We start from the raw sequence: 60948 nt of genomic DNA, 5'->3' as shown, positions 1-60948 counted from the left end.
CTTGGACATTTACATAAAAAGCCTCTTTAGTGTGATTGTAGCATGGAAGTACATTTAATTAGGTTTATTTTAGTACAGTTTGGTTGTGACAGTTTGCTAGCTCAGTTTGCACTTTTTAGTACATAGGCAAATTTAAACAAAATCTTACTGGTCAACTTAGCTTGTCTAAATGAAGTTATTGATATTCTTGTTAAAAATAAATTTATCTCTTTAACTTTTACACTGTGGATTTTTTTTGTGTGTACAGTCACTGGTAACACTGCTTCTCTTTTGTATACCTTGCTGTATCACAATAGAATATCAAAAAGTAAAATGTAGGAATATAATCTGTCCTTCCTGCAGCTTTTAAAATGCATCTCCTCCTTTCCAGGCCTGCAGTTTCCCATGGAAATCTCTGGCTCAGATTTTGAGGACTTGGAGATTCAAAAAAAGAAAAGCCACTGAAGTGTTTCTAAAAGTGGAATGCTTTGCAGAGGCATGAAGTAATGTCTTCTAGTTCTAACGGTATTGCCCCCCCCCCTTTTTTTTTTTGAACAGGCCAGCAGCCAAAACAAGGTTGAAGAGCAAGGGCATGCGTTGTCAGGACGCATATATAAAAGTGAAGTCTAAGTATACATACACCCTTGCACATACATATATATACTAACACAATAATATTTCTGGGAAAGCTTTTTTTTTTTTTTTTCTTTTTTCTTTTGAAGAGGTTGTGGTGATAGTGCTGGTAGCAGAGGCACTTCAGTTGCAGGGAAATCCTCGTCCTGTTTGTTGGTGTTTAACTGGCTACTGCCCTGCCTAGGCACAACCCTGGCCCGAGCAGAGGAGGGTGAAGACAGGACGAGGCGATTTCATCCCGCAGGTCGAGAGCTACACCGTGGGCAGCAGCGCACGTCACCACTGCACGTGAGCTCCCACAGGCTCTGCGCTAACCTTCCCTTCAACCTCTCCTCACGGCTCGTGGGTCCTGCTTGCACACCCACCTGCAGTGTCTTTCCAAGTGCTTTCCGTTTCTCTTCAAATGCAGCATTCCACAATTGACATGCAATGACAGCTGCAGGGGTAGCAGGAAATAATTTTAGGACATACTTAATGCAAAACAAAACAAACAAACAAAAACAAAACAATCCTCCCCCCCACACCCACACACTGTGGGGTGAGAAGGATTTAGGATTACTGGCTTTCACTAAACCTCAGCACCTGCCCCTGCTATAATGCAGACACAGGGTAGGGAATTGTATGAAATGCAGAAGAGAAATACGCTGAGAAAAATTAATGGAACCATCACTTTTTGAGGATATTTCACCTCCAACTCTGCCTCTATCAGGAGCTTCTAGAGAAATGCATTTACTTACCAGCCTTGCTTCTGTCTTGAAAATTGGTTTGAGCTAGCAAAATAAACACAGTAGAGAGTGTCAAACCTAACCAGAGTGAGCACTCAACTGCCTTACTGCTTTTTGTTTAACTCAATACAGCCATCATTTCTATACACTTTTTTTTTTTAAAGTATCCTTCAAAGCTTAGCTACCGTTAAAAGTGTTTCCAAGGGGATAATCTGAGCAACTTCATTCTTTCAGAACTGGACCTCACTACAAGATGAGGAATAAGACTCTACCCCCATGCAGCTGGGATGACTAGCTTGTAAGTTGGTAACACTGATGCATACAGGGAAGTGAAGTTCCCTGGTGGAGAGTGTGTTAGGCCTTTTACAGCTTCCTGCAGAACCATGACATAATCTGCTTGAAACTCCATTCTGATTGATGGTAAACCAAAAATGTCTACTCCAAAGACATGATCCAAAGGTAATAAACTAAGTAGGCACTTAAGTGTTAAGGCTTAAAAAGAATTTTCATTGAAGAGTAACTATTTCTGCAGAACCATCTCTTCCTAATCTTTTTTTTTTCTTCCTAATTTATTACTACTGGGTTATGCTCTACTAATGAACATCTGCTTTCAGATGGTAATTACACTTTTCCTTGTGTGACCAAAGCGAGTTGCACTTCATTCAGCATTATAGCTATTTTGCCCTACTAGGAAACATACTGTTCTCCACAACTACCCTACCTACCTCTAAGTGGTATCAGGATTCTCAGCAGTTAATGCACAGAAAAAAAAGTCCCCTGGCACTTAGTGATGCTATGGGAAGGGAAACACCACAGAGAATGTAAACCAAATAAAATTTATTAGAGCTACAGCTTCTCAGGAACACCTCCGGAATGTGGTTGACATGCAGCTATTTTTTGATTCCTTTCTGTGTTAATTGCAGACACAAGCTGAAGAATTTCTGGGTGCACAAATTTTCCTGCAAGACAAAAGGAAAAATTTAAATGCTTTTATATACACACACACGGGTGGCAGTGATGTTGCTTGAGGCTCAGAATAAACAACTAAGACAGTGAGCATTTCTATTTTACTCCAACTAAGGAGCAACTGTAAGAGCAGTTAACAGCTATTTTTCCCCCCAAACACCCAAATTTCTTGCTCTGCTAAGACACTTGGAGCTAAAAGAAGGCTGTGCCTTAAGCAGAGTAATTCCATGCTATGTGTTCTGCTACAGGAAACGAGCCCGATTCAGAGACTTGAGATCATAGGTTCACTTCGGGTATATACTCTATGCTCTGCTGAGAAAACTATCTTGATTTAATTTACTGAATTCTATCAAGAAAGAAAAGTGTCAATTAGAAAAATAAGTATGTCCGCTTTTTGATGTAGACTTTTTTTCCTTCTTCCCCAATCAAATCACTATGCTTTTCAGAGAACATAATATTTCCCTGAGGAGTCACCAAGATATGGATCAGCTTTATATAAAATATATAAAATTATTTTGCAGATGCAGTGTCTGGAGATTAGTGGTCCTTTCCTTAAGCTTGCCTCTTCATAGGTTTTTCACAGGACAGGATCACTTGGCAGCAGAGCCCTTTCCTGGTGTTCAGCTCTCTTGCTTAAAAATTTAAACACAGGTATTTTACCTATTTTTTTGTGTTAGCTAAAAATTTACTTTGGAAAGCATATGGAGCAGTAGATGCAGTTGCACTACATTTTATTCTGCCTAAAGCATTTCACTGAGCTGGCTGCCATATATCCTTTGGGCAAGTCATATAAGACTACAGTCAAGGCAGGGATAGCAAGCTCACTTCACTGCCTTGTGAAGCACCGGCTTAGACTGCAGCTTCCTTCTGGCAAAGCATCAGGGAAGGCTCCTCTGAACCCCTCTAGTGGTAAAAAAGAGATTCCAAAACACACACGAGAGCTCTTAAGCAGAGTTTCTTTCTAAATCCAAGTGGTTCTTAAAGGAAGTTGGTAGAAATGCGATCCAGGCAATGCAAATACCAACACGTGCTGATAGATGTGAGGTGCTTTTACACTGCAATAAGCAGCACCAAAACTATTTAGTCTGTATTTCAGTAACAAGTGAAACAATGTTTCTTACCAGCTCCGAATGTCTATCATACACTCACACAAAAAACACCCACAGCAATTTATACACCGATTTCATTAAAAACAACAACAACAACAAAAATCACTGTCATACCAGCAGTCGAATCAAAAAAATCCTGTAGACGGCCGGGTGCCTTCTCCAGCTCTTCATACTCAAATGCCTGCAGTATCATCTCGCACCGATCCAGCTCTTTTACAAACTTGGCTTCTGCAGTAGACTGATTTTCATATTCCTGGACAGATGGGCAATTATAAGAAATTTGGGATTTTGTTCTGAAACAAGAGTCTTGGGAGCTCTGTTTATATCTCAAATTTTCTTCATCAGTAAAAGCCATTCCATAAATACTCAGGACAGAGTTACTTCTTTCGATCTCTATAAAGTCCGCTGCTCAGCAAGTATGTGCTAAAGTTCTATGGAGCATAAGAGGATTTAAGGACCCCGTTAAGTTTTGCATGCTCAAACATGTTTTGCTGAATCAGGAATCACCTGGAGACAATCCTAGGCACAATGTGTAAGCTAAGCAATAGGTTCCATATAATAAAGTTTTACTTATAAAGATCTTTCCAGGGTTGGCCAAGACTATGAATCACCCCAGCATATTCCTACGCATTGCTTTTACCTATTTTGGCATTTTATAAGGAACTATTTTGCATTTTTCTCCACCACTTGCCGTTATCATAAGGACTCGTTCCTTACAATTTTCCTGTCACTCCTCTTTAATCTCTGTGGTCTGATCTGAGCTGCTCACGTCTCTCTCCTGGGAGACGAGGAGCGCTGGTGTTCGGGGCTTTCCTCCCCACAACGCTCCCACTCCTTGGATCGCTCTGCCCCCTTCTCCCTCTCTCCATTCATCATCTTTACTTGCGAGTTGTTCACGTTACTTGTCAGCCTGAACAGCTTTGCTGCCATTTACCTCCAGCGAGGGCCGAACACGACAGCCAGGAATAAATCTATTAGCTATAAACTCTCTTGCAAGGTGAAGGCAATGGTGAATGTCATCCTCATTTATAACTCTTGCACAGTGGTGCTGCCTTTTTTTTCTTTTTTAATGTACTCTGAATATCTCAATAGTACCTTTCTGATACCTTTCTCCCCTATAACACAGACACCCACACTTGGGGTCCCACACAGTCCAAAGCAATTGCTCTTCTCAAGGCTGTAGGGCAGAGTGGGGCAAAACAGGACACAGCAGGGCAAAAGAACTTGTTAAGAGTCTCAGCAGATCTTGTCCAGACACTGTTCAGATCAGGGCCATCACTTTGATGACTCACAGAAAGAGAGCAGACAGAAATGCTTCTGGCTAGCTGAGTGTGTAATATTAACCCAAGTGATCAGAGGATTTTTTTTTTTTGGCCTAGTTGCTCTACTTAAAGTAAGACTAGAGGGGCTATATGTGAGTATTAGATTTTTAGATTACTCCTGTTGCTGTGCGGGTTACACTAATAACAAAGAAAGGAAACAAAGGAAAGAATATGCAAAAAAAAAAAAAAAAAAAAAACCCTGCAAGACAAATCTTTCCTATTATAAACTATCATTGTTCTATTACAGAAGCTTCCAAATGGAGACAGAACCAGTGCTTATTATACCAGCGTGCGCTCCAAATTTCCCAAATTTGGTTATGCTGATTTATCCCTTTAACCTTTGCATGCAGCAAAATATATGGATATGGAATATATGGAACTTAAATACATTCTAAATGGAAAAATAAGAGCCCAAAAGAATGCACATAAAAAGCAAACCCTTCCTTCAGCTGTCAAACCAAGCCCTGAAAGGGTTTACCTGGTACTCTGCAAAGTCAGAGGCTTCAGAAGCTGGTTATTCAGTCTATGGTTCCTTTTTAAGGGGGATCCCAAAGTCATCTTCACTCATGCTCTTCACTTAAAAAAAAATGAAATCCTTATATCCCGAACAAAGTCTACCTGAATCCTGTAACAACAGAGCATGCTCAACTCTAGCAAAGGATTAAAAGATTGCAAGCTTACTTCCCAGAGTTCATAGATTTCTTTCCTTAGGTCCTCTGATAGAAGCTGGGTCAGCTCTTGCATAGCTGCCTGGAAAAAATAGGCAATCTGCATATATCCATGACTTGAGCAAGCACATCTTTAACACTATCTTTTAAAAAATTAACTGCTTGTTACCAGGTTTGTATTGCCAGATACCAGCTCTGCCTTCCTCTGCAGCAGTAAGATGCAATACCCCCAGGTTGAGATACAGTACATTCAAAGAATAAGAACAAAAAAATCTTGGGACAAGGTGTAATGCCCTATCAAACTAATGATGTAACCAACAAGTAAGCTCTTCATGTTCTTCCCAGTAATCACGCTTACTTCTGTGCTGTTTCCTAGTAACAGGGTGCTGCTTCTCAAACAATCAACATCACAGATAAACCTTTGGTTTTAGGCCACGACTTTTTTCGCCCCGCTTGAGACACAAGGCAAAAACAAACAACATTTATTCTTTTAAACGTCAAGTTAATTTTCTGCTGCCTCAGTGAGGCTACCCCATTAAATTTACCTAACAAGCAAGCAAGCTTCAAAACCAGCTCAACATAAGCAAAGGGCAGAGGGGAAGAGAGAAGTCAGCAGCAAAGTACTGATGATGCAGGCCAGGCCATCTGATGAAACCATTACTCTCGGGGTAATTTTACCCCAAAGTTCAGGGTCTGCATAAGTATTCAGTACTCCCTCAATGTTCCTTCTTATTAGGTCAATGGCAAAGTTCTAATGAGTTAAATGGGAGCAGAAGAAGCTACAAATACTTCAGAAAGGTTTGTGAACATATTTAAGCATCAAAACTTTTCTTTACGTGCTTAAATGCAAATGGCTGTTCCTTTCAGGCAAACTGAAGTTTGACCATCAGTAACAAAACAACCTTTGGAGGGATGATGAGCAAACCTTTTTGCTTTACTGTAAGAATGTTAAACAAGTACACAAAAAAAAAAAAACCCAAACAAACAAAACAACAACAACAACACAGAGAGACTGAAGACACATTCAGTAAAGGCAGCATTTTAAGAATTCTTAACAGCTCTTTGATCTTTAAGTTGCACTTTCTTAGCAAACAGCTTGATCAGCGGTGCAGAGTCTAGTTGGAGGCCTGTAGCTAGCGGGGTCCCCCAGGGGTCAGTCCTTGGTCCAGTCCTGTTCAATTTATTCATCAATGACCTGGATGAAGGCACAGAGTGCTCCCTCAGCAAGTTTGCTGATGATACCAAACTGGGAGGAGTAGCCGATACCCCAGAGGGCTGCACTGCCATCCAGAGGGACCTGGACAGACTGGACAAGTGGGCAGTGAAAAACCTCATGCAATTCAACAAGGCCAAGTGCAAGGTCCTGCACCTGGGGAGGAATAACCCCAGACACCAGTACAGGCTGGGGACCGACCTTCTGGAGAGCAGCCCTGCGGAGAAAGACCTGGGTGTCATGGTGGACGACAGGTTGACCATGAGGCAGCAGTGTGCCCTCGTGGCCAAGAAGGCCAATGGGATCCTGGGCTGCATTAAGAAGAGCGTCTCCAGCAGGTCGAGGGAGGTGATCCTGCCCCTCTACTCAGCCCTGGTGAGGCCGCATCTGGAGTACTGTGTCCAGTTCTGGGCTCCACAGTACAAGAGGGATGTGGAGCTGCTGGAGAGAGTCCAGCGCAGGGCTACAAGGATGATCAGGGGCCTGGAACATCTGCCCTATGAGGAGAGGCTGAGGGAGCTGGGCCTGTTCAGCCTGGAGAAGAGAAGGCTGAGAGGGGATCTAATCAGTGTATATAAATACCTCAAGGGAGGGAGTGAGGAGGATGGTGCTGGCCTCTTTTCAGTGGTGGCCACCGACAGAACTAGAGGAAATGGCCACAAACTGAAGCACCAAAAGTTCCATAGGAACTTAAGGAAAAACTTCTTAACAGTGAGGGTGACAGAGCACTGGAACAGGCTGCCCAGAGAGGTTGTGGAGTCTCCATCTCTGGAGATCTTCAAAACCCGCTTGGATGCAGTCCTGTGCCACGTGCTCTAGGTGACCCTGCGTGGACTAGATGACCTCTAGAGGTCCCTTCCAACTTAAGCATTCTATGATTCTATGAAACAGCTTACTCCTAGATTTATTCATAAACCCTCATCCTCCAAGCTTAAACAGGTAAGTATAAAAGTCGAAAAAAATCATTGGAAAAGCTGAAGAACTAATTATGGCCGCAAAGGAATTAACAGGCAGGATGGTGCCCTCTAGCTGTTACTGAAAAAGTGGCTTAACTTCCCACCCCCCCCCCAAATAATACACCAATCCAGCACTGACAAACCAGCAGTTTGGAAGCTGCAAAGTAAATCAAGCTAAACTGCAAAGACTAATAACAAAATTCATATCTACATCAGGATTCCTGTGCAAATAAAATAAAGTTTCTGATGCATTAAAGTGCCTCTTAAATGACACATTAAATTCAGTCGTCTACTCAGGATACCTACTCTCTGCTCCTCACTTGGTAAGACTGATAAATATTACTAACAAATGCAACCTGATAAATATTACTAACAAATGTAACCTCCAGAACAAACAAATTGAGTCAGTGCAGGAGTTAATATCAGGTATAGAGTTAATTCTGTTCTCCTTCCAAACCCTTGTACCTCTTCCAATTTGCCCATGAAAAGTCTTTTTTTAAAAAAAAAAAAAAAAAGTTATTGTGGTCTATTTGCACAGCGCTGACAACAGAATTACACTCTTTTGAGGGTCTCTTCCCTGCCAGTGGAGTATCCAAAACATGCTAAAAGCTCTGCAGACGTGTCAGCAGGCAGTCCTACCTCTTCTCTCCTGTGCTTCTCCCCTTTGGGGACATTATCTGCAGGCGCGATGTCTCCAACGATGCATTCGGCCATATCGTGAACCAGAGCCAGCCGCATACACCTGACAGGAAGCCAGGGCAGAATGATGAGCTTTTCCGCGTTTTAAGTTACGCCTCGCAATTCCCAGAGGTGTCTTAACGAACAGAGGCGCCTCTCTCACCTGCCCTTGTCGAGGCTGGCGTCGCCGGCGGCCAGCGCCATGACGGCCATGCGGTACATGTGGTCGGAGACGCTCTCGGGCCGCTCCACCTTCCTGAGCACCCAGCCCGTGCGCGGCACCCGCTGCGGGAGGCACCGCCGCTCACACATCCCGCTCCGAGGCGCCACCACCGCCCGACCGGGACCCCCGGCCTCGCCGCCGCCTGCCCCGGGCGCTGCTGCTCCCGCGGGCGGCCGCGCTCGCTGCCCAGCACCCGCCCGCCGGGCCGGCCCCGCTGTCCGCGCTCACCTTGAGCTGCCCCACGAGCCGCAGGAACTGCAGCAACCCCCGCGCGCCGCCCGCCGCCATGAGCCCCGCAGCGCCCGCCCGCTCCCGCTCCGCCTCCACCGCCGCCGCCATGAGCCCCGCAGCGCCCGCCCGCCCGCTCCGCCCCCGCCGCACGCCCCGCCCGCCGCCATGACGCGGCCGCCCCCCCGCACGTCTGCCCTGGCGGCGGGAGAGAAGAGCTGTCGCGGAGGAGAGGTGCGACCTCTCTTCTCCTCCTTGCTTCCTTCCTTTATTTATTTTAAGGGAATACTTTTTAAAAGTATGCCAATAAGAAAATATGGCGTCGTTAGGTATATGCGGTTGTCTAACTCACTGTTAAAAGATAAAAGATGATTGCAACGTAAAGTATGGGCCGTATGAACTTTGCTGGCCAAATTTTTGTTCAAAGTGTTTTTATAAACTCCCCAAGAAGCTTTTCTTTTAAAAGTCTTTTTTTTTCCTTTAAAAGTCCTTTTTAAATCCTCTTTAAAAAGATTTTTTGGATTAGATGATCTCTAGAAGTCCCTTCCAACCTTAAGCATTCTATGATTTTTAAAAATGCCACTAATGAGAGTGGGAGAAGTAGAAGCTGAGCTCTGCAAAAATGAATTGGTCATGGATCTTTGACTATCTCATAATTAGCTTTAAACGGATACATCATTTCACATGCTTAAAGAAACAAAAACATAGGAAATGGAACAAGCCCTTATAATTATTAAGGGAAGAGAGGGTCGTTATCTCAGTTGTCGCACTCAGAGAACTAATGCTAAACTCGTTAGTTCAGGGGCTCCCAGCAACTGGCTACAGCCACTTCTCATCACTTTTACAGCTTGAAAGAAGTAACGTAATACTTTATTACTTCACAATCCATTGTTTTTCACAATACCTTGTATTTCTTTGAGATTTTTATATTGTGAACTGAAATGCCATTTAATGGCTTAAACAGAGCAATAAATTTTTGATTTTCAGAAAAGAACTTATGCAGTTTTCCAGGTATCAGCAGGTGGCAGAGTGTTTATTATTTTTGCTCATGTGTATACTTATAGTGTATTTTTGAATTAATAATAGATCCAGACACAACATTTTGGTGAGCATTTAAAAGCTGTTTTCACGCAATATGCGAGGATCATTGAGCAGGAAAATCATCAGTATTACAGTTGTTTCACAAAAAAAATGTGATTGGAAATGACCTCCGGAAGTTACCTAGTCTGGGCTCCCACTCAAAGTGGGTCGAGTAATGAAGTAGGTCAGATTCGCTGTAGCGTTGTCTTCACAACTCTTGAAACCACCCAAAGGCGAAAACTTCACATCTGCATGTCTGTGTAAACAGGTTTTTGTTTTGATTTTTTTTTTAATAATGTTCTCTCTGGACCTCCAAGGCACAGTTTCTGGTCATTGCTTTTGTCTGCCACTATGAAGAAATGTTTGACACTGTCATGTTTGTTACCTACCTTCCAGTAGCTGTAGGCTACAATTAGGCCGCTCCTTAGGCTCTTCCAAAGACAAATGCTGCTATGGAACAGTACCTGTAGCAGCACTGGAGGTGGAAATATGGCTACTATTTCCAAGTACTTAACATGGGCTCCATATGTAGTGTTAATTACATAGTTAAATCTTTAAAGGGTCAGAGGACAATAACATAGTAAAAATGCTAACTTTTAAAATTGAAGGGTTTTTTTGTTCTTTATTGAGGAGTCCCAAAACAGAAATAAATCTGCGATCCCAGCTCCTTGCAATTATAATCAGTTTTCTAATTTAATTCAGAAACCTTAGCAAAGATTTCCAAAGTCTCTCTACTGGATTCCTAAAATACTATTAGGACCTAAGTCTCAATCATTCGCCAAGCTAAGGTGGCTTTTTGCTACACCTTTTGTGGTAGCAGTTGATGATTCCAAGGTGTAAATACTAAACGACACATGTTGCTGCTGAGTAATTGTATTTAATAGCAGGAGATGGCGCTCTCTGCCTGCAAATCTCTACTTCATGTTTACATTATACTGTAAATTCTTTAACAAAATAGCGCTGAAGGAAAGGGGTTGTTTTGCATACATGGCACAATAATATGAAAATGATCTCTGCAAAGCCCAGGTGACTGGGGACAGAAACCTTAACTAGCTTTAAAGTTGAACTTAATCTTAACAACACTAGGGATTTCTAAAACTCTTCTGTGTTCTACTGGAACACAATATGGATACACCAAAGGTTGTGTTGGTGAAATATCTTTGGGAAAAGATAACCAATTGACTGGATTCATTTGTTATCATATATTAGAAAAAAATGTAAGAAAAGTGTGGTTCAGTGTATGTAGCAGAGTGATTACATATCACAGATCCAATAAGCAGGAACAATAGCCCCTGTGTCCTGTGGAAGAGGGAAAAAAAAAAAAAAAAAAGATTAAAGAGTGCTTGCCAGAGGCTGTAAATGCTTCTTTTCCTTCTCCAAACCATGCCACATCTTCCTTTACCTAAGGCAGTCTCAGGAACAAGGAAGGAGTAGCGAGTGTACGTCTGCTCCTCTGCCCAGCCTGCCTTGCCCAGGCAGCGCCAGCGTGGCTGTGACAGGCACCGTTCCCTGATGTCCTGCCAAGGGCTGTATATCTTTTCCACGACCTCCTCTACAGTTCAAGCAGGCATATGGAGAAGGTTAAAAGTGAAGAACATACCTGTGTAAAAAGCAGCTGTCGCATACTGTGTTTTTTCTTTTTTTTTTTTTTGGCTGTGAATAGTGACTTAAATCCAGCCCAAAGGTGAGTGAAGCTTCATTTGTGCTGTAGTCATTGACGCTGAATTGCTGTTAACGCATCTGGCCAGAACACTCAGTGCTTCAGGAGAGCCTGCCCTTTGGTTTGTGCAGAAATCCACACGTGTACGTGTGGCGGGCAGGAGAAACACCCGTCCTTAGGCTTTTCAGAGATTTACTCCCAAACGTGTGAATGAGAACTGGTATTATGTGCATGTGGCCTCTAGATTGCTGGGATTCCCCCATTTGACTTCCATGAATGGGAGCTGCCGTGAGGGTGAGCAGACACAACCAGCACTGACAGTCTGTCCACTCGTGCTCGTAGCGCTCAGAAGCTCTTCCAGTATCACAGCGCCAGAACCTACTGAGTCTGACAGGCTGCGTCTGAGTGTCGCGAGGCCACCCAAGGCCGCTGCGAAACCTGGCAGTCACTTCTGGAGTAACCAGCCCACAAAAAGGAACAAGAAAGGTGAGCAGTCTTTGGTGGAGCATGTGTGAATATCAAGGGAAGGTACACCAGAAGGCTGAGGAGAAATTGTGCTCGGGATAGTCATCCTCCAAGAGCTTACTGTGGTATGTTCCTGAAGTGTAGATAAACTTGTGGGATCACTACCAGAAAGGAAAATGCTCTTCTTGCTGTTGTGCAATATCTTGGGCTTTCTGTGATTAACGGGATTTCCTGTCAGAACCCATAACACTTGCCTTTCTAGAGCTACTATAAGAGAAAAAAAGCAGTCTTCCCTCAGGCAAGTAGAAGTAACAGATCTGCAGAGCCAGGAGCAGAACTTCCAAATAGTACATTTAACAAAGAAAAAGTCAGTCTAAGATCAAATCAATCTTACATGAGCAAGACATTTCCAATGTAAAAAGGCATCTGAATTAGAGGATTAGGCCACACTGCCAGATTAACATCATTTGATCTTCTGCTATTGAAAAGCCACTGGACTTCTCAGAGAATGGGAGCATTCAGACTCTAAATGAAACCACAAGCCTGGCTTAGGGAAAAAAAAAACTGCTAAACTGAAAACTACTTGCCTTGCTTCAGTAATTGTGGGTTTCTCTCTGCTGTTTTAGAAACCCCTTGCATCTTGATTTAACGAAGAAAGGCCGCAAAACTGCATAAATCTGTCTCAGGCCATATACCTGGAAAAGACTTATGGTCACATGAAGCTTCTGCCTGATCTATTTCTTTTTTTAAGGTGAAAGATACCCAAATAGCTTTTTGTTGTTGGTCATTATCTGTATAACACATTTACAATCTTTCTGGCTTTTGTTTGTTTGTTTGTTTTGACTTTTTTTTTGACAAATAATGGTGTTCCTTCTCAGCTGCAGGATCCACCCAGGTCCAGAGAAGTACCCACAGATGATATCTGATAAGAAAGCAAGAGAGGAAAGCAGTTCCAGTCATGTTGGTTATTTTCCCAGTGGTAGTTGTTTAACCTCAGTGACTAATTAACATTGTTAATATACTTAAATAATTTTAACTTTGTTAAAATGTAACTCTTGCTTGGGAACTTGCAAGAAAAATCATAGAAGGTCAGGCTTGATCTGGTCTTTTCTAAGATAAAGCAAGAAGTACAGAACCTTTCTATGATAATAAAGCCTTTTGTTACTGAAAACACCAAAAGCTGTAGGGAACCCCAAATACAATGAAAAAAAAGCCCTTTGTTTATCCCTTATATCCTTTCATATATATATATATGTGTATATATATATATATAATCATAGAATGCTTAAGGTTGGAAGGGACCTCTAGAGGTCATCTAGTCCAACCCCCCTGCACACACAGGGTCACCTAGAGCACGTGGCACAGGACTGCGTCCAAGCGGGTTTTGAAGATCTCCAGAGAAGGAGACTCCACAACCTCTCTGGGCAGCCTGTTCCAGTGCTCTGTGACCTTCACTGTTAAGAAATTTTTCCTTAAGTTCCTGTGGAACTTTTGATGCTTCAGTTTCTGGTCATTTCCTCTAGTTCTATCTGTGGCCACCACTGAAAAGAGGCCAGCACCATCCTCCTCACTGCCTCCCTTGAGGTACTTGTAGACACTGATCAGGTCCCCTCTCAGCCTTCTCTTCTCCAGGCTGAACAGGCCCAGCTCTTTCAGTCTTTCCTCATAGAGCAGATGTTCCAGGCCTCTGGTCATCCTTGTAGCCCTATATATATATATACGCACTTTATATATATATCTCTATCTTTTCTCTTAAAAAGCTTACATTGTTTACACTTATTATACTTAAAGAAGTTTTGAAGGGATTTTCACAGTCCCTGCCATTGTCAGCACTTAGTAAATCGCAAGCAGACAGAAATTAAAGAATTTATTTTCTATCTCTAATGACCTGATGATCAATTTGCTTGAAGGGTTTTTCTGTGTTCTTTGGAGGATAGGAACTCCAATTCACAAGCTTTTTTTTTTTTTTTTCTTTTTTTGAAAAAAGAAAACTCATGCCGTTATTCTCTGTCAATATGTGGCATGCAACAGTAGTTTAAAGTGGGAGATTGAGTATTCTTGTTCACACAAAAAAATCATGCTGTTAGGCACTGTATATCCATACAATGAGAACACAGATCCTCCCCGAAGCCTACAGCATTTTCAACAGTGCCAGCCAATTCAGACGCTGCCTGGCTTCCAAAATCAGATCTGATCGGGCATGTAACAATGTAAAGAAAAATAAACCTGCAACGGCACTCTCAATTATAATGTAATTTTTTTCTGATATCCAAGAAAGAACAAAATGGGAGCTTTATCACAGCTCTGCTTCCTTTTGAGTTCCCCCACCCACTCTCATTACTGTGAGCAACATTTTTTTAAAATAAAGGCACCCTGGTTTGTTTGTTATTCTGGGCTCTGTGAAGAAGATCAGATCGGAGCAGTGTCCAGCTGTACGGCTCTTGTCGGACCCCTGCGGACTTATAAAGGCCCTTGTCCTTGTCCCCTCTGCTCGTTGCTGTTTTACACACGGGTGACAGAGCTCCAAGACTGCTCTTCTCCCCGTGACCCCACGTGGCAGCCCTGGCTGCTCAGCCTGCGCTGGCTGTCATCTCCGTGTGCTCCGAGGCCACTGCACTGCACTGCACATGCCACAAGCCGGAGGGAGACTGCTCTAGTACAGACCAGCACCGGCTGGGAGCTGTGGTGTCCCCTCTCATGTGACTGATGCATATTGGGCACTGCCTGAAAAAAAACTCACACTGTTTTTGTCCAAATGTCTGAGCTCCTCAAACATCCGAGGAAGAAACAGGTCCATTGGCATCTCTTACTAAGGCAAGGACACATTGGGTCTCTGCTTTCTAACCTGAGACTGACTTTAATTACCCACTGTTCTGCCTTCCTCCCCAGGAGCCTCTGGCTGCCTGCATTGTGCCACCCAACGTATTAGTCACTCATCCCAGCTTAGGCAACGCTGCGCCTCACATCTCGGCCTCGCTGTCACTCATGTGCACTGACTGGAGCCGGCACGCAGATTTAAGACACGGCGCACATTTAAGCGTGCTAGGGCCTGTCGGTTCCTACAGCAAATAGCTTTGCTGACATTCAAGCTGCACACGGCTTGATGTTAGGTCAAACAAAAATGTCACACTATAATCACTTTTTAAATAGCTGTTTCCGGCTCAGTTAGTACTGTATAGTTCTGTGAGAGAAAGCACTTAAAGCTGACACACAGAAAGAGGAACCTTCTGTATAGGATGTTTGCCTAATCCCATCCCTGCCCCCGCCTGTCAGACTTGGAGGTTTTGTTTGTTTTTTAAAAAAAAAAAAAAAGAGTGTGTACAATTCAATGCCACTGTACTTTTCGGATGGGCAGACTTTAAAGGAAACTCCTAAGCGAGCTCTGGGAGAGCCCTTTGATGTAACTGTGAGCGGCCTGGGCGGCCCCAGAGGTGAGGTGCCCGCAGCAGCGCGGGGGCCAGGGCTGAGCGTAAAACCCCAGCGAGCCCTAGTGGCCCAAAGAGTGCCCGCTTTCACATTGCCTAACGCTCGAGCTGGTCTCTGAACCGCCCCGTGGAGGACGTGGGGCTCAGGGGAGGCCTCGAGAGCCTGCCTTCCTCTCCCAGCCACCGCAGTGTGTGGCGGCACGCGCAGCGGCTCAGCGAGGGCCTGGCGTCCTGCCTGGCCCTAGGCGGGCATGAGTGCTGCCACAGGCAACAGTGGTAGGGAGCTGGGGTGCTCACGGGGCTCTGCGGGCCGTTCCAAGTGGTATTTTGCACCCGAGCCAGGACCTGGCTGGAGGGCCCACCTGGAAGCATGCCCCAGGTGGCTCCTTGTCACCTGCTCCCGAAATTGGGCATGTGTGAGGAACTTTGTTTCTTGCTTTACCAGTTCTTCCTTGGGGGGCTATGAGGAGCTTGTGTAATGGCAATAAATGGCAATAATCCGAAGGCGACAGTGTTCTCTAGTGTGAAACAGTCCTGGAAGGCAAAAGCATTAATGAGCTACAAGGAGCAACTGAAGTGAGTGATGCTGTAGCCAGAAAAGAACCGTGTGGAAGCCCATGAGGGACCAACACAGACTTGTGATCAGAAGTTTGCAAGAAAGGAAGAAAATAGCTGTTCAGCAACTTTCAGTATAACCTTTTTCTTCTTACTTTGATCTTTGGCTCCCTTTTTTTTCTAACCAGCTGTGAGGCTGGGAAGGTGCTACAGAAGTGACTGAAAGCTGCTCTTGGAACCCCCCTGAGTGGCACTTCCCCAAGGCTCTCAGCCCCTGCTTGTATGTTTTGTAAGTCACTTCCTTTCCCAATTAGATCAAAATAGCGGCACCAATCTGAGTAGGTCAACGTGGACATTTCTATGTTCATTTTCATCACTGTCCTAAAGGAATATATACTCTACACCTTTTATGTTGAAAACAAGTTTATTCTTGTAGAAACATATTTCCAAGCTGCATTTAGACCTTCGGCATCAAATCTTCACACATCCCTTATTTCACATCATAGTTACAGAGAGTGGGGGCTATTGCCAAATCTCACAGTAATGAACATGCAAAACTCTTCCGCATTCAGACTCTGGAAGAGAGGCTTTTGCCAAATGCTGCTGCTAGCTATTGGGCCCTATACCGAGGAAGCTTTGAAAATACCATAGCCTCCAAGAGGTAAGGCAAGATGATGCTTGTCTACAACTATTTAAGACATCTTAACCCAGAAATAACTTTTTTATACTTTCAGAATATCTCCTGGGAATGGCTAAACTGCTTTCTGGCTCCAACCGTAACATGCAAGCAAAAAGCAGCAGTGGTATGCAGCCCCAGGGGAACTAGGAGAGGGAGAAAGAAGAAATGGGGAGATTGATTATGGGACAGAGTATATAGAATGCACAATACATTTATGAAAAATAAAAATGCATTCAGAAGCTACCAGACTCTCCCTTTTTTAGGCCATCTCTCAGTAGAAAAAAACAAAGAAGGGCTAGAGGAGCCAGCTGTGGGTAGGCGTTCCTGATACAGCATGAAAAATAACATGCACTGAAAAACAAATATTGTGATTTGTGATCTTGGGTGGTACAGATTCGTAAGCCAAGAGAAACTCAGATGGGGGAGAATAAAATGCCCAAGTTCAGTCTTTCTGAATGTGAATCAACACTTTGTTTTGTGCAATTCTTCTTTCTTCTAAAAACAACACGATGCAGGAGGAAGAGAACAGCTTCTTATGTGACTTTTTTTCTCTCTCTCTTTTTTTTTTTTAATACCATTTGAGATGAGATCACTATATGCAAGAACATCAGCTGTTCAGCTGATCATACCAAAATTGACTGTGGTGCATTCGCATGCTTTGTCCACTCTGCTGTTTGCAAATGCTCTGCAAAAACTTTCCTGGCTTGCTTCACATACTGCAGTAACTCATATTTGATGGCTCAAGTCACAACTTATCTCACTCTGATTATCTTGTAGTCTTTTGATACTATCTGGTTGCTGACCGTAAAGTCAGATCTTGCATGCAGGTTTTCACTGCTGGATCAAAACTTGTGCTGTGCCACCAGAGGCATGAAAATGCACATATGTATACATGTGTGTGAGGAAAAGTGCTCTTTTTCAGTGTTTGCCATCTGTAATTCTGCAGTGGGTTAGTGACACGCTAAAATATATGTGACACAGATGGTATGCTATGATTTGCCAGTAATGAAATACAACTTTTAAAACTCCAAGTTATCCCCCTGTTCCCCTGTTTTCTCTCCTGGTCATCAAAAAATAAAACCCAACTCAAGCAAGGAAAAAAATATCAGTGGGATTATGGTAGGTAAAATGCTTTAAGGCATTCAGAGGAAAGATGCCTTATAGTAAATTAGCATTTTTATAGTAGGATATTATTTTACGTATGATAATCATGTGATTTTTCTTATTAAAAATGTTTTGCTTTCTTTTTCTGGTATGCAATATTTAGTAGTATGTGATCAGAAGACATGCACTTGTCACATCATACATCATTTTTGTTAATGAAGATAAAACAAGGAAGGAGAACTTTTTTTTTCCGAGTCTGTGTAGGTCTCCTAGCAGCACACAGCCACTACAGAAAGGGGTTCAGGCTGGGTTGTAATGAGCAGGCTTTCTGTGTACCATTTTACAGACATGCCTCCGTGTGAAGGCATAACATTTCTGTATCAAAAGTATTCCTCTATCAAAGTCCTGGTGGAAGAATAATTAGGCTCCTTATTTCTTTGTTTAATACATTCAAAAACTGTAGACATAATAATTTGTAATACTATTAAAAATCTATTTAAGAATTGATTTAAATTTACATTAGCTTAATAGAGAGATATGAGTTCAAAGGATGGCCAGGATTATAGCGTATATTTTGAGAGTGCAAACCTTTCAAAGTCAGATTTGTAGATTTGTAAATTTAACACTACAGTGAAATAGTAGTCATTGTGTAGATTAAAAGAGTTATTATTAAGTTATCACAAGTTATTTAGAGGAAAAAAAAAAAGAGATCCTTTACCTGTGTGCATTGTGAAAGAAGGTAATAGGAGATAATAATTTGCAGAGGGGAGTTCTTCAGTGAGGTAGAATCACCACTTCGTGCCATCATTAAAAAGAGAAGAACTTCTTGTATGCTGCTCTTTAAGGGAAAACAAAAGTCGAGCTAGAAGGAGAAATAAAACAGTGTTAACCTTTGTTAACCTTACCAGTTTTTGCTTTGTTGACTTCACATTCTTTAGTTATAGGTAAAATTTTAGGCAAGGATTTTATGAAGTGCTTCTAAACACCCACAGCTTTACTCTTTCTTTGTAAGTAAGTGGATCATAAATTCTCAGAGGTTTTTAAAGCTAAAACACGCACCCATGTAAAATTGTAATTCCTAGGAATTTTTCTGAATTAGAATTTGTTTTATATAGTAGATCTGAGGAGCCACTGCTTTTCATGCCCCATTTTTTTCATACAGGAGATCAAATACAGTTGTATTGAATGAGAACTTCTTCTGAGCAGAAAAAAAATACTGGTTTTAACTTTACCTGCCTGCTGTTTGTTTGTTTATTTTGTTTTGTTTTATAAAACTAGCATGCAGAACAAGAGTCTTCTTTTCAAAAATAGCTTCTATTTGGACACTTCATTATACTGTCTTCTATTGCTTCGTCTTGAATATTTTGTTCTATTTTTAATGCAAATTTATAATTTATAATAATTTTGCAGGTTAGACTAGAAGACATGGTTTTTCATAAATGATCTATCTCCTGAGTGCTTTTTAGACAAATCCATTTGCAGATGTTATATGAGTCTTTCCCACTCTGGGGATGGGTATTTTGTTTCATTTGTTGCTTTGGTAAGAGCAAAGGTACTGAATGTTTCCATAAGCGCAGGAGCAGGATTCCTATCACGGAGCTCCTTGAAAGTGAACGTGGCAGGGCGAGTACACAAAGACTCAAGAAAGTATTTCCAGACTGCTGGTAGTTACGGTATTCCAGCACAAGGCACCCTGATAAACCGCTGCACAAATGTGTCCCCGCTGTGCAGCGTACTGACAGGTCGGTGTGGTGACAGTAGGAAGATGACAGCAAGGCTTGAATAATGATTCAGCTTGAAAAATATTCATTGTTTTGTGACTGTTTGGAGAACGATTCCAGATAATGCTACAAAAGCCTCAGCTTGTAAAACTGTCAGGGTGACATTTGTCATTGTTTCGGATAACGTAGTTGGCTGACCTGTGTAAATTAGTTACTATACAATCTGTGATTCAATAAAACCCACCCCATCCAAATGTTTTTAAACTGGTTTCATTTGGTAGCTTTATTTTTTTTTCCTAATAGGTTAGGTTTTTCACAAAACTTGTCAATAATATTCGTCCTGCCTCAGAGTTCCAGATTTTTTGTTCATTTGTTTGTTCACTATTTGAACATTTCAATCAAACTAAATATGAAAACTTAAAGAGCTGCAGATGGCTGCGGGGCTGGAGACAACTCACAGTTCAAATTAACAGATAGAAAGGAGAGTCTCCAGTAGGTTACCATAAATTCAGATCAGCTAGTTTAGCAACGACTTTTTATTTCAACCTCAATTCACAGTGTGAAGTTTTGAACCTCCCTGTGTGGACTGGGTTCTGATAGTGGTAAGCATTTTCTTTCTTTTTCCTTTTTTTAATTTACACTAATGGACATCTGTAAATCAAAAAATAAATCCATGATTTCACAAGTGTTTCTGATTTTTTTGTTTGACACTATGGTGTCAAATGCAGCTTGCAGCTGTAGTTTGACGTTGTCCCTTTTACGCATGTCCTGCTTTAAAAAGAAATGAAACTAATAAGAGAGTGCAGAAAGCTGCAAGGTAAATCCTTACTTCTTCACAAACCTTATAATGCACCATCAAAGATTTATTTGTTTTTTCATCGTAGGAGCTTGCATTCATTCCTGTTACCTCTTAATTTAATTTCTTATAGCGTAAGGGGCTTAGGTAGATTCCATTCTAAAAGAAAAATTGCTCAAATCAATGAAAGCTGCAAAAAACAAGTTGTTGACCGAGTAAAAATTGTTTGTCTCACCTCCCTGCATTCATACACCAAGAACCTTTTACTGTTGTAGCTAGAAGGGGAAAGTACTCACTAGCAATAGTATTTCAGTTAAACAAAGTTCTGTGTTGTCATTGGGTTATAACTAAGGGCTCGTCTTGGATTTTTACTTTTCATTTTTAAATATGAATTATTTTTTAAACTGATTAATTGGAAATTTCTTGCATTGTGGCCAATGGCCAAGATACTAGCTTATAATTGAATTATATGCTTAGATATAGAGTTGCAGTTCCATTTCATGCAACTTTTTGTTTTGAATTTGTGACTTGCCACATATGGAAAGGGAATACCTTCTATAGTAAGCAACTTCCATATGCTCCCTTATTTCTTTGCTATAAAATACTTAAATGAAGCCATAAATCCCTGCTGTTTTAAGCTCACTGTGTCTTTAGAAGTTTCCTGACAGTTTTCTGAGACCAAACTGAGAAAACTGTTTTCCTCACCTCTGCATACAGCTATGTGAAACAGATCGTACTGTACTAAATACAGTTTACTGGCATCAATATGAATTTTATTCTGCTCTTTTTTATTTTTTCTGTTTTCTGCATGGAAACATTTTAGCAAATCTATTTGTTCCTTGGCTACAATATTCCTGAAAACAGTTGATCTGTGTTGACTATTGCAAAAAGTGGAAAAGAAACTCTCGGTTAACCATTGGAAGCATTGCTTTCAAAATACTCATTGCAGGTGTTAAATTGGTCACTAAGCAGAACACAGAAAATGCCACAATCGTCATTTGTGGTGGACACAGCTGTGAAACACCCTGGACGATACTCACTGCTTCCCTTGAACAGTCTCCTGGCCAAAAATATTTTTGAGAGGAGGTTATGAATAATTTTAAATAATAAACATTTTTGGAAACTGAACTATTTAACAGGAAAAGACATATTCATCAGTTTTAAAAAACACTCACTGCAAATCATTTTCAATCAATCAACCATGTTAAAAATAGCCAAAATTTCCAGGATGCTTCCAGTCCCCCTGCAGCTGTACAGGTTTAATCCAGTAATACTCTGTTATTACACTCAGATATATATTTCCCACAGATGGGTTAAAACATTTAAATGCCAAGTAATTTGTGTTTATTTAGAGCATTGTCACTTCTTTTTCCCTCTGCTGTTAAGTTGCTTCTGTTTACATTATTCACCCCTTGTTCAGTCCTTAGAAACTGTTTATGTTCCAAGGAGTGCAAAACATAGCGTATTGCTACCTTGTGCTACTGCATGGGTGTAAGAACTGGAGAAGTATTTGCCTTAAATCACAAATTACTTCAGATTTTTTTGTAGTAAAACAGGAATACTCACTCATGAAATATTTCAAAATTTCTTTAAATCTTTCTGAAGATGCCCGTGTTTTTTTTTTTTCAATTCTCTTGCTTTTTTAATTTTTTTTAATCCCAAACTATTTGCCACTTCTGATACACATCCTAGCATGGCTTTGACATGCACCTGCTTCCAATAACAGATGAACTACTTGAGTTAAAAAAAAAAAAGAAATTTCACTCTGAAGCTATCATTTACGTTTTAGAAATGTATCTGTTGCTTAAGCAACAGCAACTTCTAAAATGACCATCAGTTTATTACTGAGTTCTGTGACACACCCGTGTTATCTTTCTAAAGGAAAATATATATGTGCACGTTGCACTGTTCAGTTTTTAATCCTCCTTTGTTTCTGGCTGATTCTGACTGAGTTTTAATTACAGAGACCGTCTCCCAGCCCCTGCCGGTAATTAATTGCTGTAACTTGTGTGCCGTTGTGAAGCCTGCAGCGGGTCAGCAGATAAACAACTCATTAACGCTTTTATAGGAGTGAAATGGATTCCCAGTTATTACTGTCTCCCCCCTTCCCCCGGTTCCACGGGCGTTTTGCTTAGGAATTACGGATGTCTCCCTGTTTACCCAGCTAGAGAGCCACGGGTTTCTGCGGCACCCGCCCTCCTACTGCTGCGCTTGTGCAAGCAGCTGCTTGAATGATAGAATTAGGTGTTTTTCTTTTTTCTTTCTTTTTTTTTTTTTTTTTTTTTGTATAAAGCAAGGGAATCATAACGAGAGTCTAGGCCAGAACAGTGGTAGTAGTTTATAGAAAAAGGATCAGATGTGGGTGATGCTGCCAGGGGATCTGTATGGATGTTAGCGCCTGTGGAAGTGTCTCAGGACACCAGATTAGCTCACATGACTAAAGGAAAAAAATGTGACCGTAAGTGTCCAGTGCATATGGGTACAAACTAGAAAATCCAGTGGAATCTGTAACACGATGTATTACAAGCAGAAAATAGGTGCAAACTTATCCTGTGACCTCCTTATCTGCGGAAAGCTGGGACTCGATCCAGCAACTTTGATCCTCCAAGAAAAGAGGGAATGCGGCATCATGTACAGCTAATTTGGTAGGGTTCACCTAGAGTACAGCTCAAGTCCTGGCGTGGGCCTGGCGACGTGACCCCAGCTGCTGTGCTCAGGGAGCCTCGCGCCTTCCCAAAGCTGGATTCCTCTCTTTGGCACCCAGAAGGCTTTTCACAAGGTGGGATTTTCTACTTATCAGATTATATTTTTTTAGAAGGAAAAAAAACAAACAACCAAACAAAAATCTGCCTTGCACTTCTTTTGGTGCAAAGAGGGACCTACCTCTTTAACGCCGACGTTCTCCCTTTCTGCCGGCGTGCTTGGAAATCTTTACAGCGCTCCGTCGGAGCCAGCGCAGTGTTGGAGCTGTGTTTCTCTGAGGCACCGCAAGTATGGAACATATTACCTTACCAGGCAAAATCCTGACTTGTGTTATTGCTTTGGCACTTTCAGAGTGGTCTTCATGCACTGTGTCCCAAAGTGCCTTTCAGAGTGATAAATTACATTACCCACAACCAGAATGACCTCATGAGATCCACCCAGGGCCAAGAACAGCTCCATGTTACTGTCAGTTAATTAGTGGTGGTGCTCATTAGCTGAGGAAGTGAGAGCCAGGAAGCGATCCTTTACTCTTTGTGGCCAGTGTCATGGGATGGCATGAAAGCCAGCTCAGCAGTGGCTGGCCGCAAGCCCAGAGGAAGTTAAACCTCTCCAGGAGGCCGTTCCTGTGGCCCACGAGGCGGGCACGGGCGCCCTGTAACACACAGCGCACGCAGGCCCAGGTGCGCCGCTGTGCTCCTCACTTCTTAAAGCCACCCTTTCACTCCAGGGAGAGCTCACACTGAAACAGCGAGAGGCTTTTGGTGCACAGGAGAGGCACAGAGCAGGCGGGGGTGGATATAAGCCTAAATACCACCATCCATTTCAAGATCCTGTAGATACGCAGATACGTGCCCTTGTGTTTCTCGCTCAGTGCTGGTTGTCTCAGTCTTTCTACTCCTTCCCAGCTTTCGGCACCTGGCAACCTACAGAACTTTCTAGGATCCCTCCTTCTTCCATTCAGAGTTCAGACATGTTTCGTACCCCTTCTACTCTGCCAGCAACCCTTGTTCCTCTCCGACAGACAACATCTTTCCCATTTTCTTTCCGGGGCATTTATTTTTTAAGTATGAAAAATATCCTCATGCATTTTTTCCTTTCTTCCTCTACTCCACTCCACGCTGCATATTCTGGAAGTCACCTTCAGACCACTCTCGAGTGTCACCTCTATTGCGCAGGGCTGGGATCATGTTACAGCCTTCCTCTTTGCGCTAAAGATGTGTGTTCTGATTTGAACTTCTCCAGAGTTCAGGGATGTTTGGAATCTGAGCTTTTGGCTTAGACCCCCTTTGTGCCTCCTATCAGAGTTTAGGAATTGTCTGTGGCCTAAAAAGCCAGCCCTGTGGGATGGAAGTGGCAAAGAATAAAAGAAAAATCATAACACAACAAATTAAAACTGACTCTGAGATTAATTGTGTGGCCTTTGGGAACATAGCAGCGTGTCTTTATTTGCACCCAAGCCGCAGCTCAGGTGGAGCTCACCTGCTTTCTGGAAATCCCAACCAACAAATTCCCTCCAGGAACCAAGCCTGACATGGCTGCCAGTGCTGTCATTTTCTTTCACTTGCCCTATGAGGGAGCAGGCCAGGAGAAGGCAGTGGGAATGATCACCACACAGGTAATGTCATCTGGCACTTGGCTGCTTTTCCTTCATACTGGATCCGAGGAGGGCAGAACAAGTGTTTTCAGTGGGGGGTTAGAGAGCCCGACTTTGCTTTACAGTCAGGATTCGACACGCGCGGGAGGAGGATGAGACTCATTTCAAAGCGTTTATCAAAACCTCGGCTGCGTTCCGCTGCAGGTATCGCGGCGCCGGAGCGCTCGGGGTTACGTCTGGCGCTCTTAGATGTTAGCGCGGAGCCATCGAAGGTTGTGTTTCGCCCCGGGAGCCTCCCTGCGCGCAGCTCGCACCCCAGAGGTATTCCCGCACCGCCAGGCAGGTGGCTGTCAGGAACGAGCGGCCGTGCGAGCTCCACAGAGCCCTTCCGTCGTCAAAACCAGAATAACTGTAATTTTCTCTCTTTCTGTTTACAGGAAACGAAAACTTCCTTCCTGTCCTTTTCCTTGTGGCAGAAAATAGACCCTCTGAGAGACTGCCCGTGATGGCAGGGAGTCCCCGCGGCTGCCTCGTCCCCTTTCCTGGGGAGCCGCTACAGGCTATTTTTAACCTATTTTGTTGTGCAGGGGCAGCCGCATCCCCTGTTACTTTCTTCCTTCTCTGAGTTTCTGTATCTCTTTGCAGCTCCTTCCTGCTACTGAGAGATGCGTGAACTATATATGGCCTGGGAAATCTGTAGCCGCCAGTATTTTTAAACTGTCCGAGCCTCCGGTTTGCACACTGCTGTGACGCAGATTAGCTAATTTTGCAAGTTTCTCATGGGAATCCAGGGTGCCCAGCAGCAGTCCGTGATGCTTGGGTGTTTATTTTTTGCCCTCAACAATGCAACCCTTGGGGCCTTGGGCTGATGTCTTGAGACCTGGGAAGCAGCAGAACTTGCATGAGCACAGCGGAGGGTTTAAACCAGGCTCTCATCACAGCGCTGCTCGCGGCGGGGTGAGCTGCAGCTCTGCAAAGAGATGGGACTTTTCCAGCTGGCCAAATGTGGCCAGCTTTCGTGGTGGGCTGTGTGTGAAGGACCGCCCTAAGCACTTGGCACGTGTCATCTGCCCTCTGGCAAAGTCTGTGTCTCACAGCCTCTGTGGAAGCAGCGTTGCCTTGTAATTTTAGCAAGGGATTGGAAGATAACGCTGGCACTTCAGTCTCTTGGGACTCATTTAGTAACCTGCATGCCCTTCTCTAAAGGAGGCTCATGCAGGACGCACAGCTCCCAAAAGACAGGCAGCACATGTAAAGCCTATGCATCAGGCCGTACTGTTTCCTTCTCTTAGCTCACGAGGAGTACACCAGAGCAGCCGGTCTGTGTCTCGTACAGTTCTCTATCTAGACAAATATACTGGGGCAAGGGTTGGGGGGAAACAAGGAAAATGTCACATTGCCACATCAGAAGCAAGGCTACTTAAAGAAAAAAGGAGAAAACAGAGGAAGGTAAAAAAAGTTTTAAGAATAAACCAAGGACATAAAAAGCAGATGGAAGGTGAGGGAGAACAGGTTTATAGTAATGAAATCCTGGATAATATATATTTGATGTAAAAAACACTAATAAAAATAAAGGAAGAAATATGTGGGAGCAAATCCTTTGACTTGCTCCACTTGCACAACAGACCTTTGTTGTCGCCTCTTCTTCCACAACTAAAATCCTCCTTGACTAAAAAAAAAATATTTCCGAGAACAAAAAGATTCCTCAATAATTTTCTTCATGTTGCCACCTTTTAATTTATGGTTTATATTCCATACACAGAAAGGAGAATGCTGTTTTGAAACTCTTTGCTGGAAACATCCTGACCAAAAACATTCTTCAAACATTTTCGCTGTGAGAAAGCACAGGAACCACTTGTATTGTCTTCAGCATAAAAATCCATTTTTCTCTCTTTTTTTTTTTTTGCTGAAGTTCTTTCAGAAGATAAGGAGGACGTCTTAGGCACTCACAACCTTGTAGACCAAGAAAATTTATGATATTTTCTTCTGTGAAGAAATAACGCCATGTTTTCTTATTTTTTGTTTGTTAACTTTTATGATGTATGCAGTCTGAAACTATGTAATGACTATCTAAAATTCTCGTGCATGAATTTAGGACTGTAGAACGGTGAACTTGCCTGCAGAAGATATTTGCAGATATACACGTATTCAACTATGAAAATGTACTTGTATCTACTGTTGTCTTTTATGCTGTGTTTTCTCAGTAAGAATCAAAACTACAGTAGTGTGGAAACAATTATATGTTTAATCTAAACCTTTGGGATGCAGTGAATTCTCATAGATTTCAACGGCCTTAGGACAAGGCCCTTCTAAAAGCAAATTTTGAGATGTTCAACTCTAGTTTCATGAAAGTAACCGTAATTTGCGAAAACTATTCTTTCAAGCTTCAGGGATTTGCACAGTTTAAGGGATGCTAATCAGTATTTATATGGTAATAATTTGACCTCTGTAGTGCTCTATTCAATGCATTTTAATTGCTAATAGAGCACAATCTTTCAGCCTGCCAAAAAGTGAAGGATCACAGATATTATCAGAGAAAGCCTAGTTTGGGTGCAGTGACACTCAGCTTACAGTGAAGGCTAATTTCTCAGGGCCGCTCGGACCAGTGTGCAGGAAAGAGTCTGTGCTCAGGAAACTGTTTTTCATAGGTGATTAGCTCCTTGGATTTATAAACATTTGGGTAAAAACAACACCGAGGATACAAGTTTAGCAGGATTAAAGGAAAGCATGAGACATTCATTATCAGTGAGGACACCTGATGTCAACAGGTAAGAAAAAAGGAGACAGGTTAATCCCCATGATTCTGCAGTGACAACCCCCTGCCCCTGACATGTCTTAGACACTGCAGCATTGGTAAAGAGGCACCTAGATAAAAATAAATAAAATTCAGGACAAGCCTCTGTGTAGAATATTAGATTAGATAAACCAAGGGCTTTAATCTGATGTGGAAAGCGTTATTTTCGAAGTACATGTTTCCTCATGAAAACGGAAGGTTTTCTTAGAAGAGTCCTGACTGGGGGGTTTTGCATTTCAAAATTTGGCTCTACTTGTCTCTTTTCTATCAGAGAAGTTTAAGCACAGACATTATTTTGGGATCAAAATGGCTTTATCATTCCAGAGATACTTTTCCAAGTGTTCCCATGACATGCAGTGATCAGTGGATTTTTAATTCTGTGGATGCCAATTAGAAAACAAGGCAAAGGAGGAAGTTTGTTTCTGGGCAGAGAGTGCACGTCGTGGGTGGCCTTGGACCACAAAGCCTCAGACTTCAGCCACCTGAGAAGTTCAATAACGAACCCTGCCCGGGGAAGCTTGTGGGCATTACATCACTTACACATTAAAAACAGGAAAAATAGATTTACTGGGCACGTGGGTGGCTATGACATCACCAGCACCGGTCTAGAAGTTTTAGCTATTTCCAGCAGTCTAATGCTCCTTAATACAACTCTTTGTAGATGGCTATCCCACAAACCTATCTCCCTCCTTTGAGTTTCTGTCCTTGTGCTACAGATTGACTGTGACATATTGAGCGAGGCCTGTAGAGCCGCAGCTCCGGGGACTGTGCTTTGCACTGCAGACCTGCAATGTGATGCACGCTGTTTTTCAGAACAAGCATAGTCCTCAGGAGATGAACTGCTGTTGCAATTTTCCTGCGACTGAGAACAGACTAAAGGGGCTTCTGGAGATGTGGTGAGCTTGAAGCATTTTGTTACGGTGATGCTCGCTGCTTAGAATTGACTGTAAGACTATTCTGTTTCCCAAATTAACTTACTGAGTTTCTAACAGTCTGAAAAATAATTATCTTAAAAAAATGAAGGTTCCCTAATGCACCTAATACAAAAGCTTGAGAAGGGGCACTGAGTAGGAACACAACTGCAGCTAGTGGGGGCAGAAGACATTGCTCCTGTGCTCCTCCTTAGAAACAATGATGGGAGAACCTTAGGAGTGACTGAAACCAAAGAGGGGAGAATCCATCAGTTTGCAAAGACAGGGCAGCCAGGCTGCTCAGCCACAGGAACAACTGTTGGAGGAAAAAAAAAAAAAAAAGCATTCAGGAGACAGCGAGATTCCTAGGTGTTATTTCTAGGAGTCTAGATCGCCACATAAGCAGAACACAGCTATAAATTGCTTTTGGGTGTAATTCATCTCTTTAGGCTCCATGCAACTGCTCCTTCACCCGCTTCGCCCCAATAACTCATCCCTGACCCTTCACTTAAGAGAACATGTTGGACCAGGAGCAGCTCATATTCTGTGGAAAAGCACCCACTGCATACTGACCATAGACAGCTGAAAACATCTCTGAGCTTTCCTTAATTAAAACTCTGATTTGGGCTCAAGCAAGAGAAAACAAACATTGTCCAATTCCACCACTCAGATCCCTCTGTGGTTTCAATGTAAACCAGATGTCACAGCTGGTTCATAAAACTGCTCTGGATGTGGCAATCATGACTACTTGCCACAGAAGGGCAGCAGTCCGCAGCTCAACCCGGTAGCTGTGTTCATGCATCTTGCTTTCATACTAAGCCTTAGAATATTTCCTGGTCTTTGATATCCTAACTTCTCTCATATAATTTTTTTCCCTCCTCTCTCATCCCTCTCAGCTTTGGAAAAGTCTCGGGACACAGTATATGTGCATAAAAAGAAAAAGAAAAAAAAGGGGGGGGGGTGAAAGCAAGAAAAAAAAAAGAGAGAGTATCTCTCTTTGGTCGTCTCTAAGATGACAGGTAGGAGATCCAGAGCGCTTCCCCAGGTGCAGGCCCCGGTGCCAGGGCTTGCGCAGTGCCCCACGGGGACGGCGGGAGGCTGGCTGCCAGCATGGGCACTGGGGACACGGGGTGCAACAAATAAGCCTCGCTTGGGCTCCCGTGTCAGCCCTTTGTATGAGGATTCCCCGCTGGCTGCCGAGCCCCCTGCTTCGCTTGCTGGGGGCTGGAGGAAGACTAGTAGGAAGGCAGGTGTCAAAGGAGGCCTCAGATGTGAACCTAAGGGCTGAGGCGCCTTTCAAACATCAGGGCTGGAGATAAATGACTTCCTCCTCCCAGGGCTACTGCTGGGTCACGCAGGAAGGGGGACAGGATTATCACTTCAGGAAAGAGAAGATGTATTTGGCAGTTACGAATGCTACTGAAATAGATGAAAGAAAAACATTTTCCTTCAGTCCCTGACCTTCCTGCACAAGCTTCCATCCTTCCTAGGCAATCATCATCGGAGAAGGACCCATGAAGTAGGGATTCTTCAGCAAAGCTTTCGACACAGTCTCTCATAACATCCTCACAGGGAAGCTCAGGAAGTGTGGACTGGACGAGTGGACAGTGAAGTGAATTGAGGACTGGCTGGATGGCAGAGCTCAGAGGATGGTGATAAATGGAGCCAAGTCTGGTTGGAGGCCTGTGTCCAGTGGTGTCCTGCAGGAGTCAGTACTGGACCCAGTGCTCTTCAACTTGTTCATCAATGACTTGGACACGGGCACAGAGTGCACCCTGAGCAAGTTTGCAGATGACACCAAACTGAGAGGAGTGGCCGACACTCCTGAGGGCTGTGCTGCCATTCAGGGAGACCTAGACAGGATGGAGGGTTGGGCAGAGAGGAACCTCATGAGGTTCAACAAGGGCAAGTGCAGGGTCCTGCATCTGGAGAGGAATAACCCCAGGCACCAGTACAGATTAGGGGTTGACCTGCTGGAAAGCAGCTCCGCGGAGAGGGATTGGGGAGTCCTGGTTGACAACAAGTTAACAATGAGGCGGCAATGTGCCCTCCTGGCCAAGAAGGCCAATGGGATCCTGGCCTGCATGAGGAGAAGCGTTGCCAGCAGGTCAAGGGAAGGGATCTTCCCCCTCTACTCAGCTCTGGTGAGGCCGCACCTGGAGTACTGGGTGCAGTTCTGGGCTCCCCAGCACAAGAGGGAATGGAGCTTCTAGAGGGGGTCCAGCAGAGAGCCATGAAGATGATTAAGGGACTGGAGCATCTATCTTATGAGGAAAGACTAAGCGAGCTGGGCCTGCTTAGTCTGGAGAAAAGAAGGCTGAGAGGAGATTTCATTAACATGTTCAAATACCTGAGGGGTATTCGAACCCCTCAGGCGTTCACCCCTATGGAGTGATTGTAGGGAGGATGGGGCCAGACTCTTCTCCACGGTGGCTGGTGACAGGATGGGGGGTAATGAGTGTAAGTTGAAACACAGGAAGTTCCATCTCCATGTGAGGAAGAACTTCTTTTCTGTGAGGGTGATGGAGCACTGGAACAGGCTGCCCAGAGAGGTTGCGGAGTCTCCTATTCCGGAAATCTTCAAAACCCGCCTGGATGCCACCCTGTGCCCCATGCCGTAGGTGTCCCTGCTGGAGCAGGGGGGTTGGACTAGATGATCTCTAGAGGTCCCTTCCAACCTTAAGCATTCTGTAATTCTGTGACTACAGGCTGAGTAGGAGTGTGTTCAGACTGAAATAAGGTAGAGAGGGCGAATGCTGAGCCAAACTGGCCAGTTTAGACACCTCTGAAAGCCATTCTGGCTTCACTCCAGAGCCGTGTGGGTGTAATGATGGGTACAGACCTGAAGCAGAAAGAGGTTGTGAGGAGGTTGCTGGCACTGACACACAAGCAGAGTTCTGTCACTGCACACTGCATCGCCACGGGTGCAGCATGGACTTAAGAGTTGGGGGCTTAAGGGTTTCAGAGTGGCTGCTAAATAAGGCTGCTTCAGCTTTTCCACTAGATTTAGGCTGGCAAACATTTTCATAGAGACAGGTAGCTTTGACTTAGGCCAGTTAGGGTCAGCGTATAAGAGGAACATGGCAAAGGAGCTTGGAGGTTGTTCTCAAAATGTCACAGAGGCATATGAGATTTTTGCTCATCTGCTGTCTGTTCCAAATGTAGCATGCTATTACTGATTTATTATAGGGCTTACAAGGGCTTGGCCCCTTCCCTGCCTTTCCTTATCCTTACTGGTAGGTAGGGAGCTGTGGTTCCACGCCATATAATGTGGCTGCACGGTTGTGGCTGTGTAGCAGACTCCCTAGTATCCCTCTAAAGTGAGGGTGGTGACATGGTCTATCTCAGTAATTTTCATCCTGAGCTCCAATCCTGGCTTAACCTGGATGTTTTTTAAGACTACAGTTAAGTTATTTGGAAAGGATTCATTGAACTGATCTGTCCCCATTTTGGGGTGTCCATCTCTCAAATGCATTGAGCATCCAAATTCCCACTTGTCTTCAAAGCCAAGAAGACTCGGAGAAAGCTCTAGTGAACTTTTTTCTGAAGTATTCTGAAATGCTATGTAGCTGATCTGTTTTCGTTGCTGTTGAACTAAGTTTTGGAAAAATCCCAATCAGGATTCTGCATACTTTTTAACATTAAACTTCATCTGACTTCACTTGAGGTCAGCAGAACCCCTGGTGCCTGAAATTATGAAAGAAGTTGTTTGTAGAAAGCACAAGAATACCATGCCCAGCAATAAGTAATTGCAATTACTGGGTCATCTGTGACAACAGAAATGATGCAGGCCAATTTCCACACAGCAGGGCTCATTAAGTAGCAGCTTTTGGAAGCTCCGGTTGGAGTTTCTGTGTAGGAGATCTGTTGCAAACCTAGAACGAGTGCCATGGAAAGCCACCAGAACCCTGTTGCAAAGCCTGATGATATTTCTTTCCTAGATTATGATGGCTAAATTTAAATACAAGACTAAAATATTACTAAGATCTTTCTTAGCCTGGTTTAGACTTCCATGTGCAATAATGACTTTAACAGACAGATTGAGTGAGATATTGGTGGTGAATAACTGGCTGTAAACTACCTGTGCGCTTAAGTGCAGGTATGGCAGTGTGTATGGGAGGTATGTGGCACATGTGTGAATATATGCTTGTTGCAAGGAGTGTTTCATCAAAGTAGTAGCAATAACGGCAAGAAACAGAAATAGCCTCTGTGTGATGAACAGAGGGATCCACCTACATAGCTGCACATCTGTCATTCCAATAACAGCCTATTGTGCACAGAATACGCAGAGGAGAACTGAGAAAAACACCGTAATTTCTTATTACATATCCTTACCATTCTTTGATACATGTAGGATGGTTAAGCAGTAATTCTTGGAGCAGTAAAATTTTGCTTGTTTTAGAAAACTTTAATTGTCTTAGAAAAATAATGCCTTCTATTTCCAATTTAACACTAAAAAAAAGTACATAATATTACATTTTGACATTCTTCTAGGCTAAACTGCTTGGATTTACCAATTAGAAACAGGCATATTACATATTACTTTATTCAAGGTCAAGATATGGTTTAGGACGTTTCTTGAAAAATATTATAGACTCATAAAGCTTCCTATTACAGAGATCTAAAATTTTTGTTCCTTGGTAATAACATAGCATGTTATGAGACTTTATACATTTCAAATACAATGTTTATCTGTTGTATCATATCTTTGTTTATATACAAGCCTTTTCTTTGGTACATCCTTTATTTTCTAGCTGTATTTGAAGGAAATATGACAGAAAGTAAAATTGAAAACTTCATAGCAAACTTCTGCTTATCAAGGGTAAAAGAATCTTAGCTTTTACTTTGCTATACAAATTGTGATTACCTTCACAAAACAGTTTACTTTCCAGCATTGAGCCCTATTATATTTAAACTTGCTCTGTCTCTCTGTCTTCCGCTTTCTGTCATGGGATTGTTGTAGGATTTCACATTTTCTAAAAACTCTGCATCTTTGCAGATGTGAAACTCTGCCTAGATAAAACCAAAATGTTCTTTCCTTTGCAGCAAACATGACAAGCAATTATAGTATCATAGCACTGGGGAAATGTGACATGGAAAGAGATAGCTAGAAATGTAATTTTGCCCTCAATAATACTAATAAAAGACACTTGGAGAACTCCTGTGCAGCTCGCACATGGCTCAGGCAATCCGAGACAAATTTTGCATCCTCCCATTCTTTAGAATTCTTAGCTTGGTTTGAGCAGCACTGAGTTTATATTTTGCCCTGACAGGAGAGGAGTTTATACCCGAATATATGCCACCATAATGAGGAAAATTTTGAAGTATATCCCACTTAAACACTTGAATAATTCCATTAGAAGCGAAAGGTTCATATGAAACCGCTTTATGGCGTTTGGCTTATAACCTTTGGTGTTTGGCCAAGCGCATAAATTAAGAATAACTTATTTTGACTCTCCTAACTGCACCAGGTCTTTTCTCTCAAAGAAAAGATCAATTTATATCACATATCCTGTGATTGCCAAACAGGCCTGTACTTAGACGTGCTAAATTAAAGCTTGGCTTCTTTTTCACAGACAAGATGATACAGGAGTGCTCCCTATGAATCCACTGTACAAGCAATATTGTCTTTGGGTCATTGCTTTTGCTATTGTAATAGAAAAAAAAAGACTGTTTCCCCATGTCTGCAGAGAGCAGCTGCTTTCTAAGACAATTGCTTGTGTAAAATCCCACCCAGTTAGAGCTTTTTCCCTCTCAGAAGCTGTTGGAGTAGAGACTGTTTGTTTGCTTGATTGTTTTCCCCCATACCAAGCAGGGGTTTGAAAGGTCTAAGAGCAAAGGTGCTTCACAACTGCCCAGGAGATTTGTCATCTCTCCTACATGGAGATAGTTGTGGGGCTAACTCTGAGGACCTTTCTGCGAGCCCTGGAATGATCTCCAGGATCCATAATGCCAATTGTGAGACTGCATGGTTTAGGGGAGACCCTATGGCAAGCCTGGGGGTTAGCTCCCTATGGATGCATCCCTAGGGATGACCCAGCAGTCAAGGCTGGAAACCCTGGGTTGATGTAACCAGTGGACAAGCCTTTTTTAGTTTTTTATTTTTTCCTGGTGAAGATGAGGCCTTAGAGACACAGCACTGAAATCACCCAGGAGGCTCCAGCCCATTGCCCTGAGAACTGAATGGCCTTTTGAGCAAGACAAGTGTCTTTGGCAGGAAACTCGCTGGCAAGCACATGAGCAAGCAGCCGGCTCCCACACCGGTGACGGGACCTTCGCTAACAAAGTGGCAGCCCCTCTGCCCCTGCTCCCTCCACCTCCTGCCTGACAGCGTAGCTGGGCTTCAGGTTTCCTCTAATAAACAGTCAGCTTTAAACTGTTTTAAGAGTGAACATAGCTTCCACATCTTGAAAGATGTTTGATTACCTGACGCTGAGAAGAGAGACTTGTGACCATGGTAAATGCAAAGGCAGTATTAGCTTTTCACCCTTCCCTGCCCATGCGCCTCCACCTGAGCTAGAGGGACCATCTCCGAGAGCAAAAGCCTGCTCCTCTTAGCGTTCTCCAAAGAGAGAGGGGAAGGTAAAACAACTCCTGCTGCCACTGAACTTGTTACAGGGATTTTGAGAAACTCAAATGGCAGAAACTCAAATGGCAATCTACAAACTGCATTCCCTTGCCAGCCTGTAAATTAACAGGATTATTTTACCTCTCCTTTCAGCATTGACTGCGCTTCCTGCCCACTGAAATGGAAGATGGAAAAACAAGGGGAGGCACAGGCACCATTTTCCAAGACCTGTTCTCATGTTCTCAGGACTTCATGCCCAATAGTTCTGTAGTCAGGGAGGCATTAAAATGCTGAGCTTTCAAGCTGGTAAATTAACAAAAATAATCTGCTGGACCCCTCAGCACTGAAAGAGTTTGTCCAGCTGGACCATTCCTACACTTGCTGTCAGGCAGAGAAAGATGTCCACCAGTTGTTGCCTCCTCCTTTGGCTTCTGCAGTGACTCTGCATAATTCACTGAGTGTGCATCGATGTTGCTGGCACACACGGCGGTGCAAACATCAAGAAGGAGAGCAGCCACTACCAGGGAAAACAGAGCATAGCGAGAGCAAAGCTTAGCACCCTCCCACATCCATGTTTACACACACACAAACACATTCATGGTGTGAAATATGAGAAAGAACAGAGAAATGGGAAGGCAGTGAAGCATAGCGGGTGTCCAGGGAGAAGGGGCTTGACTGTTGTGGCTTCTTTTCAACCACAAGGATTTAAAGCGACGTTAATCTTTGGTACTCTTGACATCTCTGATTACAATGTTCTGATTTCACGTGAGTCAGCATTTCCAGCACAAACGTCTAATTTCTGTGAGAGCACCGATTCCACGGGAAGGAAAAGGCCCTACATGTCACCTGGAAACTGAATTTTATTCTCTGTTTAATTAAAAAGGAAAACTCCTTCCACCCTTGAAGGAGAGGAATGCCAAAAAAAAAAAAAAAAAAGGCCCAGGGAATACTGAGATTACTTTTAGATTACTTTTCATTCACTTGATTCACATTTAAGAGGAAGCACAGAAGCAACAAACCTAAGTATATTATAAAAGAGACATTATTTGAAAACAGTATTTCAAGTGGGTTATCAGCCAAGTGCCTGGGAATCAAATCCTTGGCTATTGATATCAATGGCAAAGCTTAATCTTTTGGCTTAGTCAGGAACAAGCTAGATCTCTACATATGGCTACAACCTGATGCTATGGTTATATCACATTATTTAAGTAAGTTACCCAGGTCTAAACTGAACTAATGCTTAGCCAAATACACCAGCAAACCCAGAGGCTCACATCTCACCATGCCAGAAGTAAACTTGCACTTTAAGGGCAGGATTTTGAAGTAATTGTTGCATTTTGAGCAAGGTGTAAAGGTTCTGCTTTAGAAGAGAAACTAAATACCAATGTCTCCATATTTCAAAAACACCCAGTAAATGATAGTCACAGATCCAAAGAGTGGACAAAAAGAAGACTCCTCATTTTTTTAAATTGCTATTTAAATAACGAGAGCAGTGTGTAAGAGTGGGTCTGGTTTAAGACTGGCCGCCAAGTGGGTATGCTGAACTCTCAGAAGAAATGAGGGAGGGCTCACTACTAGAATCACCTAAAAAACTTATATCTAACCTCTTTCCAGTAAACATAAGGGTAAGGCACTTGGTTAGTGTCCATCAAGATATGATCCTGGTCAGAGTGGAAGACATGAAAGTGTTTGCTCGAGTTAAGGAACTAAGTCTGTGCCTCAGTGGATGTGCTGCTCTTCTGCCCTGTTTTTCTGTGACATTGCTCTATGTATTTAGACAACAGCAACTTTCTGCTGCATGTGAGAACTGATGAGCAAAGTGACACATCTAATAATCTCTGAAATACAACTAATAGCTGTTTGCGAAATTATAATGAAATTATTTTGAATATTATGTGGTAATAATAAGATACTTAAAATTGCTTCATTTGTAACCTCCTTCTTCAATCCAAAATCTTGAAAATGTATCTCTGAAAGAGGGTTGCCACATATGGTTGTCAGTAGAAGTCCAGATACTGGACAGTGTGCCATAAGCATGCTAAATGGCTGCTCTGTATATGGTAAAATTGTTTACCATTAAACAGACTCATGGAAAAAAATGCCCAAATACTGATTTATTATCCAGAAAACTGTATTTATTAAGATGTATATACTGTGTAATGTAATGGCATTTTAGCATGGCTCCATGAACAGGATTTAAAGCCACATGGAAAAAAAGTTCAAACAGTTAAAAAACTGTGAATTTAGAGAATAAATTTGGAGTACAAAATCATTATTTCTCCCTTCAAGCTGTGGTTTCTCATGGCCCATTGCAGCAGACTAGCAACCTGAAAGCCGAAGAAAATAATATGCACACTTGAAACGTGTATCTGAGCACTTGGGGTAAACTGTCCCCTCTGCCAAGTTGTCCTTCACATATGCTGTGTGAGAATTGATTGCCTTTGTGATTTGTATCCTAGCTGAAACAAATGCACATGTTGTTCTTATTTGTATGAATGGCTAATCCATTTTAATATGCTGTTTTGACACATGTACATGACTTTTGCAAGTTAATAGAGGTGACTCACATCTGTCATGCCTTCCCTTTGGTACTTTTTCCTCTATACTGGTTTATATTAAGGATAGCAGGGAAGTATGTGTTTGTGCCAATGCTAATGACATTGATTTTTTTTTGAGGCCTGATATTTATCTACTTGGTACAGTACCAGTTACCCTAACTTGCATCGCTTCTGGAAAGACCTTTTACAAAACTACCAGCGTATGAAATTCCTTCAAGCGTTTTGCCTCACTTCCTCAGTTTGCCCCCCAAATACTTTTTACTGGAATTTCCTGCATAACCTGGGAGTTAGGATGAAGGCAACCTTTCAGTACAAGGAGTACCAGTAGTCAGAGAACTTTGTGTAACTCTGTTGTGGTAACTTCTTTTTTTTTTTCTTGTCAGAAGTCAAGACTGAATCAGGCATAAAGCAGCAGATGGAAACATTTATTTCCTGTTTTATTTACACACCTCTAGTCCATTTCTTTGGGTGTTATTATTTTTTTTCTTTCTGAAAATAAACAGATAGCCTAGCAAATCTCCCATGAGTTGGTCTATTAGTCATCTGGAAGAAGCAAAAGAAAGCACGCTCTTGGCCCCACATTATGCACTCGATTTTGGTGCCATTGTCAGATGATTCTGAGCAGGATCCTGAAATGAGAGTTATGAATGACCAGCTGTTTTGGGAGTCTGAGGAGACTCGCCTGGTACCTTGGACAAATGTGGATTTCCTTTCTGAAGTTAAAATTTCTGTTAAATTTAAACCCTTACTCTCAAAATCTAATCAAGATGTTCTGGCAGGATATTCTTATCCTGCAAGAGATTGGGGGAAAACATCAAAATTGTAGCAATCAAACTATAAACTTTGGGAAAAGAAAACAAAATCATACCCCTCCACCAGAAAAACCCCCATCGCCAACAAAACAAAACAATCTTTTACTCCTGATAGAAACAGAGTATTTTCCTTTTTCTATTTTCCTCCAGTTCCTCCAATTCCTATTGATTGCTTCCATCTGCACTGTCTGCTGGCTATCCCATGTGATCATAACTGATTACCAAGGAAGAGGAGAACAATTTTACATAAATATTCTGCTGACCTCATGCAATAAGTACTGTGCACAATTGCTTTGTAGGTAAAAGCCAGGTCCTACACTGTTTGTAGGAAAAGTGTTGTCTAAACAGGGGCTGCATAGAAGCACAGAAGCACAGAATGGTTGAGGTTGGAAGGGACCCCTAGAGATCATCTAGTCCAACACTCCTGCTCCAGCAGGGACACCTAGAGCACGTGGTACAGGGTCATATCCAGGCGGGTTTGGAAGATTTATCTGCCAAGGTGCTGGCCGCATGAATATCCTGTGACATAGATTCAGCAAGAGTGGTATCAGCTTTGGTAGCTTTGCCAAATTTCAGAGTGGATAACTAAAGATGATTAATGTAATTTTCTCTCTCGGTTTCAGCAGGAGATACTAAGTGTGATGCTGCTGTTTTATATTTTAGGCAGTCATTCTTATCCATACAAAATGAATATAAAATATCACCCTCCTGACATCACATTTAATCCTTCTCTTTGGAAGTAGAAATGACTAAGCATCATGTAGGGCAATCACACAATCACATGTATCTTCTAACACTTTCTTAGTGCTGCTTAATATCTGCTTTTTCTAGCCAGGTGAGAGAAAAGGCCCTGTGCCCATATCTGCCTGTTGAAGATTTGCTAGTGACTTCAGAATTATCCGCTTGCGAGGGAAGCATCCCTTCCTCTTGCAGAAGGTTTGCAGGGTTGGTCCTACCTCAAAGAGCAGAGATCAAAAAATGGCTGTCACTGCCAATTAAGACTGCTGTTGTCACAGTAGGTGACATGAAATGTCTTCAGGGGCTCATAGAATCATTCAAAGGATCTATCCCAAAAGTATGCTCTATGCGTGCCTTTGTTTAGGCAAAGGCTCCGTGCTAAAAGTATGCTAAAAGTGTATGCTACATAGCACCGTTAGTTCTTCTAAGAGAGATTCTGGATAAAAGAAGCTGGGCATGAGCATAAGACTCTGCACTGATCTCGCATCTGGGGAGACAACACTGGTCTCTGAGAATGGGCATTGACATTTCATTCCAATTCCTAGGAGATGGAAATGACTTCTTTTTTTTCTCCCAGGACTATCACTGCCATTAACTGGAGACATGAGGTCTCCCCTCTTTGCTACAAATTTCACTATCATCAGACTCATTGCTTGTTTCCTACCTTTTGGCAGTGTCTATTAACAACCCTATAGCTAGAACCCAGATCATTACTAGACAGTTTTCCTGTACAAAACAAAACAAAACAACAACAACAAAAAACAACAAAAAACTTTAAAAACACAGTATCATGTGTTTTCTAATTAGCTGCAAGCTTAATAAACATATTTCATACATATGCACACTAATCACTATGCTGCAAAAATAGCTGACAATATCTCATCATGGCTATTGGAGATCTTCCTGCTTCCAGGCATTTTTGGCTAAACCTTCAGGTCTCTTTGGGCAGGGTAGGCTGCAAACCTCTTGTTTTAATTAGCCTGTCAGCATCCACAGTACTTGGCATTACTCAGCATCTTAGTTTAATGCGGTGTGTGTAGGAGCTGACAGGCTGCTACAGTCTGCTGGCTGTCATGGGTTGTCATGTGCTATTTTCCTGAGCAAGGAAGTCTCAGCTTATAACCTAAATAGTTATGCTCCAAGTTGGGGTTTTTTGTGCAAATAAAACCTAGATTGTATCGCAAATCCGCACCATTGGAAAATCAAGTTGCCAGCATGATGGCCTTAGTGAAGTGCTAAGAGTGGGAATTGTTGTGCTTGGACCAGGCAGGGCTCTCTGTACATCCCTCGTCCTGGCAGACAGGCCCTCATTTCAGGACAGGTAAGCAATGTCTCTGCCACCTCCTCCAAGTAAAGGTTCCCTCAGGGAAGTGCAGGGCTCCTGCCAAGCCTCCCGTGGAAACCTCACACCAAAGACTGCTGAAGGGTACTAAAAATCAGCCCATATCTGAGACGAATGTTACAAAATGCCTGTTGTTGTAAGCTGGGGAGTGACCTGGGGTTAAGCAGCAACCAGGGCTGCTGAAAGGCCCAATGCGCTGAAATCAGGCAGGACCCACTGTTCAGTATAACCCTGCTAGGCTTTGCAATGACAGAAAATTTGTTTGAATATGATGCCTGAAATGAGATGCAGAGGTACAAGTTCGTCTAACTGAAGTAGAAGAAGAAAAAGGAGGGAACAGAGTTTAGTTTTAGTATTAATGGTGATGAATGTCATGATTTAGCACTAAACTTTACCAAATTCCCTCTGTCATGAAAATGGGTATTAAAAAAAAAATCTGTATGTTAAACAGATATTTCTTAATATTAATTCAGTCCAGACTTTTGTTGATATTTGTGGAGGTTGTCCTTAAAAAGTTTTCTACAAAGGCTGTAAACGTTATTTGATTTGTTTTATTTTTAATAACAACAACAAAAAAAAGCAGTGAATTTCATCTTTGCTTCACTTGTGTTGCAATCCTTAGTACTTCCCAATTCTACTTAAACCAGGATTTAGATGAAAGCACTTTACAGAGTATGGGCTTTTGTTAGAGTTATAGAGCCTCTGAAATTTCTGAAATGTCATTTTAAAAGTGACATTTATACATGCAAGTGCATGCAAAAAACAATACAGGCAAAAAGAACTGAATTGTAGATTAATTAACATCACTTTTCAAAAATATCACAGAGTAATTCTGTCAGTTCATGTTCCTTTAATTTCCTAGCCCCTTAGTTTCCCATCCATTTTCATTCATAAATATAGATATAAGTTTGCTGCTGCAGCTCTCTCCAATTTTTTATCCAATTAAGTAGATTTTTTCTTATATAACCTATTATACAAGAGAACATTTCCTTAGTCATATTGTTTAACTGCTGAGGACAAGTGTTGCATATGCAAATCCTTAGCTTCCCTCTCAAGTCAAAGATTTAGATAAATAATATTCAGAATACTGTGGGCCAAGTTTTCTCTGACATAACTTCTTCATTAGAGCATTCTGTATTTATTGGTAAAACAAAGCCACACTTTTGCATCTACATCACATCCCAGTCCCTTCTGTGGTGCCCTCACTTTGTTTGCTTCATGCAATATTTCCCTGTAGTGCAGCAGATTGATGAGGTGTGTCCACATGCCTTACTTTCCTTTAACAGATTCTTTTTTTGGATGCATATTTTCTTTATGCAAAAATCCAGTTGCAAATATTTAAGACACAGTTTTGGGTGTGATACAAAAGTTTTATCTACTGGTGGTTGGAAGCGACATAGCCTATTTGGAAGTCTGACTTTTCTAGGCTTTATTTTTTTCTATAGTGGGATGAAGCCAACTGCAAAATTGTGAATCCTGCACATGCTTCTACTTTAAAGCAGAAGTTCTGACTTCTTTTGCTGATATCATTTCTTTTCTTCTTTTTTTAAACCACTGTGGACAAATTCAAGTTTATCCTGAGCCTTGTATACTTTTTCTCCATGTTGAATTTCTAGGTTTTTTTCTTATTTGCTAGTTACTTTGCTTTTTGATGAAACCAGAGCACATAACCTGGGCTCTACAACAACCCAACAAAATACCTACTGTATTAATTACTTACATTTCCATTTTTTCTCAAAGTTCAGGAATGCAGACACATTAGTATTAACATGCAATTGCTGAAACACAGTAAGAGACAGGTATGCAGAAGGGGTATAAAGACAGTAAGCAATCCAGTTATTCACTGTGTATTCATAAAAATGGTTAAGCCTCAGTAAAATCAGAGGATAAAACAATGGCCTAGTCCATGTTTTCGTATTCCATAGCTAGTACCCAAGTAGACACAATGGTTTCTCACTCTTTCTCAATTGAGTTCCCAAATATCTCCAAGGATGGAGATTTCACAGCCTCTCTGGGCACCTATTCCAAAATTTGTCTACGTTCATTATGGAAAAAAAATCCTGATATCTAATTGGAATTTTTCTGTTGCCTGTTGTTCTGCCGTGTGTCGTTCAAGAAGAATTTGCCGTGATTTTTGTGGGCCCTCACATTAGGCAGTTTCAAGCAGCCATAGGATCCTCCAAGCCTCCTCACACCCAGCAAGCTCAGCTACTCCTTGTTTATCCTGTGCTCCAATCCCTGACCAGCTTGGTGGCCTCCACTGGATTCACTCCAATAGGTCCATGTCTCCCTTGGAAGCACAGAACAGGACATGGCGCTCCAGATGTACCTTCACCAGCGGGGAGGGGGAAAGCCATTGCACTTGCTAACATAATACTGTACCAGGTTGTGGAAGGCAGACAGTCCATTTTATTCTCTTTGCACTGGTAGAGTAATTATGCAGTGGCAAAATAGGTAGGGGTGAAAAATGACTTTGAGAACAAGATAGGCCACGAAAGACGGCCTCTTGTACAGATTGTCAGGTGTGACAACAAGATCATGAGACTGATTGATTTTGTTCTTATTTGATCATGATATTATCAGAAGATGAGGGAGTGAAGCTTCATTTCCCTGGGACTGGAAACACTGCATAGAACAACAGCTACAAATTTTTCAATGACTCAAATAGAAAATAAAAACCAGAATCTTAGAGATTTGTTTTTGTAAACATGAAGCAAAAATACATAGCAAAACCCTGACAAATCGAGAAAAAAAGTGTAAAATATATTGTTTACATCCATATAAGACGCATGAGTGAGTTCTACTGGAAGTATCGGAAATGACGATGTCTGTTTCTTGGCTGCTTTCAGTGAAAATTTTCTAGGTCTTTCTATCTGACTGCTAATACAATGTTTGTGCCAACTAGATTTTAACAGCAACAAATCTATAATGAATGGAAGTCATCATCCTTCTCAAATTGATGAGATTTTACTTAGCGATTACTTAAAATATTTGTTCTCTATTCATACAGACTGTCTTTCAGGAAGAAAAAGAGAGCTAACCTTGACTGTGTAATGTGAAAAACATGTGCATGTGCATACACACACACACACACGCTTTTAACATGCATAGCAATACCGAATTTAATATTATTTTCTCTCTTGCCCTTGAGGACATAGAAGAAAAGATGATGAGAAGCCTTTACATCTCATTAAGAATGATCACTTCCACTATCTTCTCTCTGATGTGCTCCAAAATAAAAGGTCAAATTCTATTCAAAGTTATATACCTGCAACTCCACTTGTAATTTATGAGAGTTACTGAAATTATTGATGGCAGAGTCATTACAAAAATTGCACCAGTTAAGATCTGTCATAGCCCTAAACTCCTGGGGCTATGCGGTTACTTTCTAAGACTTTACACTTTCACCGGCTGTACGGATCAATTTGCTATTAAAAAAAAAAAAAGACATCAGAAGCCGCATTTTCTCACTGGTCCTAGCAAATTGTAAGGCCACTGGCAAACGTAAAGGTGGGAAATTGTACAGAAAATGTCCCTAGTGTAGACACAGTTTCTGGAAGGTGAGATGGCTTACTTGGTGTTACCTACAAAACTAAAGACAACCAAGCCCCACGGCTGGCTGGGCCTGCACTTACACCTGCAGTCACACATTTCCTACAGAAGAAGCTCCTCAGCCATGGTTCAGAGATTCCTGTAGACTTTCTGATTCAGCTGGAATAATTGCTTATAATACTTCCAGTAACTTTACTTCTGTACAGTCTTTTGCTTATTAGCCTTTCCCTTGGTAGATAACTATGAAAATAGTACGTTCTGTGTTCCCCTCCTAAAACAAACAACATGCATATAAATACGGTGCAAAGCACTTACCACAACTTAAAACTAAACTTCTAACCACAGCAAGGGAGAGGAGAAGAGCTGAGTATTTTGTGGTCTGTAAAGGAAATTGAAATCTGCTTTTTGGTGAAGACATGCTTCAAAGGATGAAACCCACCAAACAGGGAAAATGTCTCTTTTACTTGGGTATGCACACAGCAGATATTAATGGTTGCCATAAGTTAAATGGGAAGTACTACTGATATAGTTGTCTGTTTTTTATTATATAAAATCATTTAATCTTTGTTCTCTTTGCCAGTGTATTAAAGAAAGACATCACTCTGAATCAGAGCTGATCAAGTTGCATTTTAGCATATCATGCCTTACAGTGGCTGCTGCAAAACATTTTGTTTAGTCCCTTTTTATTATTGTTTTTCTAGGAAAGAAAAGTGGTCTCAAAAATAAGTTATTTTTCTACTGTAGGTCAAAGGTCTACTGTATTTTAAAACAGATGATACAGGTTTCTTGTAAAGTTTGGTGTATTCTTTAAGAGTCTCTCGAACCACTGAAATGGTTTACCGTAGATGAAGAGAAAGCAAGACAGAAGGAATAAAGGGAAAGAAAAAGGAAAAGAGAGAAAAAATGAAAGAGAGGGGAAGGAAGGGAGAGAGGAAGGGAGGGAGGGAGTGAGGAAGTGTGGGAGGGAGGGAGGCAAAGAGGAAGGAAGGAAGGAAGGAAGGAAGGAAGGAAGGAAGGAAGGAAGGAAGGAAGGAAGGAAGGAAGGAAGGAAGGAAGGAAGGAAGGAAGGAAGGAAGGAAGGAAGGAAGGAAGGAAGGAAGGAAGGAAGGAAGGAAGGAAGGAAGGAAGGAAGGAAGGAAGGAAGGAAGGAAGGAAGGAAGGAAGGAAGGAAGGAAGGAAGGAAGGAAGGAAGGAAGGAAGGAAGGAAGGAAGGAAGGAAGGAAGGAAGGAAGGAAGGAAGGAAGGAAGGAAGGAAGGAAGGAAGGAAGGAAGGAAGGAAGGAAGGAAGGAAGGAAGGAAGGAAGGAAGGAAGGAAAGAAGGAAGGAAGGAAGGAAAGAAGGAAGGAAGGAAGGAAGGAGAAAAAGAAAGTTAAAAAAAAAGAAGCAAAAGAGAGGGAAGGAAAGAAAGAGAGAGAGAATGAATCTTGATTAGCTGGTGAGTTCATTTCTTGAATTAAAAAGCCTTCTATAAAAGACTAGACTAGCATTCAGAAATATGTGTGTGATTGTGCACTTCAGAAGTCCCCAGAAGGATTATAAGAAGATAATTTATATATGTTATTGAACCAGACATTCTTATGTCTCCACAGACTCCGAGATGATTCATGTCCTCTCCTAGTGACAATAATACAGTAGGCTTCTGGCGACTGGTGAGGAGAGCTGGCTTGGGCTGGTGACCTGGAGATGAAATGTTTACTGCCAATCTCCTGGGCAACCATCTCCCCCTACAGGCACCTTTAAATAAATCTTCCCTTATTTCCAAAAAGGCTCCTTGGAAATATTCCATTTGAGGCTACTGAGAATACTTCCAAAAATTCTTTTGTTTAAATCTTCTTTTTGTAAGCACTTTGTGTAAGACAGGCAAAATTTTCTTTCTTTAGGTTTTAGCTCGTAGATCTTAACATGGTTTGCTTCCTTTCAATTCTCAACATTGTATGCTGTAGCCTGTGGCATGGCACTTTGCCAGTGAGAACTCCTATGTTAGACACTTGCTTAGGTGCATAGATAGGTACAGAGAGAAACCAAAAATTCACTGCACGTGAATTTTTGCTGCCTCTTCTACATTGGTTTCCAATTATCAGGAACCCATAACTCTCCAAACCCCATATTAAAAAGTGATGTTACAAGAAAAGGAGGAAGGTAAGTACAAAGCAGCTCTTTGTCAGATCCAGGCCAGATCCAAGCTACTAAATACAATTTTAAATAAGGGAAAGTAAGCCGTTTTCCCCACAGCGCAGCATACATATGCAGTATTTATGCATGGAAACATCCACAGAGAAAACAGAACCTGGCGCAGAGCTGTGTTCCTGAAGATCAGCTAATAATCTCCATGGTTAATATTCCCAGAAGGCAATGCTTAATGTTCCCATTGGTTTTATTCAAAGTCATGCCCATCTGTTTGCAAAACTGTCAAATAAAAACAGTGATTCCACTTCTCAATGCCTTTGTGAAAGCAGTTACTGAAATTTCTATCTCGGTTAGGAATTCAAAACAAGGCACAATAGATAAGTTATACTTCAACTTTTAATATGATGAAATACTCAGGATGAAATTAGAGGGTTTATATTATTTTTATAACTTTCTGTGCCAAGAGGAGATGCCCACTCTACTTGTAAATGCAATGCTGCATCACTTGCAACTTGTTTCTATCCTTGCACTGAAACACATGCAGAGTGAGTTATGACACTCTACCTTAAGATTCTTACAAGTTTGTATCCTTTAAAGGAACAGATAAAGATTTCACTAAATGCTGATGGAGATGCCCTGTGCTTTGAACTTCGGCTAGAATTCTTCTTAGAAAGGAATGAAGTGAAACAGAAAATGCATTTTATAAAAGAATCCCCTCAGCTGTGTCCTGTCTTTAATCCTCTGGGATGTGTGTAACAGACCTTTGTAATTCCCTGAGCCTGTGGGGCAGGCAGCAGCAGGGCTCCTTCTGCCATGTGCAGTAAGCTCATGCCTTAGTGGAGCTGATCTCCATGGACACTTCCCATCAGACCCAAACTTCAGCTGGCTCCTGCTGCGTTTTTCCTGCCAGTTCAGGAGCCATCATCTAGTCTCAGCACGTCATTGCATCAGGCTCATGTATGATCACATCTCTATGTACTTGTCAAGCTTGTCCAAGCCAACATGGCTCATGAACCACTCATGCACATGACAAAGACATCCTTAGTGAAGGACCATCAGCTTGACTGATGCCTGGAGGTCCAAGGAAAATGCATAACTCTTTCCACTGGCACAGGCTGCAGGCCCTTCATCTCTGCCACTATGTCACTGTGTGGATACTTAAACAAAAGAGAAAGCGAAAGAAAAGCTCTCTTTTTTTTTTCCTTTACTTTCCTGGCTGCCTTTCCTGGCTGCAGCAAAAGGGAGGAGCAAAGGGAGCTCTGTTCTCCTAAGGAGCGGAATGGCACCGCTTCCCTGAAGCTGGAGGCAGAAATTGCTTTCATGGACAGCTGAACACAGGGATTTACCTTCTGAGCTATGCGAGTTGCTGCTGTAATAGGCAAGGGTTCATGCCCTTTAGGGAGCAGGGGCCTGTGGGGACAGCTGAGCAAGGGACTTGTAATGGGCAGCCTGAAAGGAAAGGTTGATCTAGAGGAAATGATGTTTGCTTTGCTGTCTATGCCTGGTCACCAGGGAAAGCTGACGGGAAAAGGGAAGGGATTCTAATGGGCTGATCTTCCTCGGAAATTCTGTGTGACTGTTCAGAAAGTAGTGGTCTCTAGCAACATCATTACACACAAGAAACCCATGGGCAATGTAATTGCCTTTGTGGCTTCTTTCTCTCTACAAGAGAAGCAGTCAATGTTGTGGGGGATACAATCCTGTTTGGAGTCTCCACTCAAGAGATTTCTAGAGCTACCAGTACATTGGAACTTGCAAATTGTAGAGTCTGAATTGGATCCCTCGTTTTCATCCGGATTGAAGCACTAATAAAGGAGAGAGTGAGTGATGTCTAGAGTGTGTGACCATGTTGTAAGCGAGCATGAGAGGTGACAAACTAAGATTTCTGAAGTAAGACCTCCCAAGAGATACATAAGAGGCACCTCCAACAACTCTTAGCAGAATATCAAACACAGGGTTATGGTCAGAAGTTCTCATTACAGAAATGTTCTCCTAGGATATTATTGAACTAGTGTGCAAACTGATCCCACTATACAGGGACATGGACTCAATCCTGCTTGTTTTTATTGTTGTGACTGACTTTATTGAAATTGTCAGAAGTCTTCCCTGTAGAAATGGGAAAACAAGCAGGTACAAAGAATTCAATGTTTTTTATTTGCTGTGGGTCCAAGTTGACGGACGATAAAGTGACTATCTCTTGAGTTCATATTCTTTCACTTCTGACAATTTCTCAACCTCTCTGATTTCGGTTTGAAATAGAGCTTTCCTACGCTAACATAGCACATTCTTCCAGTGAGTCCGTAGGATATTTTCTATAGCTGAACCAAAAATTACATACGTGCTTGATCTGCAGTTCTACTCAGTACTTTTTATGGATGTTCTGGAATGGACAAATTCATGTATTGAGTGCCTAATATCTTTGATGTAAAGAATACTGAAATGGGGATGGGTGGAATATATAAATACATGGTAAGAAAATAGAGTATATTTTTTACCACTAGTTACAAAATGATCATTTCTATAGTTCAAGGTGCGCAGTTTCTGTGCAAACTGCCAAGAACCTATCAATGTCCCATTTTGAATGACAAGATCTGTCATACTCAGAGGAAAGTATCTGTGATATACTGATGAAATAAAATGAATGCCATTGAAAAGCATATAGGGCATATAGCACCGGGATGCTTCAGAGGCAGTCTGGAGTAACGTGGAGATGACTGACAGGTTGTTGGTCAAGAAAACAGAGAATAATATGGGAAGAATCTTCCACAAAGAAAGTGTGCAGGAATCTCAAATGCTAAGGCTGAATATATAAGTTATAGGTTATTGTAGGGAATTTTTTAGTTTGATGGGCCTATCATCATAACCTGACCATTCTCTTGTCCTGAGATTAAGAAAGAAAAGAGGAAAAACATTGGGTTATAGTCAGAGTACTTTTTTCATCTACAGTGAAGTGACAGTAATACAACAACACAATAAGCATTTTGAATTGATGAAACTCAAAGGAGCGTGCGATGTCAAAGAGCTATGACATATTTTGGGACAATCTTTAAAGAAAGGCTATGGATTTTACATTTTTAGAGGTGAACCAGGTATTTGGTCGTACAGTCAGAGTATATCAAATGAGGTATTGTGCAATCCTCCACTTGGACAAACCAAATTTGAAGAGATTGGGGCAATGGCTGCTGGCTGGCGTTATTAGAAATCATGTACTTGATTGCTCAACAATGCAGTTGTAATTAGAAGAGTAAAGACAACTTTATGGAACAAGAAATAATTTAGGAGTTTTATTCCCCCCAGTGGGATGGTGAGAACTGATGAAGCAGAGCTTGGTGGCCTCCCTACATTCTTTCTCACAGGGCATTCATGCACACCGTACTACAGGCATAGTAAGGAATTGCAAAGACTTTTGAGAGATTTTTGTAGCTCAGTGCAAGCCAGGAAAGCATGGATAAGTGGATGTTAAAGATAGTGATGAAAAAATACATTTCATACTGAATAAGAGAGCTGGAATCAGTCCCACTCACAAAGAATATTAGGAACTCCTCTGACTGGGAAATCAGCAGGAATCTGTAAGCATGAAGGACAGTTGAAGGATGCTGAAGGGAGCTGCGCTAGCAGCGCATAATTTCTTCTTTTCAGCAAGATTTTTTTTTTAACTTTTTGATCAGCATTACAACTTTTCCAGATTTTAGTAAATAAATGGGCCAGAATTGTGAAACTACTAAAAGGAAGGACAGTGTAGTGAGAAAGAAAGCGCAAACTTAAAGATCCTTCTATTTTATTGACTGTCAGAGCTGAAAAACAAGAAAATTTCCTTGCTTGCACTTTAGTTTCCTCTAGCTATGGAATGAGTAGAGACACATGAGATACCTACCTTATATAGGTCCCTTTTTATTAATATATTTTTTGGAAAAAAAAAAAAGACAGAGGATTGATAGGACAGTACAAAGTGGAGACCATAAAAATAGCTTTTCATTTTAGATAGGCTGAGAAAAACAGTAGAGGAATCATTCCATTCTAGTTGAAAAAATATGATCAAGGTCTGTTCAGTAGTAGATGCTGAATGTAATTTGTAAGAAGGCTTTCAAGGTGGACAACAGGAAAATAGGCTTTGCTTTTTTTGTTCCAGCTTTTGTAGAGTAAAATAACCGTAAAGATCTGTCTAGTTGGCTCAGTCTGGCATCCTCATGCATTTTATTACACATATGTGGGTTTAGGTAGCCTTTTGTAGATGGTTAAAAGCAAGAGCCAGACCTCCCCATGGTGAAATAAGGTTATCCTGGGTGTCAGGCTCTTTCTGTGCATCCCAGGTGTGATGTCAGGCAGGAATGTGCTGAGCAGCAGCTCTGGAAAGAGAGCCTGGAAATACAAAAACATAAAACTGCAAAGAATCACCAGTCATCTATTATCTCACCCTTACTTTGAGGTAGGTTGACCTGAAAATCTGTACAAAAGGCCATCTTACCTCCTTTTGGAAATTGCCACTGGAACAAAAACCTTTACAGTCCTTAGATTATCTGTTTCAAAGCTTCATGGCTTCTTTAATAAGAATTGTGGTTTTTAGTTGTTGGTAGGGTTTTTTTTTAACATCAAACTTGAAACTCTTTTGCTTAAAATTAATCTGCTTACTTCTTGTCCTAAAAGTAGTGGAAATGCTGAGCAATTAATCAGTCTTCTTTATAACTGTTTACATACTAGAAAACTGCTATCAGGTCCTCCCTCACTTTTGTCTATTCTAGACTAAAAAAATTCACATCCTCCTATGCTTTCTCATGGGTCAAATTTCCCAAACCTCATTTCTTTCTTCTTTCTATTGATCGTTACATCTTTCACAGTGTGTAATGTGGTCCCTTCATTTGCCCAGGTGAGAGCTGGAGTATCACTGGAACAGAGGATGGTGAGTCAATGACCTCCTACCCTATGCAAAAATAGTTCTGAAGCTACCTCCAGAAATCTTTCTTTGCAGTAGCATTATTCATCAACAATAAATAAAACCAATATTCTGTTGGTGGTAATTTTGAGGTCCTGCTTTGTCTCGATGCAGGATTTGAGGATTTAAAGTCTTTGTGAGCTCCCCTCAAACTGGATTTTAATTTTAATAGATATTGATCACACTGATATTTTAGGACTAACCTTCAGTACTGGTTCAGGAAATGAAATGTAGTCAGATAATGTTTTTGTCTCCAGATGCAGAAAATGGTTGAATGACAGAGATAGAACTGTAGCACTTTCACAAAGTTAGTCAGTGTTTTGGTACATCTTCATATTCATATAGTTTCCCACATAGCCCGCCAGAAAACTGCTGACTAAATTTATAGGGCTCTTGATTTTATTTTCAAGTGCTCTAGGGCAATACATGTAATACAGCAGAAAGAAATATAATCTATTTGACAGTTAAAGAAGGAATGGCATGCAACTTGGACTTTAATTTTCAGAAAGTTCATATGGCAAAGAGTACAAAATGGTCACTTGTCTTTCAGAATGATTGAGCAGGGACACACACACACACAAAAAGAAGATTTCTACGGAGAAAAAAACCCTTTCAAATGTTTTTGTCCTTCATCAACTCATCAGGCTACTTTTACATAGGGTTTTTCTACCGGAGGTTTCTCTACTGGAAAAAAATCAGGCAATTGTACTCTACTGCAGGGAGTAATTTGAAGAAATAGCCATATAGAAAGATCCTTTTGGATTATTTTTCAGAACATCATCAGGAAATCTTGTATTGATTCCATACACTGTCTCAGTGGGGCATTTTGTACATTCAAAATAATAGCATTCCCTGTAAGCACAGGGATAATAGTGACAAACACTTTTAAGGCAAACAGTTTACCAGAAACAGCCTACGAGAAAAGCACATAATAGATGAGACTGTCCCTCAGGCAGTTGCTGCGGATTGAAAGAGCCTCAGATTGTTGTTGTTGAACTGTTCTGCTCTTTTACTATCCAGAATAAAACTGAGAGATCCAATGTTATAAGACCAAACTTATAACTTTTGGACTTTTTGAGACCTCACAGGACTACTTGTCTTTCCTTTTGGTGAAGGAGAAATTTTTGCAAAGTACTTCTGGATTCAGTCACTAAAGGAAATATCATCTTAGCTATGGCTGTGCTGTTTTAGTTCAAGTTAGTTGTACAGTTAGTTGCTGGCAAGGCTGGGCAAAATGACAGCTCAAAGGAACTTAATACACACAGTAGCAGAAGAGGGCAATAGTTTTTTAAGTCTCAGCATGACAAAAGAATTTTTTTTACATGCTGCCCTTGTATCTCCCTGTTGTCCTAGTACTTTGATAGAGATGTTTAGCTAATGTATGAAGTAATTACAAAATATCAAACTCCATGAATGAACTATCCGTATTAATAACTGGCCAAGATGAAGGAAGGAGATATTTATTTGTTGGTCGTGACTGGTTGTGTGGAGGACCTGCAGCAACTTAGCATTTAGCCAAACAACATTGAAATTAATAGTAGTTCAGTCATTGCCACTAATGAAAGAGAGGTCGGAATAATTCTTATGAAATACTGAACTCGGGTAAGCCCACATTAAACAGAGTTGTGAAGCAGGGTAGAAGGGGACAGTCTGAAAGTTGTGAATTATGGAGTCCCTGCCCAAGTGCTTGTTCCTGGAAGAGGTTCAGGAAGCTCAGGCATTTGTGACCGAATACACACCGGCCTTCAGCTGAAAGAGGGAAGGCTAAAAGCAAGGCATTCAAAGCAGGGCTGCATATCTTGTGCTCTGCTTCAGTTGCTCTGGAAAAGCAAAGCCCTTGCAGTGTCATGAAAAAAGCAAAGCCTGTGCAGTGTCATGAAGTGAGTCTTTATTTTGAATTTCCCACATTTGGCTATGTTATGCATAGACTTTTCCTTTGCTTAGGTGTTGTTTCTCATAAACAATATTCATTAGTTGAACAGTTGCCTCCTGATGCTCCCTTAAAGGGGCCAGCAGATCTGTTGGGAACACAGTAACCAAAATTCAGCTGCTTATTGCTAGAACCCTACATACACACTGCCCTGTTTTACCAAGCACGAGTATTTGCAAAGCCAGAGTACATCTCAGTTCAAAACTAGACTCGTATTTCTCCTGTACTTGTGAAATTTGCACAAAGAAAACACTGGTCTTCAAAACAGTGAGCTAGACAATTTTGCTTTGGCCACAGATATATTACAATTGCTTACTATGATTTAAGGTAACATTATTGTGGGTCATTTACCCCAACTGATTTAAAGTAGAGTCTGAAGGGACTATTAAAATTTCATGCATTTTTAAAACCTCAGTTCCTAGCCTTTTCTCTAAAGAGAAAGACAATAAAAATTTAAATTATTCCCCCCCCCCGTCATAAAGAAAGAAATGCAAATAGAGCATTAATTACAAAGGTAACATTAAAGATAATTAGTATTTGTAAATCTAAGGTGAGATTTCATGATTAGCTTAACCCAGTCTCTGGGCAAATTTTTGCCAAAGCAATGGCCCCACTTCACTACCTCCAGTTACGCGTTCCTCTGACTCTCTTCTCTGGACAATAGCAATCCTGGGCTACACACCAGCTTCGATGATAAGGAAGCAAAAAGGAAATGAGAGTAAAAAATACCCCTATCAAAATTCTTCCTCACTGAGTTGTGGATGTCTTTGAGGAAATCTATCATTCCTCATTAAACTTTTCTAAACCATTAAAACACTTTCTCATAATCAAAACAAATGCAGGGGGTAAAAATAAGGATGTTGGTGAGGGAAAGACTACAAGAGCTTAAAGGAAGGTAGGAAGAGGAAGAAAATTGTTAAACACTTTGGGCAAATATCTTCAGCTGATGTAAACTTAACACCAACAGGTCCAGATATTTGTATAATATATATATGATATAAATCAGCTGTTGATGTTGAATGACTTCTGCAGCTAATCTCCAGTAACCACTGTCTCCATCAGAGCTTTTATTTCACAAGCTTATATTCTGGGGATGTCTTATAAAGTCCTTCTTAAGGCAACGCCTCTGTTTGTTTTTCCAAGATGATTTAGGAAACAACATTGTATTATTTGACCGTGAAATGAATCTAACGATAGCTTTCTAATGATTAGTCATCCAGCCTAATATTTAAGCTAGCCAATGGAGAATTGAGCAAGAGGGATGTTCACTCTGCACTTGTGCAGCCACTTGTGTATCCCATGATGATAGAGGCAGATCAAAGATATAGACCATGATAGACACCAAATTTTTATATGACTGAAGTAGGAGGTAAAATGAAATGCTTGCAGATGTAAGCTTCAGAGATCTGCTAATCTTTTTCCTTTTTCCTTTTCCATCTTTTTTTTTTGTTTGATTGTTTCCATTTTCAAGTAGTTTGCAGGACACGTATTAGTCCCTAGTTCTTCCCATCTACCTTCCTCATGCCATCTGGTTAGGTTTTGGAAGAATTTTTTGCTGCTTTGTTTTTCTCAGGAGAATAATTTCCAAACTTCCCACTTCCAATTGACAAATATTATTTCACTCAGTATCTTTTATTCTACATAGTCAGTTCATTTCCCAGTAGCTAAACACTACCAATCTCCAATACCATGGTTTAAGAAATAAATGTATATGTTTAAATGTGCTCTCCATCTGCATGAGGCAAAGGGCTTGAATGTGTGTACATATCTACCTGGCCAGCTATGCAGGAGAAAATGCACTTCAACGCTTGCAGCAGCAGCTTAAAAATGCATCGTCCTTCTTAGAAACTGGCAAGACTGGATTGTGAGGTGGCTGAAATTTGTTCTTGTTTATGACAAATTTGAAAAATAATTTGTATTCCAAATGCTACATATTAACAGTATTTTTTTTTCTACAGGGTGTCTGAATACTTGAGAGCAGTGTTAGAGTAGGACATGTGCTTTTTTAGCACAGATTTGTCAACAACTCATAAAATCTAATTTCTAACCCCAATGGACCATATCATGGAAGAACACTGATTAGTTTAGCTAACTATATACACATGTATCAGCAGATGACTGCCAGTGGGGGAAGGTACTTTAAGTAACCTGAGGTAAATCATAAAGAATAAGGCATGACTACAGAGGCTTTTTTTTTTTGTTAACCATTATAAAGCACCCCAACTTCACAGAATATTTCTTTTTTTTTTTTCCTTTTCTTTTGCTTTGTGCATGACTCTGTGCGCACATGTTTCATTACTGCTAAAGAATTATTTTTAAAAGTTGAAGACTACCTCCACAATCTTCTTTCCTAAAGAGGATACCCATTTCAAAAAAAAGTCAAAATGTGTAAAGTATTAGGTTAAAATATCCTGCATTTCTTTCCCTAGCCTTAAAACCCTCCATCTCTCTACTTCTGTTGCTAAGAATGTCTGAATTCTAGCATGTAGACAATGACAGTGTACGGTCATTGTATTAGGTAAAGTCAATAAAAGCTCATGTATGGAGTTAGTTGACGTCAACAAGAGTTCTCATGCTTAAAATATGTATAGATAATGTGTATAAGATTGCACAGACATCTGGCAGAGAGAAATTTTTCACTTACATCCACTACTGAGACAGACAGCAAGACTGCCGTCTTCAGAGCTATAAAAAAGAACTCATATGGTTATGCTGAACATGTGGTTACTCAGGGAAGATGTTTCTCAAGGACTGCCAGGACAGCACAAACACAACCAGGACTCCTTTCTTATTTACATGTTTAGTGGTTTACAGCAGTGGAATTCAGGGCCTGCTATCTATTATAACGGAGGGACTATGTAAGTCATGGCATCATCTGGTTTTAAGACCCATAGCTGTTGTTCTTTTCCATCAAGGACCAGACAGAGAGGCATGAGGCTCCATGTAATTGAGAGCAAGGCAAGCAGGTTTTCCTTGGGAAGTCGGAGTGACTACAGTACTTTAGAGATATGATGGTAAACAGAAGAAGCAAACAAGAGAAAATTAAACAGGAAAATAGCATCCTGGCCCTGTCTGTATTAAACTCTATCAATCAAGCTTAAATTTAGCTCCTACATGCTCTCAGATGAAAAGAAGGCAGTCAGGGCAAGGAAAGCTTAATGCCTGAGAATATTTGTACTGCACGGCAAGGAAAACAAGCCTCAAGTTAACAAAGGGCAGCCTGCAAAAACAAAGAGGCCTGATGAGAACGGCGCTGCCACCAGAAAGCTCATTAGCAGCCAGAAGGAGAAGAAATGTCTCTCTGCTGTTTCTTTTCTGACTGCCCCCAGCCCAGCGCTACCGCAGGGTTTCTGACTCAGCTGCTGCCTCCCTCCTAGTACATAACCCAAGAGCACTTGCCAGCGCCCACACAATGTGAGCCCTCAGCACAAAAAGTGTTTCCCTGGGGTGGCCAGGGCTGCGCTATCCTGGGAGGCAGGAGTGGAAAAAGAGCAGGAAATACCTACGCTTTTTCAAATGTATATACACACATATGCATATACAGCCACATAGTAATTGTCTTTATCTGTCCAAAGATAAACAGCAGAAGACAAAGTCTGGGGGTAAAATGATGAGAATAAATACTGCCATGCCCACCAACAAACACACGGGATTTCAGAAATCATATGAATTCCAAAACCAATGTCCCATCTGTCATCACCTATTCACTGTGTGGGGAGTCACAGCTGTGGGGCAATGAGACACTCTGCTTCCTCCCAGTGCATGGGAAAGCATAGTCATGCATTTGGACAGAACTGAGTTATCTGGTGATTGGTAAAGAAATATATATATTTTTAGCTTGGAGAGACAAAATAAAATTTTCACAAATCTGCATTTAAGTACCTGTGTATGAGCAATTTCATGATAGCAAAGCCCACTTATATAGCTTTATATAGCTTGAGATTTTGCACCTGTGTTTTTCATGCTATTCACAACCATCTGCGTTGGAGACCAAGTTCACCTTAAAGTGTGGTGGAATGTCAGGTCTCTCAGGAGATAAAATCATGCCTATAAAGTCTGCAAAGGATGCCTGACATTCTATGTTTGTTTGCAAATCCCCTACTATCCTTTTGTCTTTTCTGCCCGTTCCACCAAACTGCTGTGTAGAAAATGGTAAAATTTTCTAGAAAATTCCTCAAATGTAATAAGTTGAGAGGATAGTTGATCCTGGTAGATGTATGTCCATAAACACATGCACACACACAGCCTGCTTACTTTTTTATGAATTTTGCGGGTTTGATTATATTAGAGAAGCTGAGATTAAGTACCTAAATTTGACCCTAGTCACTACCTATCCCCTCATGAAAATCCCACAGGCTTGTGTATAATCTGGAATAGGTGACAAAGGCAGACTCAAAACACCCCGGGTAATTGCTGGTTAAAATACATCCCTTGTAAGGTCAGTGTTGCCCTTCCAGAGAGTTCAACAGAGAAAGCTCTGCTCCAAGGCTGACTCTTCAATTTCGCACTTGATACACATGCTCTTAAGGTGCAGCGAGAAGCTGAAGCTAGAGATAAAATGCTTGCGTTTAAAGCGCCGATCTTTATATTACTGAAACACAGATTGGAATTGGTTTGATTTTCAGATCTCTATGACATTTCTTTGCCTATTCAGATGCATGAAAAGTAGAAAGGATACCTATCTAAATTTGGGCTTATCCACTTATATACACACAATTATAAATAACTTCAGCTACTCAGTATGATAAAAAGCAACCAAGACTTGAATCCAGCAGCTTGAAAAACACATTAAAGTGAAATAGTGACAATATAGATCACTCTTCTATATGCAATTTTCATTTTACAAAGACATGAGTTACAGGGCTATAATTAAAATAACGCAGGTAAAGCATCTAGAATTTCTGACAGTAAACAAGAACATTTGATGTTCAAGAAATTGCAATGGTACCTTTAACTATATTGCTTTAGGGCTTTGACTTTTGCAACTACAACCAGATTTTCTTATGGATAATTTTTGCTCTATAGGCATTAACATTCTACAGATAAACAAGATTCATCCTGTCACCATTCATGTTCATTTGGATTTTTAGTATTGCCTTCAGTGGCAACAGGACCTATAACTGAACTTTATTTTCCTTTGCAAACAGCGTGAGAGGGGACAGGAAAAAAAACAAGGGCTGAGGCATTTGTTATAGACACCTATTGTGCTATATATGTTGAAAGGATTTGAAACAAAAAATTAAGAAAATAAATAGATAACATTCTTTTTGTTGATAAATAAAATTTGATTGCTTGTTTCCTTACAGTATTTGCACATTCTGACTTCAGGTCTAGAACAGCAGCTCTGCGGAAATGAGTTTGGGAATCCTTCTCCAAAAACATTATTTGGAGAATAAAGAGAAAATCAAAGCTAATAATATAGAGGAAAAAAATTATGCTAAAAGGCAGAAGAGGTTGAAAGTTCCTTCTATTACCATGAAGAATGTGGGAAAACCACAGACAGTATTAGATTGATATATTACTTTCCAGAGGTGTTTAAAATAAAGTCTCATTTGAAATCCCATGAGAAACACACTTGCCCTGGTATGTCTAGTGGAAAGAATGCTGGTAAAAAAGTCTTCAAAAGGTCACGGTAGAGCTGAACGTCCATAGGTAAAAATTCACAGCTGCATGGCCTGGGAGTGAGGTATTTCTGGCTTTCCAGAGGGATGCTCTTCTGCTTTGGCAAATGCAGAGACTGGGAAGGAAGAAGACAAAACAGCGTAGGTTGGGGTTATTTTCAGCTCTGCGTATTTTCACCTTGGGTCACTGAATGGAGGCGGCTCAGTTTGGGTTGGGACGAGGGTTGAGAAGAGGCAGGAAGAGGTGAATCAAGGCGCTCGGGACATGGAGACGGCAGGAGGCCACCCTCCTCCCAGGGGACACGGCCCTGCTGGACCCGGCCGCCCGCGCCGGAGAGCAGGGCGGTCTGGGCAGCGCCGCTTGTCCGAAACTCTTGTCACAGGTCACTGACTCCCCCTAAAAATACTTGTGTCTCATGGCTTGGGTAGCCACATAACTCATGTCTCTGAAACTCCTTCCCCAGGGGAATGAAGTATGTGGAGCTGCTGGCAGCTAAGCTGTGTTTAAGGACATTTTTATTTTCTGAATCATATTCGGCATGATGCTTGTTTTAATTATATTTTATGCGGAGTGCCGCTAAGATGCATGCATGAGAGCCGACCCATAAATAAACACATCTTTAAAAAGCCCGCATTTGTTTTCCCTCGGCTCCGCTCCTGAGGCGCACCAAGGCCACAACGCAGCAGCCCTGAACCCCGTGGCGAAGCACGGGCGCCGCGCGGGGAAACGCAGCCCAGCCGCTGCGAGGTCTCCCTCGCCACGACCCACACCAGCCAGCACGTCTTCAGGGACGGAAACGGGCTTTTCCCATAATCTCCTGGTGGTCCCCATGGCCTCGTGGGCCTGGGAGGGAGCGTCACCTGCCACCACTGCGTGGGGAGACCCGGCCAGGGGCCTGCAGTGGCAGCGGGATCAAATGGCAGCGGCAGGCGTGGGCGAAGGGACTTCTTTGGGGGCCGGGGAAGCCAAATAAAAAAGAAAAACAAAAGAAACAGCGGTTCATTTTTCCCTTCCCGTGGAAGCAGCAAGCCTGAGAAAAGGCCTGTGAGCGACCGGCACTGGAGGGCTGCCAGCGGAGGCCGCCGGCCCCGTTTCACAGGACCTCTGAGCTGCTGCTCATAACCCCGAGGCGGCTCCGGTTGCGGCTCGCACGGTGCTGCCGCCGCTGCCGCCCCACGCCGCCCGCCCCGCGGCCCGTGCCCCCCAGGGCTGTCTGCAGAGCCGCCTGCGGCGCTGCCGAACCAGCTGTCTCCCGGCAGGATAAAATAATCGAGGATCAAGGGGATGGAAACTGGATCCGCGCAAGCAGGCGAGATGAAAAACTCATGTTTCGCAACGACCATCCCGCCACTCCGCTCCCTTCGCCTCTCCCCTCCCTCCCCTCAGCCCCCGACAAAGAAAAAGGAAAATAAAGCGTAACGAAAACAGGTACGCCTGGCTAATCTTTCTTTTTTTCCTTTTTTTTTTTTTTGGTCTTTGTGTTAAAAAAGAAGAAAAAAAAAGCTGGGTGCATTTTTTTCTGACACCAGTGCACTCTCATGTACCCGTTCCCACGACAACGTTCGCTCGCAGAAAATGTATGGCTGTCCAAATAAACAAACGGGCGCTGAAAAGCTTGTGCGTAACGTGAAAAATAACCAGCAGAGGTCAAGCAGTGGGCAGCGGCGCTCGGCGCTGCGAGCGGCAGCCGCTCCAGCCGTCGGCCGCACATCTGGGCTTCGGTGCGCGCGCTGCCCCGCATTGCTGCGCGTCGTAGCGCTGCTGCACAGCCCGTAGCGCACGGGAAGGTTTCGAGAGGCTAAATGTGCTGATTAAAAGCAACCGAAAAAATCAGCCTTACGTATATTTTTTGATAAGGTATAGTGCAAAGGAAAAAAGCAAGCACAACCCTCCCAAGTCTGCTAGCCCATTTGAAAGCCAGCTACCAGTCGAGCCACTGCCGATTGCCGGGAATGAGCAGAAATCATCTGGTCCTTCTGCCCTCCACCCCCTTTAACCTTCAGGGGGATTTTTAATAGAGACGTGCTCACTCCTTTGCTGTTATTTCCCTAGCAACCAAATCAAAGTATTTGTCAACATGGGAGCAACGTGAATGATGGTGGCTGCTCTGAGGAATCTGGATTGCATGTATGATCCTTATTCACAAAAGCCAGTTTCACCACTCGCCTGAAAAAGAGCCCGACCGGGAAACTGAGAGCTGGGAGGGAAACTTCTCTGAAAGTCAAAAACATATTTTTTTTTCCCTCTAATTGCGTTGTCACTGCCCTGGCCTTTGGAGTTGGTGGCATCTAAAGTAATAAATAGTACAAGTCTAAAGCTGAGGAGAATTAGCTACAATTTAATGAGTATTTGCTTTTTTTAATAATAATAGATCCTCTGAAGAAATATTTGAAGCTTGCTATGCCCTGTCACCAGATTAGATGAGGCTTCTCAGGGTTCTTCTACTTCTTAAACTTGTACTGACTTATGTCTAAGGAAACTGCTTGTATCTCCTCACTGTCTCACTGTTGATATTTTTAAACTGATATTCACCATTTGCTTTTTTATCAGCCATTTTTTCTCCAAATGAGGTATCAGTAGCA

The 60948-nt window shown here is 41.9% G+C and overlaps 1 protein-coding gene across 1 annotated transcript; it reads right to left on the bottom strand.

Annotated features, from left to right (window-relative positions):
* Positions 1-2160: 2160 nt before the first annotated feature.
* Positions 2161-8811, bottom strand: HDDC2 (HD domain containing 2). Its single transcript, XM_088530327.1, has 6 exons — positions 8701-8811; positions 8413-8534; positions 8211-8313; positions 5416-5484; positions 3527-3665; positions 2161-2296 (listed from the first exon to the last, which is right to left on the bottom strand). Exons 1-6 carry the CDS (start codon positions 8809-8811, stop codon positions 2184-2186), a joined length of 657 nt encoding a protein of 218 aa, XP_088386453.1. The 3' UTR covers positions 2161-2183.
* Between the last annotated feature and the right edge of the window lie 52137 nt (positions 8812-60948).

Source organism: Tinamus guttatus, unplaced genomic scaffold (assembly GCF_059628265.1).
Source record: "Tinamus guttatus ecotype Peru unplaced genomic scaffold, ASM5962826v1 Tinamus_guttatus_pri_ptg000366l, whole genome shotgun sequence".
Lineage (NCBI taxonomy): Eukaryota > Metazoa > Chordata > Aves > Tinamiformes > Tinamidae > Tinamus > Tinamus guttatus.
Note: the sequence above shows the minus strand (reverse complement) of the source record. Positions and strands in the feature narration are given on the sequence as shown.

Bases quoted from the DNA above. Each gene is read 5' to 3' on its own strand.
- HDDC2 (XM_088530327.1), bottom strand. From the start codon at position 8,811: ATGGCGGCGGCGGTGGAGGCGGAGCGGGAGCGGGCGGGCGCTGCGGGG. The intron at 8,314-8,412 runs GTGAGAGAGGCG...GCTTCCTGTCAG, and splicing joins GCCAGCCTCGACAAGGGCAG to GTGTATGCGGCTGGCTCTGG. The intron at 3,666-5,415 runs GTAAGCTTGCAA...CCATCTGTCCAG, and splicing joins AAATCTATGAACTCTGGGAA to GAATATGAAAATCAGTCTAC.